At 40.2% G+C, this 72089-nt stretch overlaps 1 protein-coding gene and 1 pseudogene across 1 annotated transcript; both read right to left on the minus strand.

Annotated features, from left to right (window-relative positions):
• Nucleotides 1-4223: 4223 nt before the first annotated feature.
• LOC100353031 (flavin-containing monooxygenase 5-like) lies at nucleotides 4224-46218 on the minus strand. The gene is made up of 8 exons (XM_008264144.5): nucleotides 46084-46218; nucleotides 38993-39181; nucleotides 37988-38150; nucleotides 34817-34959; nucleotides 33824-34023; nucleotides 7493-7845; nucleotides 7291-7363; nucleotides 4224-4661 (listed from the first exon to the last, which is right to left on the minus strand). The coding sequence occupies exons 1-8, from the start codon at nucleotides 46216-46218 to the stop codon at nucleotides 4286-4288; spliced, it is 1632 nt and encodes a 543-aa protein (XP_008262366.4). The 3' UTR covers nucleotides 4224-4285.
• Nucleotides 46219-62365: 16147 nt separating this feature from the next.
• Nucleotides 62366-63322, minus strand: LOC100339656 (V-type proton ATPase subunit G 1 pseudogene; annotated as a pseudogene).
• Between the last annotated feature and the right edge of the window lie 8767 nt (nucleotides 63323-72089).

A 72089-nucleotide genomic window follows, 5' to 3' on the forward strand; every position in this document is an offset into this window, starting at 1 on the left:
TATACTTTGTGTGTCTTTGTGGGTGCAGTCTGTTGAAATCTTTACGTAGTATATACTAAGTTGATCTGATATAAAGATAATTGAAAATGAATTGTGATGAAGAATGGGATGGGAGAGGGAGTGGGAAATGGGATGGTTGTGGGTGGGAGGGAGGTTATGGTGGGGGGGAAGCTGGTATAATTCAAAAGTTGTACTTTGGAAATTTATATTTACTAAATAAAAGTTGAAAAAAAAACTTGGAAATTTACAGGATACTATCAAGTGACAGAACATATGGGTATTCAGAGTTCCTGAAGGCGTGGAAAGAGAGAAAGGAATAGAAGGTCTTTTTAGTGAAATAATAACAGAAAAATCCCCCAATTTGAAGAAAGAACGGGACATCCAAGTACAGTAAGCATATAGAATTTCTACTAGACAAGACCAGAAGATCTTCACCACAACACACTGTAGTCAAACTCTCCACAGTAAAATATAAAGAAAAGATTTTAAAATGTGCACAAGAGAAACCATATCACTTTCAGAGGATCTCCAATTATACTCACAGCAGATTTTTCATCAGAAACCCTACAGGCTAGGAGAGAATGGTGAGATATATTCCAAATCTCAAGAGAAAAAAAAATTGTAAACCTAGAATACTGTGCCCTGCAAAGCTCTCATTTATGAATGAAGATGAAACAAAGATCTTCCATAACAAACAGAAAGATTTGTCACCACTTGTCCAGCCTTACAAAAGATGCTTAAAGATGTGCTACACACAGAAACACAGAAACATGATCATCTCTACAAAAGAAGGTAAAGGAAGAAAATCTCTCAGTAAAAGTTCAAAGGAAATTAAAAGTGAAAGATAGAAATATTTTTGGAAAAATGGCAGGGCAAAGTTGTTTCTTATCAGCAGTCACCTTGAATATAAATGGCCTCAACTCTCCAATTAAAAGACACAGACTGGCTGAATGGATTAAAAAACAAAACCCATCTATTTGCTACCTACAAAACACATCTCACCAAGAAAGATACTTGCAGACTAAAAGTGAAAGGATGGAAAAAGATAGTTCACGACAACAAAAACAAAAAAAGAGATGGTGTAGTTATTCTAATATCAGACAAAATAAAATTTAACATAAAAACAGTTAACAGAGACAAAGAAGGGCACTATGTAATGATTAAGGGGTCAAAAGGAAGAAATGATTATTATAAACATATATGCACCTAATTACAAGGCATCTGGCTATTTAAAAGAAATGTTAAGGGATCTAAAGGGAGACATAGACTCCCATACAATAGTAGTGAGGGACTTGAATACCCCACTTTCAGCAATGGACAGGTCAACCAGACAGAATATCAGCAAGGACACAGCAGATTTAATTGACACTATAGACCAAATGGACTTAACAGATATCTACAGAACTTTTCATCCTACAGTTGCAGAATACACATTTTTTTCTCACCCGTGCATGGAACTTTTCTCTAGGATTAACCACATAGTAGGCTGTAAAGCAAGTGTCAGCAAATTAAAAAAAAAATCGAACTCATGCCATGCATTGTCTCCAGTAAGAGATTATTGGAACTCAGAAAAGAGTTTGATAATGTGGTAGGATATAAAATCTACAAAGAAAAATAAATAGCCTTGTATACACAGAAAATGCCATGCTGAGAAAGAACTTTAAAGATCAGTTCCATTTACAATAGCTCCAAAAAGAATTAAATATCTTGGAATACATTTAATCAAGGGTGTCATATTTACATACATTTAATCAAGGATCTCCTGATGAAAATTACAAAACACTAAAGAAAGAAACAGAAGAAAATACTAATACATGGAAAAATCTTCCATGCTCATGGATTGGAAGAATCAACATCACCAAAATGTACATATTACCAAAAGCAATTTCCAGATTCAATGCGATCCCTATCAACATGCCAATGAAATTCTTTGCAGACTAGAAAAAATGATGTTAAAATTCATATGGAGGGCCGGCATCATGGCTCAATTGGTTAATCCTTCGTCTGTGGCACCAGCACCCCAGGTTCTAGTCCTGGTTGGGGTGCCAGGTACTAGTCCCGGTTGCTCTTCTTCCAGTCCAGCTCTCTGCTGTGGCCCGGGAGGGCAGCGGAGGATGCCCAAGTGCTTGGGTCCCTGCACCCGCATGGGAGACCTGGAGAAGCACCCGGCTCCTGGCTTCAGATTGGCACAGCGCCGGCTGTAGTGGCCAATAGGGGAGTGAACCAAGGGAACGAAGACCTTTCTGTCTCTCTCTCACTGTCTATAATTCTACCTGTCAAAAAAAAATTCATATGGAAACACAAGAGACTCTGAATAGCTAAAGCGATCTTATACAACAAAAGAAAGCTGGAGGCATTACAATACCTAATTTCAAGACATACTACAGGGCAGTTATAATCAAAGCAGCCTGATACTGGTACAAAAACAGATGGATAGACCAATGGAACAGAATAGAAATGCCAGAAATCAATCCAAACATCTAAGCCAATTTGTCTTTGACAAAGGGATAAAATCAATCCCTAGAACAAGGACAGTCTCTTCAATAAATAGTGTTGGGGAAACTGGATCTCTGTGTTTAGAAGTATGAAACTAGACCTATATCTTACATCTTACATAAAAATCCACTCAAAATGGGTCAAAGACCTCAATCTATGACACAATGCCATCAAATTACTGGAGAAGTTTGGAGAAACTGCAAGATATTGGCATAGGCAAAGAGTTATTGGAAAAGACCCCAGAAGCACAGGCAATCAATGCCAAAATTGAAAAATGGGATTTCATGAAGCTGAGAAGCTTCTGAATTGCAAAGGAAACATTCAGGAAAGTGAAGAGAGAACCGACAGAATGGGAGAAATTATTTGCAAACTATGCAACTGATAAAGGGTTAGCATCCAGAATTTATAGAGAGCTCTAGTAATTCAACAATAACAAAGCAAACAATCCAGTTAAGAAATGGGCAAAGGACTTGAACAGGCATTTTTCAACAGAGAAAATTCAAATGGCCAACATACACATGAAAAAATGCTCAGGATCACTAGCTGTCAGGGAAATGAAGATCAAAATCACAGTGAGGTTTTACCTCACTCCAGTTAGAAGGGCTCTCATACAGAAAACACCAAATGACAAATGCTGCTGAGGATGTGGGGAAAAAGCTATCTTCTTCAACTCTTGGTGGGAATGTATATTACTACAGCCACTATGAAAGACAGTATGGAGATATCTCAGAATTCTGAATACAGACCATGAGATCCAGCCACCCTACTCCTGGGAATTTACCCAAATGAAAGGAAATCAACGTGTGAAAGCATATTTGTACTCCCATGTTCATTGCAGCATAATTCATAACAGCTAATGTCTGGAATCAACCCAGATGTCCAAGAACTGTTGACTGGATAAATAAATTATGGTGTATATACACCATGGAGTACTATTAAGCTTTAAAAAATGAAATTCTGTCTTTTGCAACAAGATGGATGCAACTGGAAACCATTATACTTAGTGAAGTAAGCCAGTTCCAAAATGAGTACTACCATATGTTTTTCCTGATCCAAGGTAACTAATAGAGTACCTGGAATGTAATGTACTGGAATGAAAGACATTTTGAGATTCAATGATTGTTTATAGCCCTTGTCTCTTACATTGAGGAACAGCTTTTTTCCTTTTTTCTCTTCATACTATTTTTTGAACTCTTTTACTTAGTGTAGGGCTAACTATGTGATCATTAAGTAGACTGAAAATAGATCTTTATAAAAATTAAGACCAAGGATGTGAGAGGGAGGAAGAGGAAGGGTTGGAGTGTGGGCAGGAGGCGTAGTGGGGGGGTATCATTATGTTCCCAAATCTGTATATATATGAAATATGTAAAACTTGTATAACTTAAATAAAATGTTTAGAAAATCATATTGAATCTGCTAAAATTAATTAAAATAAAAATGAAAAAAGTGATGAAGTAAGATTTTATAAGGAGAACTTAGCTTTGTGAAACCACTTTGTTATACTTTATATTGCAAAACCATTCTTAAAATTTATTAATGATTTCTTTTAATAATAATATCTTCGAGAACATTCATAATACTGTATTATATGGAAATATGATGTATGCCCATTCTTAAGGAGTAAATTTATTTTTAAAGTATATCTAAACACTTTCTATAGCAGTTATAGTAGTACTAAACACTACTGGACATACATTGTAGACTTAAAAATAATGATTTAGGCATAATGATTCAGGAGTTAAAGCTTAAAAGCTATTAATTTTTTTCTCTCTCAATTTCATTTATACACTCATTTCTGTTTGTGCTGATGAATATATCTGAAATATGTTAAGGCAGCAGCCAGAAATGCCAGGCCAAGTGGCACCAACTTTCGCGAAAAGTGCTGTGAGGATGACTGGCAGTCCTCACTAGTAACTCGAGTCTTCAGGGGCTTGATGATCCGTTCTCTCTGGGTCAGGATGGCTCTCCGGGCCCCGTCCCATTTCCCTGGCCCCTGTAGGCGGTACTGGTATGGAGTGCAGGGGCCGAAGAAAACCTCCATGGCAAGCTTTGGATCTGAGAGAAAGAGCAATAGCAGGTTGGGCTTCACCCCCACCAGGGCGGCGATCTCATCCATGTATTCAATGTGATCCACCTGGATGGTGTGGCGTGGTGTCTTCACATACCTGAAAGGGAAGGGAAAAGTGTAGAGTACTTGGCCCGTGGTAGTGGGAGGGGCACAGAGATTTCTGTCATCTGAGAGTTATAAGAATCGTAACCCTTTCTGCACACAGTACAGGTAATGTAAGTGAACCAGACAGCTGAACTGAGGAACCCAATGCCACTCCACTATCACATGACAGACCAGATGTACAATGTAAGTTTCTTCATTTCTTATTGTAATGGGGGTGACTTTGTTGCAGATTGGTATGCTCAGTGACCTGGACCCTTTAAGACATTCATTTTATCAAGGAAGGACAGTTAACTACATCTTGTTTATTGTGCAGATGGATTGAAAACTCTTACTTTCTAGTGCCCTGGGTGTTTGCATCCAGTCAGGGATGGATAATCGGGTAATCATAGACAGCCTGGCCCCAGGAGCTTGGTGGCTGCAATGAGGCATGGGTGCAGTGAGGTAGCCTCCTTTGCAGCTAAGTGACTCTGCAGTGCTACTGGGATGGCAGTAACTTGGGCATCTCTCCTTTGACCCTAATGCTTCAACTCTGAATGTGCATTGCTGAATGTGTATCCAGGGACTGTGTGACCCTAGAGGCCCCATTCATTGTAGCTACTGCAGAGTTGATGTTTATTATCACAGTTTTTCTTCCAGTGTTTGAAAGAAATGTGTCTTGAGGAGAAAGTGCCTTTTTTTTAAGGAGACAAGATGCATTTTATGGGATAACTTCAGCCCTATGTACACTTGCTGGACAATATGAGGCAAAGGTGGTATGCATACTATCATCTCAGGGATGTGTGGGAGCTGATGCTTCTGCTACAGGAACGGAACATTTGTTCCACGTGAAGAGAACTTCCCCTTAATACAGAGACCACAGCCCTCACATTTGATTACAGAAGGCTTATTTTAGTTAGTTAAATAAGAAGAAACAACAGTGTTGTTATTTTTTGCTGTTGTCCATTTCCCCTTGGGCATAATCCTATTGGAAATGCTTAGCAATATGCCTACCATATTGGTAAAGGCAAAAAGGAATTGTTAAAAATGTATTTATTTGAAAGGGGGAGAGAGAGAACCCATCTTTTGGTTCATTTCCCAAATTTCTGCAACAGGCAGGGCTGGGCTGTGACCAGGAGCCAGGAACTCAGTCCAGGTCTCACATACGGATGGCAAAAGCCCATCTCTTGAGCTACCCTTGCTGCTTCCCAGAATCTGCATTAGCAGGAAGCTGCAGTCAGAAGATTGAGTTGGGCATTGAACGGAGGCACTTCAATATGGAACACAGGCATGCTAGGCTAAATATCCACTGCACAAAATAATGAAATTTTCATGAATGAATTAGAAATATTTCACTTCTCCTACTTCTGAATGTTGATGAGAATGAAACTTGAGTGTTTTTTCAACCAGTGGTTTTCTCTGTGTTGCAGCTTGTAAAATTAATTGTAAATTGTGTGTGTAGGGGGGACTGGTGTTGTGGCATAGTAGGTTAAGCCTCTACCTGCGGTACTGGCATCCCATATGGGCACTGGCTTATGTCCCAGCTACTCCTCTTCTGATTCAGTTCTCTGCTAAGTCCTGGGAAAACAGTAAAAAATGATCCAAGTACTTGGGGTCCTTGCACCCATGTGGGAGATATGAAAGAAGCTCCTGGCTTCAGATCAGCCCAGCTCTGGCTCTTGTGGCCATTTGAGAAGTGCACCAGTAGATGAAGACTTCTCTCTTTGTCTCTCCTCTCTGTCTGTAACTCTGCCTCTCAAATAAGTAAATAAATTTTTAAAAATGTGTAGAAGAAGGGTAGTGGTAAATTAATGATGAGTGAATTTCATTTTTTATATGGACATAAACACACACATACATTAAAGCCTTTAAAATTCTGAAATAATGAGGCAAGGTAATTTATTAAGATATTCATTTTGTACACGTTCTTTCATTGTCCCTCTCATCCACTGTCTATGAAAATGGCCATGCCTTTTGTGTTTCCTGGTCTCAGAGGCACTTTGGATACATGACCAAAGAAGCACCTTACTTGCGAGACACCTCCCCTCCTAGATTTTGTTCCCTTAAATTCTGGGCTCATGGTAGAGAATAAAATAAATAGCTTTGAATGCAACAAGACATAAGTGTATGAAGTAGAAGTCTGATCTTAAAGAATCTGAGAACTCCTAAACAGAATTCAAGTACAAGGATTGTGATGTGTTCCTTGGGAGACCTCAGCAAAAATTTCTGCACCAAACTCATGGTAGAGAAGCCAAAGCCTCCAGACCTTAAAAGTGTATCTCAGACTTAGGTTACGAGGATGTCAGTGAAGAACACAATGTGGTGGAAAGCAGAGACTATTCCCACATTTTGGGAAATCACTTAGAGTTCCTGGATTCTGATGAGAACCTGCAAGAAACACTAGTTGACAGATTTAATGTAGACTTAATATGATTTAAATGGAATAAAGATGTAGTGATGTGCTGCATAACTGAATGGGAGGATGAAGATACATACTTGTGTTGCATAACAACATAGTGTAGGAAATAGGAGAAATAAAATTGAGTGAGAGGAAGAAGAAGAAGCATAAGGTCTAGAAGCCCAGAGCAAGACTTGCAGCAGTCCTGGGAAGGTGCCCCGTTGGTCACGGCTCCTGATTTCTTTACCTTTTTTCCATGTCCCTTTTCCTCTGGGCAATGTCTGCCATCATGGTCTTCATTGAGGGCAAATTGCTGAGCCCTAGGAGACAGAATTCAGAGTCTGTCAAGGTTCCCAGGAGTAAGAGGCACACATTTTGCTGAAAGGAGCGAACAGGTGTGCAGAAGAGGCTGAGGATTAGCTGTAGAACTACTAGGTCATCCTACATACCTTTGAACACACGCACAGCCCAGCGCGATTGGAGTTCTGCAATAGGGAGGACGATGCCCAGAGGCTGGATAAGACCGATGATGGCCAGGGTCGGCTTCTCCAAGTCAGGTGGGAACATAAGCTTATACAGGGACACTTCATTATTGCTAACCTTGACCAAATCATCCAGGAAAGGAAAAGAGAAACTGTATCCTGTGGCAAAGATAACAACATCGATATTCTCCTCGACTGTGCCATCATCAAAAATGGCATCTGTTTCTGTGAACTCTGTCACGTTGGGTTTCACTTGGACTTTCCCGGAAATGATGTGGTTTGGCAGGTCATCACTGACAGTTGGGTGCTGACTTAAAAATCTGTGTGTAAAAGTTAAAAAGAAAAATCTAGGTAAAGACAATATACAAAAAGAATAAAATGTATATGAAAAAGTATTGAAAAAAATTGCATTGAAAAAGGATTTCCTTTCTAAATATGTGCTTATCTAATATTCTGCCTTTCATTTCCAAAGAGAAATTTTATGCCCTCAGTGCTTTGGTGACTATATCAGCTCTACATTGTTATCTTATATTTGACCTTGAAACCTTATGTATATGTTGGCATTCTGTGTCATAATACTTATTTGTTCTACTGCTAAACTATTTTAAGTTACTGAGAACCAAAGATAAAGGATAAATAGTTATTGGTCGTTACTTGAAAACAAGTCATAGATTATGCTTAACATTCCCTCCACTTCATGTCCAATCATGTTGTTATTCTTGGTAAGCAAAATCAACCTCCAGGTTAGATACATAACACAGAATTAGTCATAAAGGTACCTGGCACAAGTACCCATTCAAAAATTTTCTTTAACCAGCTAAATGATTGTCTTAGATAACTCCAGGCATTGAATTCATGTTTGAGAAAAGATAAATGAGAAAGGGCAAAGATTTATGTTTATGAGGGAGACCCATTTGACAGGCAAACACAGGCCTTTCCAGAACCTCCATTTATTGGATTCCATTTATTCTTACAGGGGAAGGTTTGTCACATGACCACACTGTCCAAACAGTCTTCTATTGTAAAGATGAAGGAGCTACTTGGTAAGCAACCAGGAGGACTGTTACAGATGAGTAAGATTTATGTTGAGAATGGGGCATCACAAAATAAATGAAAAAGACACATTTATAGAAAATTCAAATATATATGTATATGTACAGTTAAGTTTGCTTTATGGAATTTTAAGGGAAGGAGTGGAGAATAAAAAGGCAAGGTCACTTGATTTGGACTTAATCTGAGAGTAAAGGGAGATTTACTACAAGCATTTAAAAAATAGACTCCTGCAGTCACCATGTTAAACATAAATACTTGGGGCTGGTGTTGTGGCACAGCAGGCTAAAGCCCTAGCACGGTAGCACCGGCATCCCATATGGATGCCGGTTCAAGTCCCAGCTGCTCCACTTCCAATCCAGCTCTCTGCTAGTGTGCCTAGGAAAAGAACTGAGGATGGCCCAAGTCCTTGGTTCCCTGCACCCATGTGGGAGACCCAGAAATGGCTCCTGGCTTCGAATTGGCTCAGGTCTGGCCATTTGGGGAGTGAATCAGTGGATGGAAGACTTTCTCTCTCTGTCTCTACCTCTCTCTGTAGCCCTGTCTTTCAAATAAATAAAATAAAATTTCTTTAAACAAAAAAAGTGAGTCTGTCCCTGATACTGTTTCTAAAAAAAAAAAAAAAATTCTTTATTTAAGACTTATGCATAGCCGGTGCCACGGCTCACTAGGCTAATCCTCCACCTTGCGGCGCCGGCACACTGGGTTCTAGTCCCAGTCGGGGCGCCAGATTCTGTCCCGGTTGCCCCTCTTCCAGGCCAGCTCTCTGCTGTGGCCCAGGAGTGCAGTGGAGGATGGCCCAAGTGCTTGGGCCCTGCACCCCATGGGAGACCAGGAGAAGTATCTGGCTCTGCCATCGGATCAGCACGGTGCGCCAGCTGCAGCGCGCCGGCCGCGGCGGCCATTGGAGGGTGAACCAACGGCAGATTGAAGACCTTTCTCTCTGTCTCTCTCTCTCACTGTCCACTCTGCCTGTCAAAAAAAAAAAAAAAAAGACTTATGCATAGAAATTTTAGAGTAAGATTGCTGCACAAAAATCTTTTACAATCTGTGGCAGAAAGACCTCCTTAATTGAGTTTAAAAACTCAGATATTACAATAGAAGAGGGGGACATGGATGAACAGTGAAAATTTAAGAACTTCATGTATTAAAAAAGGTATCATTAGAGACCAAGATGGCCAAATAGAGAAGCCGAGTGTCTACCTAATCTTTGACTGAGAAAATACAAAGCTGCTATATCTTGCGGTGAGTGTGCCAGGAATAGTGCTTGACTGTAGTAAAGGAACAGTGGGAACACCGAAGGATACCAGGGCAAACAGCATAAAGAGAAGCAAAAAGTTAAACCAGTAGGGGTGGTAACAGCATCTGAATCCCTGGCTCCGTGGTTGGAGGCAATCCCTGTTGCAGGGCAAAGGGTGGTCAGGAGAGCCTCAGTAGAATCCCTGTGCAGATCATCCTCACTGGAAAGGACCCAGTCACCACAAACCAACAGCTCAGTAAGGAGAGCTCCCTGGATAACACACAGTCCCTTTGCTTCAGAGAGGGAACTTGTGCTGCCCCTTCCCCAACACCCAGATCATGGGTCGTGGCACTATCTTGAGAGGAGTCACTGTAACAAGCCATACTGGACTAGGAGACTGAAACGCTTGCCTGTCTTCTTTCTAGGGGTCTCAAGAACATTCCTGAAAGTTGCAAAAACATTCCTGCAGTTTAGCAAGGCAGACTGAACCCCACAGGTCCAACTGGGCCCAACAGAGCAAGAGCAGAGGTATCCCCATCAACCGTATCCACACAGCAGGAGTAGGGCAGTTGGGATTTTTAGCCTCTAGGATCCTGGAAGTAAGGGAGACTGACCCCCCTGTTTTGGAGATCAACCTTCTCCTCATTGTCTTCCCTCCCCCAGACATTTGAAACACTACTGGTTGCAGCTGGATCTTGTGCACAGTGGGGGCTAAGTCAGGGTTCCTCAGTACCCACCCAGTCTGCCAAGCACTGAGAGTACATCTTTCAGTAGAGTCTGAGCATGCAATACAGAGTGTGCATGTTCTCAGGATGTTGTACACATCCAAATGAGTGAAAATTGCTGGGACCATGTACTTACTCTGAGCAGTAAATCAGCCCACTCCCCAGACACAAGGAAGACTGATGGGCTCTTTGCATTGACAGTAGCTGGAGGTGCTGGATCACGCTCATCTCTGGTATCCCTCTGGACTCTTACCCCTCTCAGGAGCAGCTGCTAGAGCTCTCTGGCCCCACCTGGCACATTCCCTGTGGGGCTTTGGCTTGAGCCTTCCATACTCCACCTAGCCAACAGCAGTTTGCTCACTGGGGCTTTGAACAGGGCTCTCTGTGCCCCTCCCAACACAACACAATTACTCCTATTTGCTGGGGTTTCTGGCCCAGAGTTTCTGTGCCCTGCCCAGACCCAGCATGGGCTCAGGGCTCTAACCTCTCCTGTGAAAGCTGCCAGGTTTTGAGTGCTATAGCTCACTTATGCCTCAGGCCTAAACTACCTTCACCCCACCCAGCCCAGCAAGCAGCCAGTGAAGAGTGGCCCAAAACTTCTTGTTCTGCTCCCACTGAGCTAAAGTCACCCTAGTAGATCCTGTAACCCTCTCAGATAGCATCTGTGAGACATTCCTCTACTACACTGAATTAGTGCTACTCATTGATCTCTGGAGTTGGGCAGTTAATTGGAGTCTGTGAGACTGTCCTGCTCCTCAGAGGACTGATCTCACAACTCAAGCTCCTGAGTTGACTATTGACTGGAAGTCTGTGTGCATCAACAGCACGAGCAGGACTTGCTCTCAACACCTCAGAAACCTCCTCATTCCAGAAAGAAAAGAGAATGGATTAAAAAACTTTAATGAAATTAGATACTTAAGTGAAATTCAGCAAAAAGATAGAGATTTCGAGAAAAAAAACAAACAGAAGTATTAGATATGAAGAACTCATTAAGTCAAATTAAAATATATACTGCAAAGCCTTAAAAACCTTAACAATAGATAGATCACATAGAAGAAAGAATTCAAGATCTTGAAGACAGATAATTTTATAATTTTTATTTTTTAAATTTATTATTTAAGGAATACAAACTTCATAAGTACAATTTTAAGAATATAGTTATTCTTCCCACCATACCCGCCATCTCACCCACACTCTCACCTCTCCTCCTCCTTTTTCCCCACTTACCAGTCTCATTCTCCATTAAGATTCATTTTCAGTTAACTTTGTACACAGAAGATCAACTCGATTTCAACAATTTGCACACACACACACAAACACACACACACACAAAACTGTTTGAGAACTAGTTTTACAGTTAATTCTTATAATGCAACTCATTAAGGACAGAGGTCCTGCATGGGGAGTAGTGCACAGTGACTCCTGTTGTTAACAATTAACACTCTTATGTATGACGTCAATGACCACCCCATGCACTTGCCATGAGCTGTCTAGGCTATGGAGGCCTTCTGAGTCCATAAACTCTGTCAGTATTAGGACAAGGCCATAAGCAAAGTGGAAGTTATCCCCTCCCTTTAGAGAAGAAGAATATATCCTTCTTTCATGTCTACTTCTCTCCACTGGGGTCTCACTCACAGAGATCCTTCATGTAGAACAATTTTTGCCACAGTGTCATGGCTTTTCATGTCTGAAATGCTCTCATGGGCTTTTCAGCCAGACCAGGAAGACTTAAGGGCTGATTCTGAGGTCAGAGTGTTACTTAAAGTGATTGTCATTCTGAGTCTGCTGTGTTGACTGCTTCCCATGTTGGAACATTCTCTCTTTTTTAATTCTATATATTATTATTGCCAGGCACTTGATCCTATTTATATGATCACTTTAGCACTTAATCCTTTCTATATGCTCACTTTAACACTTAATATGATCACTTTACCAATTAAATTGGCATTTTTACTATCAAGCTTAATGGGATTTGGAGTCCCATGACAAGTTTTTAAACTCTACTCTTAGAAGTAAGTCTGACATCATAGACCGAATAGACCTAACAGATATCTACAGAACCTTCCACATATTTCTCTCTGGTACATGGCACTTTCTCTAGGATTGACCACATGCTAGGCCATAAAGCAAGTCTCAGTAAATTCAAAAAAATCAAAGTCATACCATGCACCTTCTCGGACCACAATGCAATGAAGCTGGAAATCAACAACTCAAGAATCCCTACATCATAGGCAAACACATGGAGAATGAACAACATGCTACTGGATGAGCAGTGAGTCGTATAAGAAATAAAAAGAGAAATAAAAAAATTTCTGGAAACAAATGAAGATGACAATACAACATACCAAAATTTGTGGGATACATCAAAAACAGTGTAAGAGGAAAGTTTATAGCAATTGGTGCCTACATCAAGACACTGGAAATGCACCAAATAAATGAACTATCCATGCACCTCAAGGACCTAGGAAAAGAACCAGCAAACTAAACCCAAAACTAGTAGAAGGAAAGAAATTATTAAAATTAGAGAAGAAATCAAAATTGAAACCAAAAAACCAATACAAAAGATCAGCAAAACGGATAGCTGGTTTTTTGAAAAAATTAAAAAATTGACACACCACTGGCCTAACTAACCAAAAAAGGAGAAGACCCAAATAAATAAACTCACAGATGAAAAAGGGAATGTAACAACAGACACCACAGAAATTTCAAAAAATCATCAGAAATTACTACAAAGAGCTGTATGCCAACAAACTGGGAAACCTAGAAAAAATGGATAGATTCCTGGAAACATACAGCCTACCTAAACTGAGCCATGATGACATAGAAAACCTAAACAGACCCATAACTGAGACAGAGATTGAGTCAGTAATAAAGACCCTCCAAACAAAGAAAAGCCCAGGAGTGGAGGGCTTCATTGCTGGATTCTACTGAACATTTAAAGAACTAATTCCAATTCTTCTTAAGCTACTTAAAACAATTGAAACAGAGGGAATCCTCCAAAATTCCACCTATGAAGCCAGCATCACCTTAATCCCTAAATCTGGAAAAGATGCAACAGAGAAAGAAAACTATAGACCAATTTCCCTGATAAACATAGACGCAAAAATCCTGGTCAATGAAATTCACCAACACAACAGGAAGATCATTCACCAAGACCAAGTGGGATTTATCCATGGTATCCAGGGATAGCTCAAAATTTGTAAATCAATCAATTTGATACATCACATTAACAAATTGCAGAAGAAAAATCATATGATTGTCTCAATAGATGCAGAGAAAGCATTTGATAAAATACAACACCCTTTCATAATGAAAACTCTAAGCAAATTGGGTATAGAAGGAACATTCCTCAGTGCAATCAAAGCAATTTATGACAAACCCATGTCCAGCATCCTATTGAATGGGGAAATGTTGGAAGCATTTCCACTTAGATCTGATGCCAGACAGGGATGCCCACTCTCTCCATTGCTATTCAATATAGTTCTGGAAGTTTTAGCCAGAGCCATCATGCAAGGAAAAGAAATAAAAGGGATTCATATCAGTAAGGGTGAAGTCAAACTATCCTTATTTGCAGATGATATGATTATGTATATAAGAGAACCAAAAGTTTCCACTACGAGACATTGGAACTCATAAAAAAGTTTGGTAAAATAGCAAGATATAAAATCAACACCCGAAAAACAGCAGCCTTTGAATACATAGATAATGCCATGGCTGAGAAAGAACTTCTTCTTTTTCTTCTTATTTTTTTTTAGAAAACTTTTATTTAATAAATATAAATTTCAAAAATACAACTTTCGGATTATAGCAGTTTTTCCCCCCATAACCACCCTCCCACCCACAGACCATCCAATCTCCTACTCCCTCTTTCATCCCATTCCTCATTAAGATTCATTTTTAATTATCTTTATAAATAGATCAACTTAGTATATACTAAGTAAAGATTTTAACAGTTGAGAAAGAACTTCTAAGATCAATCCCATTCACAATAGCTACAAAAAAAATCAAATACTTTGGAATAAATTTAACCAAGGAGGTCAAAGATCTCTATGACAGGAATTACAAAACTCTAAAGAAATAGAAGAATACACAAAAAAAAATGGGAAAAAAACTTCCATGTTCATGGATTGGAAGAATCAATATTATCAAATGTCCATTCTTGTAAAAATAATTTATAGATTCAACTCAGTATCAATCAAAATACCAAAGACATTCTTCTCAGATCTAGAAAAAATGATGCTGAGATTCATTTGGAAACACAAGAAACCTTGGATAGCTAATGCAATCTTATACAGCAAAAATAAAGCCAGAGGCATAACAATACTAGATTTCAATTCATACTACAAGGCAGTTATAATCAAAACAACCTGGCACTGATAGAAAAACAGATGGATGGACCAGTGTAACAGAATAGAAACACCAGAAATCAATCCAAACATCTACAACCAACTTATATTCGACCAAGGAGCTAAAATCATTGCTTGGAGCAAGGACAGTCTCTTCAATAAATGGTACTGGGAAAACTAGATTTCCATATGCAGAAACATAAAGCAAGACACCTACCTTACATCTTACACAAAAATCCATTCAAAATGGATTAAAGACCTAAATCTATGACCCAATGCCATCAAATTACTAGAGAGCATTGGGGAACCCCTGCAAGACAATGGCGTAGGCACAGAGTTCCTGGAAAAGACTCTAGAGGCACAGGCAATAAAAACCAAAATTAACAAGTGAGATTACATCAAATTGAGAAGCTTCTGTTCAGCAAAAGCAACAATCAGGAAAGTAAAGAGGCAACTAACAGAACAGGAGAAATTATTTGCAACCATGTAACTGATAAAGGATTAATAACCAGACTATATAAAGTGATCAAAAAACTCAACAATAGCAAAGCAAATAACCCAGTCGAAAAGTGGGAAAGGGGCTTAAATAGACATTTCTTGAAAAAGGATACCCAAATGGCCTACAGATACATGGAAAAAAATGCTCAGGATCACTAGCCATCAGGGAGATGCAAATCAAAACCACAATGAGGTTTCACCTCACCCCAGTTAGAATGGTTTTCATACAGAAATCATCAAACAACAAATGCTGGCGAGGATGTGGGGGAAAAGGTACCCTAATCCACTGTTGGTGGGAATGTAAACTGGTAAATCCACTATGGAAGACAGTTTGGAGATACCTCAGAAATCTGAATCTAGTCCTACCATACGACCCAGCCATCCCACTCCTCAGAATTTACCCAAATGAAATGAAATCAGCAAATAAAAGAGGCATCTGCACCTCCATGTTTATTGCAGCTCAATTCACAATAGCTAAGACATGGAATCATGGCCTCAAAATCAGCCCCTAGGACATTTGGAACTGACTGAAAACACCATGAGAGCATTTCAGGCATGGAAAGCCAAGATACAGTGGCTAAAACAGTTCTGCATGAAAGATCTCTGTGAGTGAGACCCCAGTGGAAAGAAGCGGCCATCAAAGAAGGATGGACTTTTCTCTGAAGGAAGGAGAGAACTTCCACTTTGCATATGGTCCTGTCTAAAAACCAACAGAGTTTGTGGACTCAAAAGGCTTTCATAGCTTTGGCAGCTCATGTCAAGAGCTTTGAGTGATCACTGACATCATAAATAAGAGTGTCAGTTGTTAAATCAAGAAGAGTCACTGTGCACTTGCTCCCCATGTTGGACCTCTGTCCTTAATGAAGCGTACTATGAGAATTAACAGTAAAACTTGTCTTCAACCTTACTTTATAATTTGTGTGTCTGTGTGGGTGCAAATAGTTGAAATATCTACTTAGTATAGATTTGGTCTTCTGTATATAAAGTCAATTAAAAACAAATCTTAATGGAAAATGGAATGGGAGAGGGAGTGGGAGGTGGTTTGGGAGTGGGAGGTGGTTTGGGAGTGGTGGTGGGAGGGAAGGAATGGGGGGGGGAGAAACGATATATCCTGAAAATCAGTACATATGAAATTTGTATTAATTAAATAAAAACCTTCAAAAATAATCTAAAAAATAAGTAAAATAAACTGTTCTTTCTCAAAAAAAGTAAGTCCATAGGAATGTATGCAGAAGTATACAGCTTTACAGTTACAAACTTCTTCCTCCCTCTCTTATTCCCACTCTTATTATTTTCAATTGACTTTATATACATGTGATTAATTTCTATGTAAACAGTTCCACATATAGCATGAAGAAAACAAAACAAAAAAAAAATGAAACTATTCCTCGACAGTCAAGACAAGGGCAGTTCAAGTCTTCCCTTCTCAAAGTGTCAGTTTCACTTCTACAGATTTTGTTTTAGGTGGTATATTACTTCTCACAGATCAGGGAGAACATATTGTATTTGAGACTGGCTTATTTCACTAAGTATGATATTTTCCAAATTCATCCATTTTGTTGCAAATGACCAAATTGCATATTTTTTGTACTGCTGTGTAGTATTCCATCGTGTACATATCCCATGCTTTCTTTATCCAGTCTTTTGTTGATGAATATTTAGGTTTATTCCATGTCTTAGCTATTGTGAATTGAGTTGTAATAAACATGGCAGTGCAGATAACTCTTTCATTTGCTGATCTCATTTCCCTTGGGTAAACTCCCAGGAGTGGAATTGCTGGGTCATATGGTAGGTCAATACTCAGATTTTTGAGGTATCTCCATGCTGTCTTCCATATTGGCTTTACCAGTTTACATTCTCACCAACAATGGATAAGGGTACCTTTTTCCTCAAATCCTTGCCAGCATTTGTTGTTTGTTGATTTCTGTATTAAAGCCATTCTAACTAGGGTGAGGTGAAACCTCATTATGGTTTTGATTTGCATTTTCCTGACAGCTAGTGATCCTAAAATTTTTTTTAAGTGTCTATTGGCCGTTTGGGTTTCCTCTTTTGAAAAATGTTTGTTTAAGTCCTTGGCCCATCTCTTAACTGGGATGTTTGTTTTGCTGTTACGGAATTTCTTGATCTCTTTGTAGATTCTGGTTATTTATCCTTTATCAGTTGCATAGTTTGCAAATAACTCTCCATTTCTGTAGGTTGCCTCTTTACTTTTTGATGGTTGCCAGTGACTCTGGGGTCTTTTCCAAGAACTCTTTGCCTATGCCAATATCTTGCAGAGTTTCCCCAATGTTCTCTAATAATTTGATGGTCGGGTTGTAGATTTAGATCTTTAATCCATGTTGAGTGGATTTTTGTGTAAGGTGTAAGGTAGGGGTCTTGCTCATGTTTCTGCACGTGGAAATCCAGTTTTCCCAGCACCATTTGTTGAATAGACTGTCCTTGCTCCAGGAATTGTTTTGAACTCTTTGGTCAAATATAAGTTGGTTGTAGATGTTTGGATTGATTTCTGGTGTTTCTATTTTGTTCCTTTGGTCTGTCTGTTTTTGTATCAATGCCAGACTGTTTTGATTATAACTGCCTTGTATGTCTTGAAATCTGGTATCGTTATATATCTGGCATTGTTTTTGTTGTATAAGATTACTTTAACTATCTGAGGTCTCCTGTATTTCCATACGAATTTCAGCATAATTTTTTCTAGATCTGAGAAGAATGTCTTGGTATTTTGATTGGTATTGCATTGAATTGTAAATTATTTTTACAAGAATGGACATTTTGATGATATTGATTCTTCTAATCAAAGAACATGGAATGCTTTTCCATTTTCTTGGTATATTGTTGATTTCAACTCTATTCTAATTATTTCTTTTCTCCTGTTTGAGTTTGGTTTGCTGCAGTTTTTCTAGATCCTTGAGATGCATTGATAGCTCATTTATTTGGTGCCTTTCTAATTTCTTCATTGTAGGCATCTAATGCTTTAAACTTTCCTCTTAACACTGCTTTTGCTGTATCCCATAAGTTTTGCTATATTGTATTTTCATCTTCATTCATTTCCAGAAATTTTTTGATTTCTTCTATGACCCATTGTTCATTCAGGGGCATGTTGTTCAATCGCCATGTGTTTGCATATGCTCTATAGATTCCTAAGTTGCTGATTTCAAGCTTCTCTCCACTGTGGTCTGATAAGATGCCTGGTATAATTTCAATTTTTTTGAATTTACTGAGACTTGCTTTATGGCCTAGTGTGTGGTCAGTCCTAGAGAAAGTTCCATTCACTGCAGAGAAGAATGTGTGTTATGCAACTGTAGGATGAAAAGTTCTGTAGATATCTGTTAAGTCCATTTGGTCTATAGTGTCAATTAAATCTGCTGTGTCCTTGCTGATTTTCTGTCTGGTTGATCTGTCCATTGCTGAAAGTAGGGTATTCAAGTTCCTCATTACTATTGTATGGGAGTCTATGTCTCCCTTTAGATCCCTTAATGTTTATTTTTTAATAGCTAGATGTCCTGTAATAAGGTGCATGTATGTTTATAATAATCACTTCCTCCTTTTGAATTGACCACTTAATCATTACATAATGCCCCTTTTTGTCTCCTTTAACAGTTTTTATGTTAAAGTCTACTTTAGAATGGATACACTAGCTCTTGTTTGGTTTCTGTTGGCATGGAATATCTCTTTCCATCCTTTCATTTTCAGTCTACATGCATCTTGGTTGGTGGGATGTGTTCCTTGTAGGCAGCAAATAGATGGATGAAGACTGGAGCCAGCAAAAGAACAAAGAATATTCAAAACTGAAGCCAAGAATTTTAAAAATGGAAATTTAAAAATTTTTAAATTTTAAAAAATTTTAAAAATGGAAAAACCAAGTTATTACTTATCAACAAAACTTTGAATTTAAATGTATTAAATTTCCCAATTAAAAGGTATAGGCTAGCCGCGCCGTGGCTCAATAGGCTAATCCTCCGCCTTGCGGCGCCGGCACATGGGGTTCTAGTCCCGGTCGGGGAGCCGGATTCTGTCCTGCTTGCCCCTCTTCCAGGCCAGCTCTCTGCTATGGCCCGGGAGTGCACTGGAGGATGGCCCAAGTGTTTGGGCCCTGCACCTGCACGGGAGACCAGGAGAAGCACCTGGCTCCTGGCTTCGGATCAGCATGGTGCGCCAGCCGCGGCGGCCATTGGAGGGTGAACCAACGGCAGATTGAAGACCTTTCTCTCTGTCTCTCTCTCACTGTCCACTCTGCCTGTCAAAAAAAAAAAAATTAAAAAAAAAGGTATAGGCTGGGTGAATGGATAACAAAAAAGCTAGGCCCAACTATATACTGCTTACACATAGACTAAAAGTGAAAAGATGGGAAAAGATACTCCATGTGAATGGAAATGAAAAACAAGCAGTAAAAGCTATACTTACATCATACAAGATGCACTTTAAGAAGACAACTGTTAAAAGAGACAAAGTATGTCACTGTATAATGGTCAAAAAATCAACTCAACAATAATTGACCTATTTTGAATGTGTATGCACCTAATGCCAGAGAACCTGGTATCAGAAAGCAAGTTTTAATAAATCTAAAGGAAAACATGTCTCTAAGACAACAATACTAAGGAATTTTAACACAGCCCAGTTTCAAAAGTGTGCAGATAAATCAGACAAAAAATCAACAAAGAAACAATGGTTTTTACTAGACCAAATGAATCTAATAAACATTTATATTCTATCCCCATGTTGCAAAATACACATTCTTTTCATTACTGCATAGGACATTCTCTAGAATAGATCTTTACTAGGCTGTAAAACAAGTCTCAACAAATTCAACAAAACTGAAATTATATCATGCATCTTTTCTGACATAATGGAATAAAGGTGGAATTTTTTTCCTTGAAAACATAGATATTATTATCAAAGAGTGAGGGATTCATGACAATGATCATAACATGGGGATAAAAGAGTGCAATTCCATTTATATTATATGATTCATTGAAGCAATATAACTAAATATGCAATGATATGACATCCATAATGATTTTTATACTCTCTCTAAATTAACTTCCACAAATAAGAGAAATTTGTAGTATTTGTCTCCCTGGGTTTAGCTTATTTCACTTAGCATAATCATCTGCAGTTCCATCCATCTGGTTGCAAATGTCAGGGTTTCATTATTTTTTTATGGATGAGTAATATCCCATCATGTATATATACCACATCTACATCCAATCAGCAGTTGATGAACATCTAGTTTGATTCCATATCTTTGCTATTATGAATTGAGCTGCTATAAACATAGGAGTGTAGAAATCTCTTTCATATGGTGATTTCATTTTCTTAGTAGATATCCCCAGGAGTGGATAGCTAGGTCATATGATACATCTACTTTTCATTTTCTGAGGAATTTCCATACTATTTTCCATATAAAGCTGGAAATTAACAACCAAAGAAATTCTAGAAAATATACAAATACATGGAGACTGAATAATATGATCCTGAATGAACACTAAATCTTAGGAGAAATCAACAGGGAAATAAAAAAATTTGTTGAAATGAATGAAAATGAAAACACAACATATCAAAAGTTATGGGATAGAGCAAAATCTGTTTTAAGACAAAAGGTTATAGCAATAACTACCTACATTGAAAAAATGGTAAGATATCAAATAAATAATCTAAGAACTCTCTCAAGGAGCTAGAAATATAAGAACAAACCAAGCCAAAAAATTAGTAAATTGGTAAAAGGAAAGATATAGTGAAAATTAGAGAAGATATAAACAAAATATTTTAAAATCCAAAATATTAATTAAATGAAGAGCTGGTTTTTTGAAAAGACAAACAAAATTGATACACCATTAGGCACACCAACCCAGAAAAAAGGATAAAGACACAAATTATTAAATTTCAGAGATGGAAAAGAATATATACAATTGATATTGCAGAAATACAAAGAATCATTAGGAATTATTATGAGCTGCTATATTGCAAAAAACTAGAATACCTAGAAGAAATGGGTAGATTTTGTACACATATCTTTCAACAAAAGTGAGTCAGGAAGACACTGAAATCCTGAGCAGACCAATAACTAAAGAGATTGAATCAGTAATACAGAGTTTTCTAAGAAAGAAAAGCTCAGGACCAGATGGATTCATTGCTGGACTTCACAAAACTTTTAAGGAAGAACTAATACCAATTCTTTTTGAATAGTTTCAAATAATGGAAATGGAGGGAACCCTTTCAAACTCATTATGTGGGGCCACCATAACTTTAATCCCAAAACCAGACAAGGATGCAACAAAAAAAGGTAATTATCACCCAATATCTGTGATAAAAATAGATACTAAAATTCTCAAATAAAATCCAAGGAGCGATCAAAAGATCATTCATCTTGACAAAGCAAGATTTATTCTAGAGATGCAGGCATGGTTCAACATATGCAAATCAATAAATGTGAAACATAACATAAATAAAGTGAAGGCTAAAACCTTATGATTGCCTCAATAGATGCAAAAAGGTTCTTGTTGTAAAATACAGCTTCCACACATGAAAAAAATATTTTGAAAATTAGATATGTAAAGAATATATCTCAACAAAAAAGACTATATATAACAAGCACACAAACAACATACTGAATGAGGAAAAGTTGGAAGCATTTCCAATAGATCTGAGACCAGAAAGGATGCATATTCTCACCACTTTTATTCAATAAATATAGTCCTGGAAGTTTTAGCCACAGCCATCAGGCAAGAGAAAGAAATAAAAGATATACAAATCAGAAAGAAGGAATTAAAACTGTCCCTGTTTGCATATGCCATGATCCTTTATAAAGGAAAACCAAAATAATGCATCAAGAGATTATTAAAACTGAAAATCCACCAATCCACCAATGTTGCAGGACACAAAATCGACTCAAAAATCATAGCATTCTTATACAATAATACTGGCTCTATGACATACCCGGTAAACCCTCCGCCTGCAATACCGGTGTCCCATATGGGCACCGGTTCGAGTTCTGGCTGCTCCACTTCCGATCCAGCTCTCTGCTAGGGTTGGGACAGCAGTAGAAGATGGCCCAAGTGCTTGTGCCCCTGCACCCATGTGGAATTGGTGCAGCTTCGGCTATTGCAGCCATCCGATGGAAGACCTCTCTCTCTCTCTCTACCTCTACCTCTACCTCTACCTCTACCTCTACCTCTGCCTCTCTGTAACTTTGCCTTTCAAATAAATAAATAAATCTTTTATAAAAAAAAAAAAGGCAGAGAGAATAAGTAGGAGGTGCACATTCTGTGGAGAAGAGAAGAGGGAACTCCTGGGGAAGTACCAATGGGAGGAACTGTGTGGTGAGTGCTGCCGCACACACAGAGAGCTGCCGCCTACAGCCTGAGCCCCAGGCATTACTGAGTTGTCTGGGGAGGCTCGGGGAGGGGGAAGCAGTAGACGATGGCTCAAGTCCTTGGGTCCCTGCACCCTCACGGGAGACCCGGAAGAAGCACCTAGCTTCTGATAGGCGCAGCTTCGGCCATTGCGGCCAGCAGATGGAAGACCTCTCTCTCTCTCTCTCTCTCTCTCTCTCTCTCTCTCTCTCTCTCTTCCTCTGCCTCTCTGTAACTCTGCCTTTCAAATAAATAAATAAATCTTTAAAAAAAGTGGAGAGAATAAGTAGGAGGCACACACTCTGTGGAGAAGATAAGGGGAAATCGCTGGGGAAGTACCACGGGAGGAGGGGAAATGGCTTGAAACTCTGGTGAGTGCTACCGCACACAGAGAGCTGCCGCGTACTGCCAGAGCTCACGGCTTTACTGAGACAGTTGGGGTGGTGCGAGGAGGGGGAAGCAGTAGAAGACGGCTCAAGTCCTTGGGCCCGTGCACCCACTTGGAGACCCAGAAGAAGCTCCTGGCTTTGGATCAGCGCAGCTTCGGTCATTGCCGCCAGCAGATGGAAGACCAACCTCTCTACTTCTGCCTCTCTGTAACTCTGCCTTTCAAATAAATGAATAAATCTTTAAAAAAATCAGAGAGAATAAATGGAGGTACAGTACACACTCTTAGAAGAACAGAAGAGGAAATTGCCGGGGAAGTACCCTGGGAGGAGGGGAAATGGCTTGAAACTCTGTGGTGAGTGCTGCCGCGCACAGAGAGAGCTGCCACGTACAGCCTGATTCCGTAGCATTACTGAGATGGCTGGGGAGGCATGGGGAGAGGGAAGCAATAGAAGACGGCTCAAGTCCTTGGACCCCTGCACCTGCTGAGAAACCCAGAAGAAGCTCCTGGCTCTGGATCAGCGCAGCTTCTGCCATTGCGGCCAGCAGATGGAAGACCAACCTCTCTACCTCTGCCTCTCTGTAACTCTGCCTTTCAAATAAATAAATAAATCTTTAAAAAAAAATCAGAGAGAATAAATAGGAGGTACACACTCTGTGGAGAAGAGAAGAGGAAATCATGGGAAGTACCACGGGAGGAGGGGAATGGCTTGAAACTCTGTGGCCAGTGCTGCCGCATACAGCCAGATCCTGATCCCGGCATTACTAAGACAGCAGAGGGGGGGATTGGGGGGGCATTGGTCTGCACCAGTTCATGGGGATAGAGGGGATACAGCCAGAGAGAGCTTGTTGCAGCTGCCACGGTTACCCAAGGTCCTAATGAAAATGAAGGGAGGCAACTGATTCAAACAAATCTCTCCAAAACAAGACCCGCAACTCAGTTGGGAGAGGGGGCAGGCGCCATTTTAAATCAGTGGTACAACTTGGAAGCCTGTAGGGGGGTACGTAACAGATCACAGAGACGGGACACGGGAGTGCAATGCTGCCAGCAGCGATGGGCAGGCACTGGAGCAGGGACTCTAGTGTGCACGTGTGATCCAGAGCTACCAACAGAGGGAAGAGCCCACAGCATCCACTGCCCCAGAGCTCAGTGGGACGGTGGTCTGGCAAATACAAAAAACCAAAAAAGTGCCCGCACCACCAGCGCCCTCTTGTGTCAGTGTCTATGGGAGCTCTATATGCTGAGATAATGGGGCCTCTGTAGCTACTCAGAAAGATGTGAGGCATAGCTGGCTTTGGAATTCCACCATGCCCAGTGCTGGTGTCATCCTGGAACCTAGCCCCACGCTAGAGCATTAACCAGAGCCCCTGGGCCACATCTACCACCTCCTCCTGGTATGCATGGAAAGGGTAGATGCTCCAGGAAATCACAAAAGAAGCATAATCCCAAAGGTGAAAACCAACAAAAGAAAAAAATTAAAAATCAACGCCTCAACTGATGAAAAACAACAGTCAAAACTCAAGAAATAAGACTTCCATAGCCTAGGCAGCTCATGTCAAGAGCCTTGGGTGGTCATTGATGTCATAATTGTTAAATTAACAAAAGGAGTCACTGTGCACTAACTCCCCATGCAGGACCTCTGTCCTCAAAGAGTTGTATTATGAGAATTGACTGTGATACTTGTTCTCAAACAGGTGTGTGTGTGTGTGTGTGTGCAAATTGTTGAAATCTTGACTTAGTATAGAGTTGGTCTTCTGTGTACAAACTTAATTGAAAATGAATCTTAATCAAGAAATCTACTAATGAAGTAACACCTTGACAGTAGGGGCTCCATTTTGGAGCACCTGACACTCCATCCTGAGAAAACATTCCCCATCCCCACCATGAGACTCTGGTCTGAAACTATGATCTGAAGTACTCAGACAACAGCAGTTTACTACCTCACACTTGGCAATTTGCATCACACTTAGCAAAGCATAGAAACCCCCTAGCATGATTGCTCAAGCTTGGAAGCAGACAGGCTGCACCTGGGTTCATGATAAAAATGTAATGTGTCTATGTCCTACATATGATTTAAGCCAATACCTGTCAAGATTATAATTGAAATTGTTAAGATTGTAATTGGTATTGTCAAGATTATAATGGATACTAGTTTCACGTAGGTTTTAGGTTAGCTTGACTCTGGTAGTCTTGTATTCCCCCCTGATCCTAGCAACCATGTATTTCCCTCCTTATTTTGTGTTTTTTGCCCCTAAAAACTGTTGCTTTGGACTTCAGAGTGGAGAGTTCTTTAGGGCATGAGCTTGCTCTCCACTGCCGGCAATAAAGGACCATCAAATTTTATCAGTGTGTGGTGCTTCTTTGTTTGCACTCGCTCAGGTACAACACTGGGAAGGGGAGAGGGAGGATGGGATGGGGTAGGAGTGTGGCTGGGAGGGCGAGTATGGTGGGAAGAATAACTATATTCCTAAAGTTGTACATATGAAATGTTAATTCCTTAAAAATAATTAATTAAAAAAAGAATAAGTAAGCCACCATGACACTCACAGAGGAACACAGCAACATCTCAATATTATAATGTGAAGATGAAGAGATTGAGGAAATGCCAGAAATAGAATTCAGAAAATTAATCATAAGATTACTCACAAAAATCAGAAACAAATCCATGATCTAAAGAAAACCATACATGACATGAATGAAAATTTTTCCCAAGAAACTGAGAATATAAAGATAAATTAAAATGAAGTTTTAGAAATGAAGAATTCAATGGAGCAAATAAAAAATGTGGTGGAAATCTTAACAGCAGACATGATGAGGCAGAAGAAAGAATATCCAAAGTAGAAGGCAAATCCTTGGAAATCTTGTAGTCAGACAAAAAGAAACAATAAAATAGAAAACTTAAAAACAGTGTTGTAGATCTTTGGGATACTATCAAATGACCCAACATATGTGTCTTAGGAATGTCTGAAGACATGGAAAAAAGGGAACAGAAAGCCTATTCAGTGAAATAATTACAGAAATTTTCCCCAATTTGGAGACAGAAAGGGATATTCAAATAGAGAAAGCACATAGAACTGCTAAAAAACATTACCAGAACAGACCCTTACCATGACACATTGTAGTCAAACTTTCCACAGTAAAATATAAACAAAAGCTTCTAAAATGGGCATGAGAGAAATGACAGATCACTTTCAGAAAATCGCCACTTAGACTCATAGCTGACTTCTCATCAGAAACTACAGGCCACAAAGGAATGGCTGATATAGTCCAAGTCTTAAAAGAAAAAAGCTGTCAACCCAGAATGCTGTGCCCTGCAAAGCTCTCATTTATGAATGAAGGTGAAATAAAGACCTTCCATAACAAGCAGAAACTGAAAGAATTTGTTGACACTCATCCAGGCTTATAGAAGATGCTTAAGGATGTACTACACACTGAAACAAAGAAAGACAGCCATTATTATGAATGAGAAAGCAGAAAACCACCAATAGAAATCCAAAGGAAATCCAAAGTAGACAGTAGCAGTATTTACAGAAAAATGACAGGGTCAGGTCGCTACTTATCAATAGCCACCTTGAATGTAAATGGCCTCAGTTCTCTATTTAAAAGATACAGATTGGCTGAATGGATTGAAAAACAAGACCAATATATATGCTGCTTACAAGAAACACATCTCACCAACAAAGATACATGCAGACTGAAAGTGAAAGGATGGAAAAAGATAGTCCACGCTAGCAGAAGCCAAAAAAGAGCTGGTGTTGCCATCTTAATATCCGACAAAATAGACTTTAACATAACGAATGTTAAAAGAGATGAAGAAGGGCACTATGTAATGATTAGGGGATCAATCTGACAGGAAGATGTGACTATAATAAATGCATATGCACCCAATTATAGGACTCCTGGCTATGTAAAAAATGTTAATACACCTAAAGGGAGATGTAGAGTCCAATACAATAGTAACAGAAGACTTCAATATCCCACTCTCAACAATGAACAGATCAACCAGACAGAAAATCAACCAGGAAATAACAGAGCTAATTGACACTATAGACTAAATGTACCTAACAGATATCTACAGAAACTTTCACCCCATAGAGGAGCAATACACATTATTCTTATCAGTGCAAGGAACATTCTCTAGGATATGCCATATGCTAGACCACAAAGCAAATATCAGCAAATTCAATAAAATTGAAATCAATCCATGCACCTTCTCAGACCATAATGGAATGAAACTAGAAATAAACAACTCAAGAATCTCTAGAACACATGTAAACACATGGAGACTGAAGAACATGCTCCTGAATGAACAGTGTGTCATAGAAGAAATCAAAAGAGAAATAAAAAAATTTAAGGAAACAAATGAAGATGACAATATATCATATCAAAATTTATGGGATATAGCCAAAATGGTGTTAAAAGGGAAGTTCATAGCAATCGGTGCCTACATGAAGAAACTAAAAAGGTAACAAACAAATGAGCTATCAGTGCATCTCAAGGACCTAGAACATCAACAACAAACCAAATCCAAAACTAGTAGGAAAAAAGAAATAATTAAAATTAGAGAAGAAATAAACAAATTGAAACAAAAAATACAGAAAATCAGTGAAATGAAAATCTGGGTTTTTGAAAATTAAACAAAATTGATACACCATTGGTGCAACTAACCAAAAGAAAAAAAATATCCAAATCAATAAAATCAGAGATGGGATGGCTGCGGGTGGGAGGGAGGGTATGGGGGAAAAAGCCACAACAATGCAAAAATTGCACTATGTAAATTTACATTTATTAAATAAAAAAAGAAATGTAACAACAGATACCACAGAAATAAAAAGAATCATCAGAAATTACTACAAAGAACCATATGCAAACAAACTAGAAAACCTAGAAGAAATGGATAGATTCCTAGAAAGACACAATCTACCATAATTAAGTAATGAAACATAAAAAGACAGGAATTGAATCAGTAATAAAGACACTCCTAACAAAGAAAACATCAGAACTGGATGGCACCACTGCTGAATTCTACCAGACATTTAAAGAAGAACTAATTCCAATTCTTTTCAATTTATTCGAAAGAAGGAGAGAATTTTCTCAAACTCCTTATGAAGCCTGATTCATCTTAATACCCAAATTTGGAAAGATGAAGCAGAGAAAGAGAAATATAGACCAATATCCCTGATGAACATAGATGGAAAAAATCCTCAGCAAAATATTATCCAATTGAATCCAACAGCACATCAGAAAGATCATCTACCCAGACCAAGTGAGATTTATCCCAGGTATGCAGGGTTGGTTAAACATTTGCAAATCAATTGATGTGATACATCACATTAACAAACTGAAGAGCAAAAATCATATGGTTATCTCAATAGATACAGAAAAAGCACTTGATAAAATACAACACCCTTTCATGATGAAAACTCTACGAAAATTGAGTATAGAAGGAACATTCCTCAACAGAAACAAAGCATTTATAAGAAACCCATGGCCAGCATCCTATTGAATGGGGAAAAGTTGGAAACATTCCCACAGAGATCTGGTACCAGAGAAGGATGCACACTCTCACCAATGCTATTTAACATAGTTCTGGAAGTCTTAGCCAAAGCCATTAGTCGGGAAAAAGAAATCAAAGGGATACAAATTGGTAAGGAGGAAGTCAAATTATCCTTATTTGCAGATGACACGATTCTATACATAGGGTATCTAAAAGACTCCACTAAGAGGCTATTGGAACTCATTGAAAAGTTTGGTAAAGTAGCAGGACATAGAATCAATATACAAAAATCAATATATTTGTATACACAAATAATGCCATGGCTGAGAAAGAACTTCTAAGATCAATCCCATTCACAATAGTTTAAAAAAATCGAATATCTTGGAATAAATTTAACCAAGTATGTCAAAGTTCTCTATGATGAGAATTACAAAACATTAAAGAAAGAAATAGAAGATACCAAAAATATAGAAAAACATTCCATGTTCATGGATTGGAAGAATCAATATAATCAAAATGTCCATACTACTGAAAGCAATTTATAGATTCAATGCAATACCAATCAAAATACCATGGGCATTCTTCTAAGATGTAGAAAAAATGATGTTGAAATTCATATGGAAACACAGGAGACCCTGGATAGCTAAAGCCATCTTGTACAACAAAAACAAAGCCAAAAGCATCACAATATCTGATTTCAAGACATACTACAGGACAATCATAATCAAAACATCCTGGTATTGGTACAAAAATAGATGGATAGACCAATGGAACAGAATGGAAAAGCCAGAAGTTAATCCAGGCATCTACAACCAATTGATCTTTGACAAAGGCACTAAAACCAATCCCTGGCATAAGGTCAGTATTTTCAAAAAATGGTTCTGGGAAAGCTATATTTCCAAATGCAGAAGTATGAAGCAAGACCCATACCTTACAACTTATACAAAAAGTGTCTCAAAATGGATTAGTGAACTAAATGTATGACCATATATATTCAAATTATTAGAGAACACTGGAGAAATCTTACAAGATATAGGCATAGGCAAAGAGTTCTTGGAAAAGACCCCAGAGGCACAGGCAATCAAAGCTAGCATTGAAAAATGAGATTACATAAAATTGAGAATCTTCTGCACTGCAAAAGAAACACTCAGCAAACTGAAGACGCAACTAACAAAATGAGAGACATTATTTGCAAACTAGACAGCTGAAAAAGGATTAATAACCAAAACATTTATAAAGAGATCATGAAACTCAACAGCAACAAAACAAACAACCCAGTGATGAAATGGGCAAAGGACTTAAAGAGACATTTTTCAAAAGAGGAAATCCAAATGGCCAACAGACATATGAAAAAATGCTCAGGATCACTAGCATCAGATAAATGCAAATCAAAACCAAAATGAGGTTTCACATCACCCCCGTTAAAATGGCTTTCATAGAAAAATCAACAAATAACAAACTGGTGAGGATGTAGAGGAAAAGGTACCATAATCCACTGTTGTTGGGAATGTAAACTGGTAAAGCCACTGTGGAACACAGTATGGAGATACCTCAGAAATCTGATATAGACCTACCATATGACCCAGCCATCCCACTCATGGGAAATTACCCAAGGAAATGAAATCAGCAAATAAAAGAGTTATCTGTACCTCCATGTTTATAGCAACTCAATTCACAATAGCTAAGACATAGAATCAATCCAAATGCCTGTCAACCAAAGACTGGATAAAGAAATTATGGAATATGTACACCATGGAATACTACACAGCATTAAAAAAATAATCTGGTCATTTGCAACAAAATGGATGAATCCGGAAAACACACTTAGAGAAACAAGCCAGTCCAAAAGGGACAATTACCATATGTTCTCCCTGACCCATGATAACTAATAGAGCACCTAAAAGGCTACCTATAGAAGTGAAACTTACATTTTTAGAAGCAATGACTTTTAACAGCCTTTGTCTTGATTGTTGAGAAATTTTTGTTTTTTCGTACTATTTGTTGAACTCTTTACTTATCCCAGAGTTAATCATGTGTATAATGTTAATTGAAATTAAACCTAGTATGAAATAAGGTGGGAATAAGAAAAGGAGGATGAAGAGTGGTGGGAATGTGCGTGGGAAGGGGGCACAGTAGGAAGAACCATCATGTTCCTAAAGTTGTAATTAGGAAGTGTGTGAAGTTTGTAACTGTAAAGCTGTGTAAGTCTGTATACATTCCTACAGACATGCTTCTAAGGATACAGTTTAAAAACTTGCCATGGCACCCCAAATCCTCTTAAGCTGGGGGGTACATTAGCATTTTAAGTGTTAAAGTGAGCGTAGGGATAAGATTAAGTGTTAAAATGATCATATAGATAGAATGGAGGCTATTCTTATGTCTCATAAGTTATCGTTATGTCTTAGTGATAACGAAAGATGCATCATTCTTGGATTATTCTTTAAAGTCAATTAAATTTCTCAAAAAAAAAAAGAATGCATGAAAGGAAATGAAATTAACTTTGAGATGCCAGGTTTGTCTTGACTGTTGAGAAACAATTTTTTTTTTCATAAAATTTATTGAACTCTTAGTATAGAGATAAACTTCTGTGTGAAAAGTTAATTGACAATCTTAGTAAAAATCTCAGTAAAAAATAAGACTGGGAATAGGAGAAAGAAGAGAAAGAGGGATGGGATTGCGGGTGGGAGAGTGGGCACAATGCGAAGAATCACTATGTTCCTAAAGTTGAACTTACGAAATGCATGAAGTTTGTATTCCTTAAATAGAAGGTTTCTTTAAAAGTTGCTAGGCCAGCGCTGTGGCTCACTTGGCTAATCCTCTGCCTGTGGTGCTGGCACCCTGGATTCTAGTCCCAGTTGGGGTGCCGGGTTCTAGTCCCAGTTGCTTCTCTTCCAGTCCAGCTCTCTGCTGTGGCCCAGGAGGGCAGTGGAGGATGGCCCAAGTGCTTGGGGCCCTGCACCCGCACGGGAGACCGGGAGGAAGCACCCAGCTCCTGGCTTCGGATCGGCACAGTAACAGCTGTGGCGGCCATTAGGGGAGTAAAACTATGGAAGCAAGACCTTTCCCTCTGTCTCTCTCTCTATCTCTGTCTCTGTCTCTCTCTCTCTCTCTCTCTCTCTCTCTGTCTAACTCTGCCTGGAAAATAAATAAATAAATAAAAATTTAAAAAAGTTGCTGTATACTGTTCACGATTTTCTGTCCATATCCTGCCTGAAATAACTATGACTGTTTATAAAGAAAATCTTTAATAAAGATGGATACAGCTTGAAAACAAAATGTTGGGTAACTTAAATATACACAATAAAATAATAATAAAATCCGAACTCTGCCCCGTGGCTCATCAGATCTGGATCCCACCTATGTGTTCTCCCCTTACTGACTTTAATCACAATGGTGCCCTTTCTAATCCTCGATTTGTACCAAGCCCCTTTATAGCTCAAGAATTTCATGCTTGCAGATCATTCTACTTGGATTCTTCTCTCCTTACTCTTTATGTTGTGGTTCCTTTTTGTACTGTAAGCCTCAGCATAAATATCACCCCTCAAAATTGCCTTCTAGATGCTCCCATTAAATGAGCTGCTGTCTCTGCCCCTGGTCGTTCTTTCTCACATGATCCTGTTCATTCCCTTCATCATTCTTAGCATATAATGCACAACTTTTTATCGTTCATTTCCCCCTAGGAGAGTGCAATTTTTTATACTTCCACAGCATCATAAATGTTCATGAAATATTTGTAATGAATTAATAAATATGTCATTCTTTTGTATCACTTGCTAGAACATTTCAGGAATTTCTCTTTAAGAATTGCCATTAGAGCCGGCACCACGGCTCACTAGGCTAATCCTCTGCTTGCCGCGCCAGCACCCCAGGTTCTAGTCCCAGTCAGGGCGCCGGATTCTGTCCTGGTTGCTTCTCTTCCAGTCCAGCTTGCTGCTGTGGCCCGGGAAAGGCAGTGGAGGATGGCCCAAGTGCTTGGGCCCTGCACCCGCCTGGGAGACCAGGAGAAGCACCTGGCTCCTGGCTTCGGATCAGCGCAGTGCACCGGCCGTGATGGCCATTAGGGGGTGAACCAATGGAAAAGGAAGACCTTTCTCTCTGTCTCTCTCTCTCTCACTGTCCACTCTGCCTGCCCCCCCCCCAAAAAAAAGAATTGCCATTAGAGACAATTAAGTTTTCATGTATTCATGTAAGGAAAAATAAGTACTGTTTTAGAATCTTAGACTATCATTCCTAGGGTTTGTAATTTGGTAGATACTTTTTGTCTAATTCTCTTTTCTTTTGTTATAGTAATACCACAGATTGGGTCATTTATAAATAGCATGGTTTTATTCAGCTCATGGCTCTGGACATCCAAGATCAGGGGGCTGTTTGTTGAGGGTCTTCTGACTGGTGGAGACCCCCTGTAGTGTCCTGCTGTGACACAGGGCATCAGAGGGTTAGATAGAGCAAGCTTGATGACTTAGGATTCTTTCTCTTCTCATAAAGTCATTAATAACATCATGGGGTCCCACTCTCACCACTTCATATAACCCAAATTATCCCCAAGAGGTCCAACTTCCAAATACCACTATCATATGACTTTGGGCATTAAGGAGCCCACATGCGATGTCCAGAGGATATATCCAAATCAAAACACTTTCGTTTAATGTCTTCAAATACTTTTGCTTCATCCTATCCTTTTCCTTTTCTTAACTTAGTATAGTACTGACTCACACTTGCATTGTCGCACTAGAAGTGGCAGACAATTTCTGAACCAAGCAACCACCATGGAAAAACCCGGAGCCACAGAGGTGCTCACACTGAGGAAGACCCTTGGCCAGTTCCCCATCTGTGTGGTCTTGACATTTTCACCCCAAGCTTGATTAAATTTGACTATGTCCTATTTTGTGCCTCACTGTAACCTTCCCTGGTGCACGTCACAGCATCCATTGCATTTCCTTGCTCCAACAAGTTTTCATGTCTTTATCTGCTACATTTGAAGTCTGGTCAAAGACAGGGCAGCACATCCTTCCTGATGCCATTTACTCACATTTATCTGCTTTTATATGTATGACATGCATGTGATGAGTGCTTCATGTTAATCAATTCTTGACATTAATTGGCAAAAGTTAGTATTAATTGCCAGAAGTTGAGTTATCTTTGGGACAAATTCCTTTTTACACCCATGCATAATCACACAGATTAAGACCCCTTGCTCATCACCTGTGCTGAGGCTGCAGGCCGTAGAGTGCATGATTGAATCGTGAGTTCAGGATCTTTTCTAGGTGGTTATTTGTTGAGGCGGTAGTTATTATCTTCTTGAGGAAAGTATTGAACCGAGTGAAAAGTAAACTATCCATGGGATACCCATTATCCCAAACACGATGTAAGATCCATGATCCTCGCCTAGTACTGAGAAATACCTGAGGGAAACAGAGTAGTATTATTTTATTCATTAACCAGTTAAGAATGTTGGCTGTTGAGGGAGTGAAATACTTTGCATTGATCACCATGCTGTACTTTGACAAAGCTGCCTACTGTTTTTAGAAAAATGGCTGCATCTATGATATCACATTTATTAATGAAAAATAAAAGGTTTCACTCATCAGACTGTATGCTTCTGAATAACTTTTTAAAAAATACTAAATATGAATATGGCTGTACAACGAAGGTTTGAATTTAGAAGTGAATTTAATTATTATATAATCAATATGAATTAATAACTATTAATAATTAATATGAATTAACTATCATATATTATTTACTTCAAAGTAAAAGCATATACTAAAAATGTTAAACTGTTCAGGACTATGATGTCTTGCTTAACTGAATGCAACCAATATTACTTTTCAAATAATTAAGTAATATATTTGGACACTTTTCTGCATTCTGATGCAATTTGGTAATACACTGATTTGTTTGATTATTGGTAGTTTTGCAATCTTCAGGTGATCACGTTGAATCTCAGTTTTTATGTGTCAAATCTGGGAAGTAAAACATAGATTACATGGGTGCTAGTGACGGGGAATTTACCCCTGTAAGTACTTATTAAAATTTAAAAACTAAATCCACTGTAAGTGATTTAGTTATAATTTCTGCTAAAAGTTGATGATAAATTATAAATAAAGTAACTAAACACAAGGAGAATATCTGAAGATCTAGTAGATTGGATTTTCCATCAATTAGGTCCTCATTAAATGTGATCAGGAAACAGACCTGTTTGGCTACATGACTCAGCTCCACGGCAATATCCACTCCAGAATTCCCAATGCCAACCACAATGATTCTCTTTTCTGAAAACTCCTCAGGACTTTTGTATTCCCGACTGTGAAAATAATAGCCTTTAAATTTTTCAATGCCTGTGTTGGAAGAAGAGAAATTCTTACTGGAGGTACTTTTTTGGTCTGATGTTGTGACTCAGTGAGTTAAGCCTCTACTTGTGATGCCAGCATCCCAGATGGGGGCCGGTTTGAGTCTTGGCTGCTCCACTTGCAATCCATCTCTCTGCTAACGCACCTGGGAAAGCAGCAGAGGACAGCCCATGTGCTTGGGTCACAGCCACTGATGTGGAAGACCTGGATGGAGTTCCAGGCTCCTGGCATCTGCTTGATGCAGCCCCAGCTGTTGCCGCCATGGGGAGTGAACCAGTAGAACAAAGATTCTCTTGCTCCTTCTCTCTCTCTCCCTTTCTCTATGGCTGCAACTCTGACTTTTAAGTATATAAATGAAGAAGTCTTAAAAAAGAAGTATTTTTCACCAGATGGACTATACGTAGAGAATAATCTGAAAGACCATGCCCTTGAATTTGGTTCAGTGAGTTGAATATCAACCTCTGTCCCCTGTTTTTTTTTTTTTTTTTTTTTTTTTTTTTTTTTTTTTTGACAGGCAGAGTGGACAGTGAGAGAAACAGAGAGATCCGAAGGCAGGAGCCAGGTGCTTCTCCTGGTCTCCCATGGGGTGCAGGGCCCAAGGACCTGGGCCATCCTCCACTGCACTCCCTGACCACAGCAGAGAGCTGGCCTGGAAGAGGGGCAACCGGGACAGAATCCGGCGCCCCGACCGGGACTAGAACCCGTGTGCCGGCGCCGCAAGGCGGAGGATTAGCCTAGCGAGCCGCGGCACCGGCCTTCAACCTCTGCTCTAAAACTACCCTTGAAGCTCAGGGAAAGAGGATATAAACTCAGAATTAGCCACCTTGGATTCCAGACATAGACTAGTAACCTTATAAAGTATTTAGTGAATGATATATCTGTCTGCTTTGGACCTACTCAAAATCGAAATTTCTCAACAATGTTATTCTGATTTAATTTTGTTCATAATCACATTGTCCTGTATAATTTGAAGCAATATAAGAAGCAGGAAACTGGTTTCTGTTTTGTTTTGTTTCTCTATTCTCTAACAAGATTATAAGACCTTTCTTTGTCATTTTGACATCTCTCTGCCTTCCTAGTACCTAAAGTCCCCGTGCTGTCCCTGGCTGTGCTGAGGACTTCATAAGAGACCTCAATCTGTGTCTGAAATCCTCCAACATTGTTGCATTCTGTACAAGTTTATGTCTTCCTCCCTGAAATCTATCTAAGCAAACATATCCCATGGGGCTCTCTATAGGGAATGTCTCTCAGCCAGGAAGCGAATCAAAAAGAAGCTGATAAGTAAATAAGTATATAATGGTTATTAATGGAATCCATAGATTATATGATAATTAATATAATGATTTTCAGTATACATTGCATTTTAACATTCAGAAAAAGACATTTTTGTTTTACAAAAGATTGTGTTGGTGTGTAAACATAACACGGCTACTTAGCTGAATAACCGAAATCCAAGTATAAATCTCTTGATTTCCATCCAGGACCCTTCTATTTTTGGTTGGCCTCAGTCTCAAGGAGTGTCTCCTGATGGCTTGTTAGGCGCCATGGGAAGGCTCTAAGATTAGGCCACTAAAGCAACTAAGGGAAATGGAGAGCAAAGGCAGCAGATGTAAGGGGACAGGACTTGGTTAGTTGGGGAGGATGTTTAAAGTAATAGTCTTCTCTGAGATGGAGAATTGAAAGGGAGCAGTAAGTTTCTTGCTTCTTGTGTTATCATTTGTCCCTTATTTTATTAATTTCATTTTCTATTGGAGAAAGTGAGATTAAATGAATGAACATAAAACTAAAATGAATATGGGCTAATTTTTGTTACATCTTAAAGACTAGATGAAACTACTGTAAATAAAAAACAGGGCCGGCACCGCGGCTCACTAGGCTAATCCTCCGCCTAGCGGCGCCGGCACACCGGGTTCTAGTCCCGGTCGGGGCGCCGGATTCTGTCCTGGTTGCCCCTCTTCCAGGCCAGCCTTCTGCTGTGGCCAGGGAGTGCAGTGGAGGATGGCCCAGGTGCTTGGGCCCTGCACCCCATGGGAGACCAGGATAAGCACCTGGCTCCTGGCTCCTGCCATCGGATCAGCGCGGTGCGCTGGCCGCAACGCACCGGCCGCGGCGGCCATTGGAGGGTGAACCAACGGCAAAGGAAGACCTTTCTCTCTGTCTCTCTCTCTCTCACTGTCCACTCTGCCTGTCAAAAAAAAAATAAAATAAAATAAAATAAATAAAAAATAAAATAAAAAATAAAAAACAGAAGTTGTAGGGACGGCTCTGTGGTGTAGCAGGTAAAGCTGTCGCTTGCAGCACTGGCATCCATTGAGGACCTTGGTTCAAGTCCCTGCTGCTTCACTTCAATCCAGCTCCCTGATAATGTGTCTGGGAAAGCCATGAAAGATGGCGGAAATCCTTGGCAGACCTGAATGAGTCTCCTGGTTCCTGGTTTCAGCCTGGCCCCACCCAAACTGTTGTAGCCATTTGCACATGAATTTTATGACTAAAGTTAGTAAAATTTCTCTGATAACTCTCAATAGTAAAAAACTAACTGCTCTATATTTTGTTAACAAATAGGGAAATTTCACTAACTCTAGTCATAAAATTCACGTGCAAGGCCAGCACCCCGGTTCACTAGGCTAATCCTCCGCCTGCGGCGCTGGCACACCGGGTTCTAGTCCTGGTCAGGGCGCCGGATTCTGTCCCGGTTGCCCCTCTTCCAGGCCAGCTCTCTGCTGTGGCCAGGGAGTGCAGTGGAGGATGGCCCAAGTCCTTGGGCCCTGCACCCCATGGGAGACCAGGAGAAGCACCTGGCTCCTGCCATCAGATCAGCGCGGTGTGCAGGTCGCAGCGCGTTGGCCGTGGCAGCCGTTGGAGGGTGAACCAACCGCAAAAAAGGAAGACTTTTCTCTCTGTCTCTCTCTCTCACTGTCCACTCTGCCTGTCAAAAAAAAAAAATCATGTGCAATTATTTTTCCGTATAAATTATTTGGAATGTACATTGGCAGCAAAGAGAGTCTTAGTGACATACCTGGGAAGGACTGAAGTGGTAAGTAAGGGTCCGTGTGATGCCCACTGCACACCAAGATCCCATCAAAGACCAGAGTCTCCTGTTTCCCATCACTCTCCACAATAACATCCCATTGTCCACTGAAAGAAAAATCTGGATGCTTTCTAACACTCCTCACTTCGGTCTGAAATCAAGGGCACAAGCATAGATGATACTGTATCATAATCCTCATGTTTGCACTCTCCCTCCAATCCCATAAATGTGCATAACACCACACATCTGAAGTAGTCACATTCATTCAATTCCCATCCCTGGTTACCTTCAGAGTGATTTTTGTGTGGGTAAAATTTTAGAATATTACGGATATTCATCAAAAATGTAGTTTTCCATAGTAATAGAAAAGTTGAAACTTAACTGTGAAATAAAAAAACTAATTGAAATACTATTTCCTTCCAAGAAGACTTCTAAAATATAGTAGTCTTTGTATTTTTCATATTTTAGCCCAGACTTATTCATTTTTGGCAGATTTGGCTTTCAAGTTTCAGGGAAGAATTAATGCTGTATCATAATTACAGAGATGGATTGTGATTGTATGAGTTGGGAGTGGGGGTGGTAGATAGAATATGAGGACAACATGGATCTGAAAAATTCATTCTTGTGTTGTTTATATGATTTAGTTTTTGTTGTACAAGCAAGGTAATTTGGTTCAATTATTATTGCCATTCTTCAAAGTCATTAAACATTTTGAATTTAAGGCTAAGAGAGAGAGCTCTTCCCTTATCACACCAAAATATTATCAGTATAGGTTCTGCTGAGCAAAATTCTACAACCCCACATTCAAGTGAAGATTTTAAAACTTAAATTTGCTATAAGCAATTATTTTCTAGGGTAGACACTCCCTAATGATGTTTTTCTCTGATCATAGGAAGGATGCCAAATATAACTTCCATGGATGCACAGGTGAGTGTGTTTGCACACATGCCCTTATAAGCACACTTACTATGCAATAATTCATTTAGTTTTTACCTTAAAACGGATGTAGCTCAAGAGGTCAAAGTGTTTGGCATACATCTTAAAGTAGTCCATGACTTTGGAGTTGTGCATGTAGTTGGGAAAATGATCAGGTATAGGGAAGTCACTGAAGCACATCATCTCCTTGGAAGTATTGATGGTCACAGATTTGTAGATGCTAGGCATTTTCTCTGAAGTATTTCTCTATAGAAGAAAGTCTTTCTTAATAAAATAAACCTTGCATTAACAAGAGAATCAAAGTACAAACACTTCAGTGAAGAAAAATCATCTCAGGTATCATACACCACTATATTTCCTTTTATTTTCTTCATGAATATTTTCTACTTCACTCCCCTCTCTGCTAAGCAAAAAAGTTACACTGAATAAACAGTAAGATTTATATCTGACTTCTCAAAAGAAATTATGGGAGCAGAAACAATGGAATGATATATAAAATTTGTTGAAAGAACAGGTTACTAAAATTTGTTAAAGATTTACTTATTTGTTTGAAAGTCAAAGTTACAGAGAGAGGGACAGACAGCCAGAGAGAGATATCATTCATGTTCTGGTTCACTCTCTAGATGGCCACAAAGACCAGTACTGGGCTAGGCTGAATCCAAGGGACAGGAGCTTCTTCTGGATCTTTCACATGGGTGTTGGGGGCCAAGTACTTGGTCCATCTTCTGCTGCTTTTCCCAGGCTATTAGCAGGGAGCTGGATCAGAAGCGGAGCAGCCAGGACATGAACCGGCTCCCACATGGGATGTTGGCATTGTGTGTAATGACTTTACCCACTACACCACCATGCCAGCCCCTAGAATAAGAACTCTGTACCTAGGAAAAGTGTACTTCAATTTCTAATTCTGTTAGAATTCCACGTCCAGTAAAAGTATCCTTAAAAAACCAAAGTGAAATTGACACATATTAAAATAGCCAAAAGCAGAGAGAATTAGTTGTTAGCAATGCAATGCTATGAGAACTGTGAAGAAAACGTCATCAAGTTGAGTAGGAATGAATAAATCTGGAAGCATGAAAATGCAAGATGTAATGAAAACAAAAAATCATAAATATGTGGGTAAGAACTAAAAATGCTGACTGATTAAAAACATAATAATATTAATATCTTGTGGGATTTAGAACATGCTCAAGAATTAAGATACACGCAACACAAGGGTGGGAAGGGGAAAGTGGAATCAAGCTGTAGCAAGACCCTTGCTTCCTTAGTCAAGGATGTGTATTGAAATTTTTAAGATATAATACTAGTGTCAAGATAAGAGTCGGAGAACTCAGAGGGCTTCCATAGCCTTGGAAACTCATGACTGGAGCATAGGGAGATTACTGATGCCATAGACAGGAGTGTCAATTGGTAAAGTCAACAACAGGAGTCACTGTGCACTTACTCCTCATGTAGGATCTCTGTCCTTAATGTGCTGTGCATTGAGATTTAATGCTATAACGAGTACTCAAATAATATATTTCACTTTGTGTTTCTATGGGGGGGCAAACTGTTGAAATCTTTACTTAATGCATACTAAACTGATCCTCTGTAAAAAAAAAAAAAAAGAAAAAAAAGAAAAGAAAAGAAAAGAAAAGAAACTATCAACTCCCAACTTGACTCTCACTGGGATTAAACATGACAATAGGTCTGATCTGATTTCATCATCATTTAAAAAAAATCATCTATTATTTTTCACTTTATGTTTCTGTGTGGGAGCAAACTGTTGAAATCCTTACTTAATGTATACTAAGCTGATCTTCTGTATATTAAGATAATCGAAAATGAATCTTGATGTGAATGGAAGGGGAGAGGGGGTGGGAAAGGGGAGGGTTGTGGGTGGGAGGGACGGTATGGGGGGAAGCCATAGTAATCCATTATTCGTACTTTGGAAACGTATATTCATTAAATAAAAGTTAAAAAAAAAAAGAAAAAAAAAGATATAATACTAGTGTAAGAATAAATATCTAAATAATAAATCAAGCAGCAGCTTTACTTGCTATGTCACAATGCCAGCCACTTATGTTCTTAAAATTGTATCTACAAATCACATCAAAACTGTTAAAAACTGGCCGGTGCCGCGGCTCACTAGGCTAATCCTCCACCTAGCAGCGCCGGCACACCGGGTTCTAGTCCCGGTCGGGGCGCCGCGTTCTGTCCCGGTTGCCCCTCTTCCAGGCCAGCTCTCTGCTGTGGCCAGGGAGTGCAGTGGAGGATAGCCCAAGTCCTTGGGCCCTGCACCCCATGGGAGACCAGGAGAAGCACCTGGCTCCTGCCTTCAGATCAGCATGGTGCGCTGGCTGCAGTGCGCCGGCCACGGCGGCCGTTGGAGGGTGAACCAACGGCAAAGGAAGACCTTTCTGTCTCTCTCTCTCACTGTCCACTCTGCCTGTTAAAAAAAACTGTTAAAAACTAATTAAAATTTAAAACAAAAAATTTTTAAAAGGATTAATAATAACCAGAATCTGTAAAGAGCTCAAGAAACTCAACAACAACAAGAATGAACAATCCAGTTAATAAATGGGCAAAAGAATTGAACAAGGCATTTTTCTTTAACTTTTTTGTTATTTTTTATATTATTCTTTTTTTTAGAAAAGATTTATTTATTTTTATTTGAAAGTCAGTTACACAGAGAGATGAGAGGCAGAGAGAAAGAGAGAGAGAGAGAGAAAGAGAGAGAGAGAGAGAGGTCTTCCATCCGATAGTTCACTCCCCAACTGGCCACAACAGCCAGAGCTGTGCCTATCCGAAGCCAGGAGCCAGGAGCTTCTTCCAGGTCTCCCACAGGGGTGCAGGGGCCCAAGGACCTGGGCCATCTTTTACTGCTTTCCTAGGCCATAGCAGAGAGCTGGATCGGAAGTGGAGCAGCCGGGTCTCGAACTGGCGCCCATATGGGATGCTGGCGCTTCAGGCCAGGGCGTTAACCCACTGCACCACAACACCAGGCCCTATTTTTCTTTTTTTTATTTAATTAATCATTTTTACATAGATACAACTGTAGTAATATAGAGGTTCTTTTCCCCACACCCCCCTCCCTGCTCCCATCCCACCTCCTATTCCCTCTCCCATCTCCTTCTTCATTATGGATCATTTTAGTATGACTTTATATACAGAGGACCAACTCTATGCTAATCTTGGATTTCAACAATTTTCCCCCACACCCACACACAACATATAGAATACAGTTTGGGGATAGAATTTGCAGTCGATTCTCATATTATGGTTCAATAGGGACAGAGGTCCTACCTGGGGAGCAAGTGCACAGTGACTACTGTTGTTTCTTTAACAATTAACACTCTTTTTTTATGACGTCAGTGATCATCTGAGGCTTTTGTCATGGGCTACCAAGGCTATGGAAGCCTTTTGTGACCATAGACTCCATTGGTATTTGGACATGGCCATAAGCAAAGTGAAGAGAAGAGTGTCTCCTTCTTTGATGACCCTTTCTTTCCTCTGAGGTCTCACAGAGATCCTCCATGTAGGTGTTTTGTTTTGTTTTGTTTTGGTCATGGAGTCTTTTCTTTCCAAGGCATTTTTCAAAAGAGGAAATTCAAATGGCCAAAGACACATGAAAAAATGCTCAGGATCACTAACCATCAGGGTAATGCAAATCAAAACCACAATGAGGTTTCACCTCACCCAAGCTGCAATGTAGAAATAAAAAACCAATAAATTCTGGCAAGGATGTAGGGGAAAAGATTTCCTAATCTACTGTTTTGGGGAATGTAAACTGGTGCAGCCATTGTGGAAGACAGTATGGGGATTCCTCAGAAATATGAAAAAGAGTTCTACGAAATGACCCAGCCATCCCACTCCTGGGAATTTACCCAAACAAAATGAAATCAATAGATGAAAGAGTTAACTATATACCCCCATGTTCATTACAGCTCAATTCACAATAGCTAAGATATGGAATAAACCCAGTGTCCTTCATGGATAAAGAAATTGTTATATATACACTATGGGATTCTACTACTCATCAGTAAAAAGAAAAGTTAAATTCTGTCTTTTGCAACAAAATGAATGAAATTGGAAACCATTATACTTAATGAAATAAGCTAATCTCAAAAAGGACCATTGTTTTTCCTGATCTGTGGTAACTAATAGAGGACTTTAAAAGTAATATATAGGGCCGGCGCCGCGGCTCACTAGGCTAATCCTCCGCCTAGCGGCGCCGGCACACCGGGTTCTAGTCCCGGTCGGGGCGCCGGATTCTGTCCCGGTTGCCCCTCTTCCAGGCCAGCCCTCTGCTGTGGCCCGGGAGTGCAGTGGAGGATGGCCCAGGTGCTTGGGCCCTGCACCCCATGGGAGACCAGGAAAAGCACCTGGCTCCTGGCTCCTGCCATCGGATCAGCGCGGTGCGCCGGCCGCAGCGCGCCGGCCGCGGCGGCCATTGGAGGGTGAACCAACGGCAAAGGAAGACCTTTCTCTCTGTCTCTCTCTCTCACTGTCCACTCTGCCTGTCAAAAAAAAAAAAAAAAAAAAAAAAGTAATATATAGCAGCAGACTCATAGAATGGCAGATGTCCTAAACAGCACTCTGGCCTTGGAATCAGCCCTTAAGGCATTCGGATCCAGCTGAAAAGCCCATGAGAGTATTTCAGGTATGGAAAGCAAAGATACTGTGGAAAAAAAAAAAAAAAAGAAAAGAAAAAGAAAAAGAAAAAAGAAAAAAAAAAAACCAGTGAGATCCCAGTGGAAAGAACAGGTCATCAAAGAAGGAGGTACCTTTCTCTGAAGGGAGGAAAGAACTTCCACTTGGACTATGACCTTGTCTTAATACGATCAGAGTCGGTGAACTCAAAAGGCTTCCATAGCCTTGGCAACTCATGACAAGAGCCTAGGGTGATTACTGATGGGATAAACAGGAGTGTCAATTTGTTAAGTCAACAACAGGAGTCACTGTGCACTTACTCCTCATGTAGGATCTCTGTCCTTAATGTGCTATACATTGTGATTTAATGCTATAACTAGTACTCAAACAGTATTTTACACTCTGTATTTCTGTGTGGGTGCAAACTGTTGACAGCTTTACTTAATATATGCTAAATTGATCTTCTATATATAATGAGAATTGAAAATGAATCTTGATGTGAATGGAAGGGGAGAGGGAGCGGGTGAGGGGAGGGTTGTGGGTGGGAGGGAAGTTATGGGGGGGAAAAGCCACTGTAATCCATAAGCTGTACCTTGGAAATTTATATTCATTAAATAAAAGTTAAAAAAAGTAAACATCAGAATAAGAAAAAAATAAAGGAAGTGCTTATTGTTAAAAAAATAAAAGTAATGTATCTGAGTGAAATTGACATTTTGAGATTCGATGATCATTTACATCCCTTGTCTCTACTGTTAAGGAACAGTGTTTTTTTCTTCACATTATTTGTTGAACTTAGTGTGGGGTTAACCTTATGGGTATAAAGTAAACAGAAAATAGATCTTTGTAAAAATTAAGAGTAGAACTAGGAGAGGGAGGAGGAGGAAGGGTTGGAGCATGGGTGGGAATGAGGGTAGGGTGGGAAGTATCACTATGTTCCCAAATCTGTATATATGAAATTAATAAAATTTGTGTATCTTAAATAAAATCTGAAAAAACCTAAAATATGTATTATGGAAAAAATTTTAAAAATAAACCGAGTGACAGATAAAAAGTTTAAAAAACACAAATACTTTCTGCATCATGTGAATTTCAAAATGTATATTGGTGATACAAAATACCTCCTAGCAGATATTAGCAAAACCTCTGTCTATGTGTGACTGTGTTTTATGTACTTGAGCATGAACATGTGTAATCAAGTGGCATCAAAATTGACAGATGGTTTTGAAGCCCTTTACCAATAGAGGGTTTACTTCTGCTGATCAGTACTCTGAAAAATGAAAAAGACCCACCAATGTTGCTGGCTCAAAGATGAGGAAGGCGACAAGAAGCTGAGTGGCTCTCAGCAGGCAAGCAGCATGGGAATGGGGAAACTCGGTCCTAGCACCACGAGACCCTGACTCTACCAAAGACAAGAGTGCTCATGAAAGCAGTCTTGGCCGACGCCGTGGCTCACTAGGCTAATCCTCCGCCTTGCAGTGCCGGCACACCGGGTTCTAGTCCCGGTCGGGGTGCCGGATTCTTTCCCGGTTGCCCCTCTTCCAGGCCAACTCTCTGCTGTGGTCTGGGAGTGCAGTGGAGGATGGCCCAAGTGCTTGGGCCCTGCACCCCATGGGAAACCAGGATAAGTACCTGGCTCCTGCCTTTGGATCAGTGCGATACGCAGGCCACAGCGCCCTGGCCACGGCAGCCATTGGAGGGTGAACCAACGGCAAAAGGAAGACCTTTCTCTCTGTCTCTCTCTCTCACTGTCCACTCTGCCTGACAAAAAAAAAAAAAAAAAAAAAAAGTCTTCCTTCTGTTGGTTCACTCCCAAATGGCTGCCACGGCTGGAACTACGCCAATCCGAAGCCAGGAGCCAGGTGCTTCTTCCTGGTTGCCCATGTGGGTCAGGGCCCAAGCACTTGGACCATCCTCCACTGCCCTCCTGGGCCACAGCAGAGAGCTGGACTGGAAGAGAAGCAACTGGTACTAGAACCCAGCACCCATATGGGATGCTGGCGCCGCAGGCGGAGGTTTAGCCAAGTGAGCCACGGCGCCAGCCCCGTCATCTTTTTCTAATATTTCTGATGGTTGCATACAATTTCAGCTACCTTGAAAAAATCCTGTAAATGTCATGCCTAAAACTGAAATTAACCTACACTGACATATTTTTTCATCAGTAATGCAAGCAAGATTAAGGTCATTCAAAGCTTCTTAAAACATAATGTGCTTAGAGTTAACTATAGGATCATTAAGCAAACTGAAAAATAGATCTTTGTAAAAATTAAGAGTGGGAATGTGAGAGGGAGGAGGAGGAGGAAGGGTTGGAGCATGTCAGGAGGGAGGGTAAATGGAGAAGAGTCACTATGTTTCTAAATCTGTATATATGAAATACATGAAATTTGTATAACTTAAATAAAATTAAAAATAAATAAATAAAATCATAATGTGCTTCTATGTTCCATTTAAGTAAGCTGTCATCTAAATAGTTATGGCTATTAAACGTCACATGGCAAAAATCAAATAAAATCCAAACTTACTTGAAATTTCCAGAGACCTCCAATATCATCATTTCTTTCAAAACAGGTGGGCTCCAAATCTTCCTCCAAGCAGCATTTGATGGCACCCAGCCCACTAATTCCAGCTCCAATCACTGCAATCCGCTTCTTGGCCATGGTGCCTCCTCTGGTTGGGAAATTGAGAGCTCTAGTCCACTTAAACACAAATTATATTGTCACAAGCACCTATAGTTCCACGTATTAAATTTTTATTATCTTCATTAGCAGTGAGGAAATATGATAGGTATAAAGAGAAAAATGCATAAAAATTAATTTCTTCCCCCCAAAGTTCTCTGTGTAGTCAAGGAGAAAAATGGAAACATGTAATTCCCAGGCTATGTGATAAGAGCAATTAAAACATCCTGCCATGTGAACAGGAACTGGCAGCATAGGGAGGGAATACTTGGCCTGCTGGAGGAAGTGCCACAGGTGAAAAAATTTAAGGGTGAATGAGTAGGCATTATCTTGGTAAAAGACATGGGAGGTGGTGTATGTGTGGCTTTGGGAGGAGGGCATTTCAGACAGTGGAGACAATGGGAGTGGAGGCAGAAGTGAGAGAACGCAGGGTGGCTTACAAGAACCATAGTGTAATAAGGTAACGGCTGAAATGAATCTGTCTGATGTATGAAGTTGTGATCATTTGTGATCTTTGTTTCAGTGAAGTGATGAGGTGAAGGCCATCTCACAGTGGTTAACTACACTCCCGAATCTATAGAAGTAAAGCAAATGTAATATACTATATATTTTCAAAAGATTTATTTATTTATTTTGAAAGTTAGAGTTACATAGAGAGAGAGGGAAAGGGAGAGAGATCCTCCATCTGCTGTATTGGAAGTGGAGCAGCCAGGACGCAAACCATGTCAGCATTGCAAGTGGTGGCTTTACCCAACATGTCACAACTCCAGCCCCTGACTGACTTTCTTTCTTTCTTTCTTTCTTTCTTTCTTTCTTTCTTTCTTTCTTTCTTTCTTTCTTTCTTTCTTTTTGACAGGCAGAGTTAGACAGAGAGAGAGAGACAGAGAGAAAGGTCTTCCTTTTCCATTGGTTCACCCCCAAACCGCCGCCACAGCTGGTGTGCTTCAGCCCGCGCTGCACCGATCTGAAGCCAGGAGCCAGGTGTTCCTCCTGGTCTCCCATGGGGTGCAGGGCCCAAGCACTTGGGCCATCCTCCACTGCACTCCCGAGCCACAGCAGTGAGCTGGCCTGGAAGAGGGGCAACCGGGACAGAATCCGGCGCCCCGACCGGGACTAGAACCCTGGGTGCCAGCGCCGCAGGTGGAGGATTAGCCTAGTGAGCCGCAGCACCAGCCTTAATAGGTTAATACATGTTTGCTTAAATAACAGAAATTTTTAAAAAATTATATCTTCAGGATTATTATAAAAGTTTCAATATGGAATGCGTGAGCCTTAGGTTGTACATCTATTCACTTATTCATTTATTTGAATTTTATGTGTCCAACCAACACTTATTCCTCAGCTGTGGACCAGGTACTGTGCTTATTGTGGAGGTCACAAAGAACACAGACCTTAACCTCAAAGGCCACATTCTCAATGTGGAAGTAGTTCAGATAAAGACAGCACATTATAACTGCTAAGGTTAAAATGCATGCAAATTGTGTCCTAATCTTGCAAGCCACTTGTAATGACTATGTAGACCTGTCTCCTTTCTTGATGAAAGTGTCATTTGTTGCAAGTGCTGTTTCCATTGCAGAAATGTCTCCCTTTTCTAACCAGGTACCTTTCATATAGACGTTTCCCCGAATTTCTCAGGCATAGTTAATTCCATCCTTGTTGTTGGGCACACGGTGCCTTGTACAGATCTGTATTATTTCATTCAGGACATGATTTCATTAATCTTAAATCTGTTATTTGGAAGAATCACAAGTACCTAGCAAGATTTGAGACTCATAGCTTATGCCTAATAAATATCTGTGGATTGAGTGAATAAATTAACTTTTAAACTTATCTATATATTTTTACTGAACAACATGGTTGGACAATAAGACAATTGTTGTAATCAGATAATGTTGTAATAATATACAGTTGTAATCAGATAAAGTATATTAATTACTATTCCCACATTTAACCCTCAAAGCAATATATAGTAAGGCAAAGAGACCAACCTTTGGAAAGAAGAAAATCCAAGTTTCATTTTTGCTTCTTAATGAAAGTAAATATGTTTCTCCCTCTGTCTTCTTGGGAACAGTCATTCCACAGCAGTCTGCAGTCTTTTATAGCTTATTTAATTAATGAATAGATAATCCCTTCCCATGACTCTTCCAATTTGGATTTAAAATAGTGCCCTAAGCCTTTTAGGGAAGGGACCATGTCTAATTTGATGGTATTTACAACTCACCCACTGGTATTGATTTAATACTAACTGGCACCTTGTAAAGGTCATCCAAATGAGGCCCAACAGCTCTGTCACCCTTTGAAATTTGATTTGCCCACACTGACCATGTGGTCCTTCTCAAAGGCCCCTGTGGCATATGGGTAGAATCAAAGAGGGAAACCAAGAGGGAAGAAAAGGAGAGTTAAAGAGAGAGATTCTCCATCCGCTGGTTTACTCTCTAAATGGCTACAGTTGCTAGGGCTGGGACAGACCAGAGCCAGGAGCCAGGGGCTTTTTTTCATGTTCCCTACATGAGTGCAGGGGCCCAGGCTCTTGGGCCATTTTTACTGCTTTCCCAGGTGCATTAGTAGGGAGTTGGATCAAAAGTTTAACAGCTAGGACTTGAAGCAACACCCACACAGGTTGCTGGCATCACAGGCAGTGGCTTTACCCACTATGCTACAATGCCAGTCCCTCTAATTATTCTTTTCATAGCCCCTTTCTTGTGACTGTTATTCTTTTTTTTGACTGTTAAATAATTCTAAACTCAGTTCATGTATCTTTGATATTATTCAATTGTTTTAAGATTGTTCCATTGTCTTGCATTTGAGATTGTTATATTACTCCAAGTATTTGAAGAACTAATCATTCTATTGACACTGTTTCACCTTGAATAGTTTACACTTACATGGTTTGAAATTTTTTATCTCACCTTCAGTGGAGACTTGTTTCTCTTTGGAAGAAGAGAAACAATAATATAGAACAACTGTATATAGACTTTTGCTGTGCACTCCATTCAGATCCCAGACTCCATTTCACTCACAGGGTTGGGGGTCCTCTAATCACCTAACTCTATGCAGAGACCATACTTTGACATCCCTATATCATGTGGTCCACATGTTTAGTTGGGTTTTCTAATTCTAGCCTATATAGCATGGGGTCTCTTAGCCCAATGTTTCTTTTGACCATTTGATCATGAGTTGGTTGCTCCAGATTTAAGTTTCCCCTTCATTTTTGAACTGAGGAATTTACCTTGTACTGTTACTTTTATGTTTCTTTGCAATGGAAAGAGATGAACAGCTGTCCATGTTAGCACAATGTGTCAGGTTGTTAGACCTAGAAGTCTCTCAACTGTTTTAATCTTTAAATCCTGGAAACTTTTGATGATTTTTATAGAGTCCTCTTTTATTTATGCAATATTAATTAGTGCATACTTAGACATATGTGTAGATATGTATATGTGTGTACATATATTTGTATATGTGTATGTACATGTGAATAAACCTGATTTTATTATAAATTCATCCCCATGAACATAATGTGCACAGGGGTCACTCACCACATGAATACTCATAACATTTTATTTCCTAATTCACTGATCAAGTTTGAACTGCTTTGGCTGGTGTGTGTGAGTCTAGAGCAATTTCTTGGGGATCCCACAAAATTCAGACTCTGGGGAAATGGTATATATGACATCTCTTTTTTTAAAGAATTGCAGAATTTAAAGTTTGTATGTACCATCAATCAGCTGTTATCACATTTGTGACTGTCCTCCATTATATCCCTTAATAAGGGTCACCCATTCTCTAATCAAAGTTCTGAAGAAATAAGGATAATGTAGCTTCCCATGTCAGCCTGTTCATTTTCAGATAGCTGTGATCCTTGTACCAACATCCATCACTTTGAGCTAAAATCCGTTTGTATAGAACATATGCCCATCAATTTTTGTGTACTAGGGTGACAGAATAAATATATGTCATGTAAATGATGATTCTCAAATGTTTACAAGAGCTGTTATCATCTTCTTTTCCTTGAGAAATATTCCACTAACAGTTTCCTGAATTTCATAATTTGAATACCATTGCTATCCTACTTGTTTTCTTCTTGACTTCTTCTAGTTTGTTAAGGCTCTTCCTAAGATGTTGCAAACAGGGCACAATATTCCATACAGTCGAAGAGAGCATATTGATGACCATGGATGGTAGTTTGAAATGGAGAATCATCTATGGTTTGTTGTGGGGTATGGTTTTATCTTTACTCCATTATCTAATCATAATTTAAATTAGAGATCTTCCAAGAGGGGTCAGTGAAAAAAAAAAGGATCAAGAAAAAATATACTTCTGCCATATTTTTGTCTTAAATGTAAGAAATGAGTTAAGCTTTACTGTGTTTAGGGTGTGAGTTGATACTCACAGGTCTTGTGTCAAACGATCTGAGGTAGATGCCATTTGTGGTGACATGGAGGGACAAAGAGGGTTTGGCCAATGCACCCTCCCTCAGTCACTTGCTCTCTATATTGTGTCCTGTGGTGGTTCCTATGGGCTTGGTTACATAGATTCATAGATTACAACATTGCAACTTCACCAAATTTTCCTTTAAAAATGGACATGTGGCTTTAAAATGATTATTACTGGGAGATCCTTGACTGAGGATAATATTAATAATTCTAGCACACATTGACAAGAAAAAAATCTGAGCTGCCCCTTCCCTTATTTTTAGTGTGAGGTCTTCATCTACCTCTTTAAGAGATAAAAAAAAATAACAATGACTTCATCAGACTTGTGTGCTCTTGTTTGATCAGTGTGGGGAGGCACTGGAGACCCTACTAGGATCCCCTACCCTTAATAGATGCCTCCTAAAGTCCACCAGCAACTTCCTTTGTTCATTCACAATATTACTTGATCTGTGAATGATGTTTTCTTTTTTTTGTTTGTTTGCTTGCAACTATTTTATTTTACTGTTTATTATTTATATTCAATATTTAATTTCATTATGTGAGTTTTAGATAATTATAAGGGAGAATAGCTAAGGTCATTCAATAAGAAAATATTCAGCATTAGCAAAAGCTAGTCCTACAATACTTTGAAGGGTGAAAGGCAACTCAGAAGGCAAAAGACACTAAGCTACTCTGCTTGAACTGACTGCACAATGAATGGCAAATCGGTTCAGTGCAGAAGCAGAAATCCATTTAGGTAACAAAAACAAACAAGACAAAAATGTTTTCTAATTGATGTTGTCCAACTATGGCTCTTGTGAAAATTTGGCTTACAAGCTAAGAATGCCATCTGTATCCTCCATAGTTGAGGAAAAAGAATTTCATGATACCTAAAATTTATATGAAATCCAAATTTCAACATCTGCTGACAATGTTTTCATTACAACACGGTCATGATCATTTTTTTCACACATCACCTGTATGTGCTTTTGAACTAGATCAGCAGAGTGAAATATTTGTAACAGAAATCTTAGGACTTGTGAATCCCAAGATAATTATTGCCTGGTCCTTTACAGATAAAGATTTCTGTCTTCTGGCTATGAACACAGATTGTAGAAATCATTTATTCTGCAAAACTAAAGGATCTAAATCTAAATAGTCTCCGTGTTCCTTGCAGAATGATTATATGAAACATTATGAGTGAATTATGTACATTGCTATAGGTGCACAGAATAGGTCATGAAAGATAGTAAAGGTGCTTCCTTCTGTGGGACTTACACTCCAGGAGGGGGCAACCATTAATTCTCTATCAACACAATAACAAAGTAAAGCATGTCATGTGCTGGAAAGTGAAAATTGTGTCAGAAAAAAAAGAATATTATGGTCTTGAAAACACAGTGGGCTGTGAGTTCTGTTCTTTGTTTTCTTTTTTAAAAAGAAGGTATAAGATGTTGTTCTGATATACCTATACTTAGTAAAATGAGTACTACCATCAAACAAGTTAATCTGTTTTATTAACCCTATTCACATCATTTTTCCCTTTCCAAACTTTTAAATACAGGACTAATGACCTACTTCAAGTATTTCTGGATCAAGAAGAGTTATACAAAAGTAAAATAAATTAATGATCTACAAAGCTTATGGGTGCTCCTGAGTTTCTGAGAAGAAAAGGAAAATACCAATAATGTGTTCTAATCCTTGGCACACAACCTTGAAAAACAGAAGCTCAATTGTATAGATGCCTGAGGAAACTCCTTGGCAAATAAAGCACACAACCCTCTAAAACAGACCCTGGGCACAGGTCAGCAGTTTCCCAACAAGATTAAGTAGCGATGAGCAATGCTTTTACACAACATCCACTTGCATTGTCCTATCATTAATGATGGATCGTTTACGATGGCTGATCAAACTGAGCTGCTCCTCTGGAAATACTTGCTTCATTTTAATGATATAGATAATACATTGGAAATCATTCTATAGGCGCCATTCTGATCTCAATGGCAGACACTCGAACATATGATGAAAATCTCACCACAGTCATCAGTTTCCAGGCCAACTCAGGCTGCAAAGCCCTGCTCCTCTCGCTGTGTCTTCTCTTCATGGTTGCCTTCTCCCTTCATTCTTGGAATACACTTATTCAAGATTTAATGAGCACTTGCTGATGGATAGCTATCCATCGTATACTTAAGAGAGTATAAGGACAAAAGGAAAAAGAAAGATACCGAAAGAAGGATAGATATGAATAAATTTTTTAAAAAAACTAGAAAGAAAATGAAGCAGAAAATATGAATCCAACACTTGATTTTGCACTGTATACGACATACTCAAAAACCTGTCTCCCAGCATTTATGGTACACCAGTTTTTCCTTTGATTTTGATTCCCTTAATTTAAAGCTAGAAATATGTTTTATTTATCTTGCAAAATAAAAACATACTAGAACTCTCCACTAATGATATCTTTCAATAGCGTGGTCTTTGAGCACAGCTAGCACTTCTAACATTAGGTGCTTTTGCATTTAAATTCTTACTAACATGTACTGTTTCTTTTAAAAGGACATCTGTATTTTGAATAAGATAATAAGGAGGGGAAGTTTTCAGAATTGAGTAACATAATAATTTCATGATTTTTAATAGAGCTTACCTAATGTAATGATAAGCATATTGTAGGACATAAAATCATGTTTTCTTTCAAAATCAACAGAACTTACAGCCATTTATTCCCTTTTATATACAAAGGACAGTCGGTGTTTAGTTCTTTTTTTTTTTTTCTTTGACAGGCAGAGTGGACAGTGAGAGAGAGAGACAGAGAGAAAGGTCTTCCTTTTGCCGTTGGTTCACCCTCCAATGGCCACTGTGGCTGGCGCACCACACTGATACGATGGCAGGAGCCAGGTGCTTCTCCTGGTCTCCCATGGGGTGCAGGGCCCAAGCACTTGGGCCATCCTCCACTGCACTCCCTGGCCACAGCAGAGAGCTAACCTGGAAGAGGGGCAACCGGGACAGAATCCTGTGCCCCGACCGGGACTAGAACCCAATGTGCCGGTGCCGCAAGGGGGAAGATTAGCCTAGTGAGCCGCGGCGCCGGCCGGTGTTTAGTTCTTGAAAGATACCCGACAAAAGTGGAAGCTTGGGTCCTCTGTGTTGAATAACTGTGCTAGGTGAATCCATTACAGTTCCCAGTGAACAGAACTATGCAAACATTAGGAATCAGAGAGGTTACCATGTTAGAGCTGGAGACTAGAGACTGGGATGAGTGGCGGTTGGTGAAGTCAATATGAAATCAGTTTGAAAGTCCAGGAATTTAAGAGAGAAATACATGACCACATGAGAAACAACAGAGGACAAACAGCAAACCCAGATTAGAGTGCCGGGGTGTGAAGTAGCTGACCTCCACCCAGTGGGGGAGCTTATAGGATCAGGATAGGATTAGGATATTCTGACAAACCCTTTTCTCTTGAAACTCTCAGCAACAAGTTACTGTTGCTTATTGAGTAAATCCTTAACTGTTGCTCAACTATTGGTTAATATAACATTTCTATCTCCTCTAGATCTTAATGTGTTATGATATATCCAGGAACGGCCCTCAGAGATTATGCAATGACAAAGATCACTTTCAGTCATATGAGACCAATATGCTTTGTGAAAGGAACTATGGTAAGGTTAAGTCTTACATCTGATTCTAGTGAAGCCAAATAGACAATATATGTGACTCTGGACAAGAAGTATAATTCACCAGGCCTATCAGTGGGGACACGTTGTCCAAGTCTTGGTAGCTACATTGAATGACATTGGATGTGTGTTTTGGCCCATTTTCTTGGTGAGAAAATCTTCAAAAAGATTCAAGTGGAAGAAATGCAAAGACAGTCAGGAAAGAGCAGCTACTCTGTGGAGCATTTTGCCACATGCGCTTCTAAGTCTACACGTGCACTGAGTTGGAGGGCTAATCCTTGGTAATCCAAGAAAGCAGCAAATGCAGTAAAGATGGCCTAGGGGGAAAGTTGCCGAGGTCTACAGTGGTGCACTTCATGGAGAAGATGAAATAGCTTTAACAGCTGAGCTTTAGGGACAGCATTCCTGTCCCCATCAGTGACTATGAGGCCAGGTTGGCTTCACTGCACTCACCAAGTCCTTATGCCATCTCCTCATTGACTGTCTGCACATAGATTTTTTCTCTGTGTATTTTACATTCAGTCACTTTTATTCTATGAACTTGAACTCTGTGTGCCACTAGGGATCATGGGCTTGTCACTCTTATTCACTCTGTATCCTCAGTGCCTGGTGCATGGTAGGTACGATGATTAAGTTATGTGTTAATTTGGCCAGGTTATGGTGCCCATGGTGAAATATATGTTTCTATGAAAGCATTTTTTTTTAAAAAAGGCAATATTAATATTCTTTGTTTATTTTTTTTTGGCAGGCAGAGTGGACAGTGAGAGAGAGGGACAGAGAGAAAGGTCTTCCTTTGCCGTTGGTTCAGACTCCAATGGCTGCTGCGGCCGGTGCGCTGCAGCCGGTGCACCGCACTGATCCGATGGCAGGAGCCAAGTGCTTCTCCTGGTCTCCCATGGGGTGCAGGGCCCAAGGACTTGGGCCATCCTCCACTGCACTCCCGGGCCACAGCAGAGAGCTGGCCTGGAAGAGGGGCAACCGGGACAGAATCCGGCGCCCCGACCGGGATTAGAACCCGGTGTGCCGGCGCCGCTAGGCGGAGGATTAGCCTAGTGAGCCGCGGCGCCAGCCAAGATTAATATTCAATCAGTAGATTTTGAACAAAGCAGACAACTTGATAATGTGCTTGGGCCTCATTCCAGCCGTTGGAGACCTAAAGAGAAAAAGACTGAGGTGCCACAGAAGGAAGAAATTCTGCCTCTCGACCCAAGAATGGAACAGCAGCTCTTCACTGGGTCTCCAGCATGCTGGCCTCCCTTACAGATTTCAAACTCATTGGCCTGCACAATCATTAGGCCAATTCTTCAAACTCTCCTTTCTCCTTTCTCCATCTCTCTCTCTCTCTCTCTCTCTTCCTCTCCCTATCCCTCTCCCTCTCCATATGTTATGTTTCATGTAATGTATCTCTTATTGGCTATGTTTCTCTGGAGAACCTTACTACAATGGACAGTCAATATGTGTTCGTGAAGTAAATTATTAGAAGGGAGAGGGGTCAGCACTGTGGCATAGTAGACTAAGCTTCTGACTGTGGCACTGGCATCCTATATGGGTGCTGGTTAGAGTCCTGGCTGCTCCTCTTCTGATCTATCTCTCTGTTTATGGTCTGGGAAAACAGCAGAAGATGGCCCAAGTCCTTGGGCCCCTGCACCCACATAGGAGACATGGAAGAAACTCCTGGCTCCTGGTTTTGCATTGGCCCAACTCTGACTGTTGCAGCCATTTAGGAGTGAACCAGCTGTCTCTCCCTCTCTCCATCTACAATTCTACATCTCAAATAAATAAACAAAATCTTAAAAAAAAGAAGGGAGAGAGAATATGTGCCAATGACTCTCCTATTCCAAATAAACCAGATGTCCCAGGAGTGTTGGGGCAATGTCCTCTGCATTAACACAATAGATGATGATACAAGTTACCTGATGATCTCATGGAAGTACAGAAAGTACTTTAAAAACAATGGAATTAAAAGATAAGTTTATTTTGGTGTAAAGCATTTTGAAATTCATGCATATTAGAGGTCTTCAAAATGTTGTGGAAAATACATCATAGATAAAAAACATGAATGAGTTTTGAATTTTTGTATCAAAATGCATAAACTTGTAGTAAAGAGTGTGTTTTAATTCCATTTTTTCCAAGAACTTTTTTTTTTTTTGACAGGCAGAGTTAGACAGTGAGAGAGAGAGAGAGACAGAGAGAAAAGTCTTCCTTTGCCGTTGGTTCACCCCCCAAATAGCCGCCATGGCCGGCACACTGCAGCCGGTGCGCTGCACTGATCCGAAGCCAGGAGCCAGGTGCTTCTCCTGGTCACCCATGCGGGTGCAGGGCCCAAGCACTTGGGCCATCCTCCACTGCGCTCCCTGGCCACAGCAGAGAGCCTGGACTGGAAGAGGAGCAATTGGGACAGAATCCTGCTCCCCAACCAGGACTAGAACCTGGGGTGCCAGCGCCGCAGGTGGAGGATTAACCTAGTGAGCTGCAGCACCGGCCATCCATGAACTTTTTGAAGTAGCTTCATACAACATCTTTCATATGTGTTCCAAAATCAATTCGTGGGTTAAAAGATATGTAACAGAGAAAAGATCTCTTTGTTTTGATGACTCAGAAGTGTTGAAGAATGAGTTCCTTCTTTTTTTCCTATTTGAGAGAGGGAGACAGGGAGAGAAGGAAAGAGAGGGAGAAGGAGAGGGAGAGAGAGAGAGAGAGGGAGAGAGAGAGGGAGACTGAGTTCCCATCTGTTTATTCAATCCCCAAATGCCTGAAACAACCAGGGCTGGGCTGAAGCCAGGAGCAAGGAAAGCAATAAAGATGTCCTTGTCCTATGAGAGTGACAGAAACCTAACTACTTGGCTCATCACCACTGCTTCCCAAGGTCTGCATTAGCAGGAAGCTGGAATTAGGAGCAGATACAGAACACAAACCCAGGTACTCTGATATAAGATACAGACATCACAACCAGAATTGTAAATGCTAGGATAAACATTCACCCCTAGGGAACAATTTTTGTAGGGCAAGAGTGGCTTGACTCCTGGCAGGTAAGCCCAATTCAATTCACATGACGAAATCCTTTCAAACTAGGGCAGGTTCTTGCAGACCATTCAAAGAGAACATATATTGCAAATAAGTGAGCCATGTTGTTTTCAGACTACAGTTTATAAAGTTTAATTTAACAAAAGAGTAAAGATAGAGAAACAACGTACTCATTTAATTTAAAAATGATTGCATTGAAAGAATTTTGGTTTAATGGCATTATGGATACAGTTTCCACAGTTTAATGTTATCGATAATTTTTTTACTTTGCTATGTGGACTTTTTGTTTTACTGGTTAAAGTTTAAGAAGAATTCTCAAGCTTATCTTTATGTCATAGTCATTAGGGCAGTTCTAAAAAATTCTAATTCTTGGCCGGCGCCGCGGCTCACTAGGCTAATCCTCCGCCTTGCGGTGCCGGCACACTGGGTTCTAGTCCCGATCGGGGCGCCGGATTCTGTCCCGGTTGCTCCTCTTCCAGGCCAGCTCTCTGCTGTGGCCAGGGAGTGCAGTGGAGGATGGCCCAAGTGCTTGGGCCCTGCACCCCATGGGAGACCAGGAGAAGCACCTGGCTCCTGCCTTCGGATCAGCGCAGTGCGCTGGTCGCAGCGTGCCGGCCGCAGCGGCCATTGCAGGGTGAACCAATGGCAAAGGAAGACCTTTCTCTCTGTCTCTCTCTCTCACTGTCCACTCTGCCTGTCAAAAAAAAAAAAAAAAATCAAATTCTTGGCCTTCCTGGAAACATGGTTGTACTTCTCCATTGAAATGGGTTATGGCCAGAGGATTTGCATTGGCCAATAATATGTAAATGGTGGTGCCATGTCATATTCAGGAAGGTGATGAAGAATGCGTGCAAATTATATCATTTTCAATTTTTCATGTCTCAACAGTATTGTATGGTTTGGCAGAGATGGAGCTTCTAATGGCCTTGGGCTACTGATTTCTCAGAATGAACATAGTTCGTACCCAGAAAACTCATAGTGACTTTTAATTCCTAATGTAATGATATTGAGAGCGGTTGGACTTTTAAAAGGTAATTAGATCATGAAGTTCCCCATTGTGAAGGGATTAATGTAGTATCCCAGAGGGTGAGTTAGTTATCATGAGGGTAGGATGTTATAAAGTGAGTCTGACATCTCCTTTCACTGTCTTACACAATGCTCCTTCCACACACACCCTCCTCTCCTTTCCACTTCTCTACTAATCTTATATACAGGCTGAGACCCTCAACCAGAAAGTGACCAGATGCTGGCTCCACTCTGCTGGACTTCCAAGCATGTGGAACTCTGAGCTAAATAAAAATTCCTTCCTTTATAAATAACCCAGCTTCAAGTACTTTGTTATTATAGCAGAAAGTGGACTAAGAAACTAATTGAATATGATGTGTAGAAACTTTCTACACACAAATAAACCTTTGTGCTTTAAAGCTGACAAGGTTTGAGGGATGCTTGTAACTGCAGCAAAACCTAACCTATTCTGAATGATAAAGAAACTGATGCCTTGAAGTGGAATGCTGCAATACCAAAGATTAGAAAAGTGCTAACGATTCACATTCTGTGGAGCTGAGACTCTTGGTAAAATGCTTGCCTGTGATAACTTGGATGGCAAATGATGTAGTGATGCCTGACTATTGCCCATGACCCACGACTGGCCTTCTCTCTGTTTTCTTATGACCTGCAAGTCAAGAATGGTTTTTACATTTTTAAATAGTTGAAAAAAGAACAAGGGAGAGTACATCCAATAATGTGAACAAAGAATATGAAATTCAAATTTCCTTGCTCATAATGAAGTTCACTGGAATCCAGCCGCAGTCATTTCAAAAGATACTGTCTATGATTTTGTGCAACATTAGCAGAATTGAGTAGTTGTGCAGGACTTTGTGGCATGAAAACTAAGATATTTGGTATCTTCCCCTTGCCTTAAAAACTTTGCTTGCCCCTGCTTTAGGCTCTAGAGAAAGGGATTGGAAAACAATTCCAGGAATATGGTGGTTGCTGTGAGCTGTTTCAGTACTGTAAGAAAGAAAGAAGCACAGACTTATGAGTTGGCCAGTCTGCAATCAAGAACAAAAGGGGAGAAAAACAATACAAAAAGTTGAGAGTTTGCAGGACCGGAAGAGGCAACTCACACAATAAATAAAATAGAGAACTGGGAAGAACTCTGAGTGACAAAGGTTGCTTAGCATTGAGTCTTGGGACCGGGATGAAGTGGAGAGCACAGCCATCCCACTCACTGAAACCTCTGATCAGGTTAAGGTTTCAAGGTCCAACTGGGGTCCCAGAAAACCTTCCAGCTGGGCAAAAGAGCTCAAGGTGTTTCTCTCCCATTGACATCTGACAGGTTCAAAGAACCTGTAAAGAATGCAACCAAAAGGGAGAGAAACAGGATGTGTAATATGTGAGGCGGACAGTATAGGTGTGGGAAGGCAGAGAAATGCAGCACATTTAGAAAGAAGGTGTAGAGAAGCCTGTGGCTGTGGCTATTGGTACTTGAAGTTGAGTAAAACTAAATGAGAAGCTAAATTTTTTAAAGAATTTTACCCACCAAGGGGCAATCTACCTACATCCGAATAGACTATAATTACATAGACTAAAAGTCACCCTTGTACTGGAAAACATCCACAGATAGATAGCAAGTTCAGAAAAAAGCTACTTAGTCATTAACAAGCATAGAGGCCCTAATGTCCATTTCAGATGTGGTCTAGGATAACTGAAAATGCAGAACCACCCAGGTGGCAGAGCACAGAGAACACCACACTTCTAGAAGGAGGAGTCAGGAGACACTCCCCTTTCCCAGGGGAGTCTCAGAACTGTCACAGTGCAGTCACAAAAAATGATGCTTTGAATACCCTCTATAAAGACAAGGAATTCACCATGAGTTTAGCCTCTCTTTGTCTTCTTCATCTCAATTTGCAGAAAAAAATTTGGGACTTTATGTTTAAGTTTCCATTTCTATTTTTGCACACCATCATCATGATTTTTTAGAAAAATGACATTGACCTTTGTGTCCCATATTGCACTCAGAAGTGAAACAGTTGTTAGATGCTTTCATGTTTACATGGCTTCAGAGAACAGTTGCAGCCTTATATCAAAATTTCCCTAATTTCAAGCTCTTCATTTTCTTCCTTTCTTTTAGTAATTTTTTTTTCAATGAACATGAAGGGGCCCTGACTGGGCAACTGTGATGTTTCAGGCACAAGAGCTGTGGATTTTTAATCTCCCACCCAGAGAATCAGTGCGCAGCCGTAGGCCAGACAGTGTAACACATCTGTTTCATTTCCTAAGGATGAAAGGCTACTAAAACTTTCTGATCTCTGAAAGGTGTCATTCAAAGTATTATCTGATGTCAAAAATTATAATACACGTGTAATTAATTGCTTTATGGAAATAAACATCAAATATTCAGGATGAGTTTGTGGCAAGAAATGCATTTGGAAGGTGTTTTCCACTTGCACTGAGCGCCTGGACCAAGCTGGAGTCCAGTGGAATGCGATTGTTCAGGTATAAATGTTTCCAGTGAGTGTGCACTGGCGTGGACTCTGTGGCCAGTGCTGTGTGTGTGTAAGCTGATTGCACTGGGACTGTGTTGCCTGTCACAGGCTCATGGGCCAGGTCAGCCTCAGGCAGAAGTTGCTGGCTGTAACTAAGGAAGAATCCCTCTTGAGATACTTTCTTCATCAAAAAGAAGGGGCTGAGCTGACACTCTCGGGGAAGCAGAGGGCTGGATTCCACTATCTCTATATCCGCCCAGCTGATTCAGCTAGAATGCCAGATCTCCGCTTTTCTGAAACGTCCATACTTTGACATTCTTTTCTTTTCTTTTCTTTCTTTCTTTCTTTCTTTTTTTTTTTTTTTTTTTTTTTGACAGGCAGAGTGGACAGTGAGAGAGAGAGACAGAGAGAAAGGTAGAGAAAGGTCTTCCTTTTTTTGCCGTTGGTTCACCCTACAATGGCCGCTGCGGCCGGTGCACTGCGGCCGGCGCACCGCGCTGATCCGATGGCAGGAGCCAGGTGCTTCTCCTGGTCTCCCATGGGGTGCAGGGCCCAAGCACTTGGGCCATCCTCCACTGCACTCCCTGGGCACAGCAGAGAGCTAGACAGGAAGAGGAGCAACCGGGACAGAATCCGGCACCCCGACCGGGACTAGAACCCGGTGTGCCGGCGCCGCAAGGGGGAGGATTAGCCTAGTGAGCCGTGGCGCTGGCTGATACTTTGACATTCTTAATTGAATTCATCTTCCACAGACATATAAAATCAGTCTAGTAGTCTTGGAGGCCACATGGTTACAATGGTTATAGGGGAATGGTTTCCAAAGTTGCACACCACCTGGGAACTTGTGAGAATTACAAATTCCTGGAGGCAGGCATTGTGGCACGGTGGGCTAAATAACCTCATCTGTATTGGAATGCCTGGGTCAGATTCTCACCCCTGCTTCCGGTTCCAGCTTCCTGCTGGAATGCGCACCTGAGAGGCAGTAGGTAATGGCCCAAGTATCTGAGTTTCTGCCGCTCACATGGAAGATCAGGATGGAGTTCCAGGCTCCTGGATTCAGCCTGGCCCAGCCCTAGCTGTCGAGGACATTTGGGAAGTGAACCAGGAGATGAAGGATATGGACGATCTCTCTCTCTCTCTCTCTCTCTCTCTGTCTCTGTTACTCTGCTTTTCAAATAAATAAATGACTAAAACTTAACAAGAAAACTGGTGGCTTCTTGGACCCTACTTACTAATGACCTCTGAGGCTAGACCCCAGCAGTCTGGCTTCACAGGGAAGATTTGAAGCGAGTTCGGGTTGAAATTTAGGACACTGTGGAAGAGCATTACTTGTCCGTGAGAGGCAAACTATGAAAAACACAATAAAAGATGCTTCCTCTGTTTTGGGAATTTCCCACCTGTGTTGTGTCTGTAAGTGAATGAGGATGTGTGGGTCGGTATTGGTGACTGCCCTCAGAAGTGTGAAGACTGTTGGCAGAGGCCTGATGCGGGGGCATGTGAAATGCAAACCAATTCAAATGTGAGCCCTGTATTGTCTTTATTTTTTTTTTTTGAACACATGACAAAGCATTTACTTTTAAATTATCAGTGCACCAAGTAATAACATGCAATAAGTTCTTAAATTCTATCATCTAGTAATTTTGATTAAGAAGCTAAAAGCAGCCTAAACAATTACACGAGTAATTCATTGCTTTTGCCTTTAGAATAGACATTAAGGCTGGCTGCTGCTTCACACAAGTTACAAGAAACTATTTACTACTTTTTCATAGATAAAGCCCCTGACCTTCAAGAAAGCATAGGGGAAACAAATTGTTTAGTCCCTTTCTTTCTTCAAAGAATTTTTTTATACAAGATCTAAGATAGAAAAGTCAACACTGACATATATGTTGCTTGAACCAAAAGGCACGGGAAAACACACGACATATACTTATTAAATGTCTCTAAGAAATATGAAGTAAAAAGATGAACTCTTTGGAAAGTCTGGATAAAGAAGCTAACGTGTGAAGGTCCTCCTATGAAACACACAGAAATAATTTAATGCCTTGTCATGAGGGCAGAGAGTGAGCTTTGCTGAAGCTCCATGCTCCACGAGAGCATCTGAAACGCCCAGCCGTGGAACAAGGGCAGCTTTTTTCTATCCGTTTATGCGGTAGTTCTCATGGATTTCTGGCCGGATGTCACAGACAAAGGCCAAGAGGTTATCCAAGACCTCATCCCTGTTCTGCTGGAAGTAGGTCTGCAGGATGGTCATCTTCTCCTGGGTCTCCTCTCTACTTCGCTGCTGCAACTGCCGTGGGATCCCAGCACCGCAGCTTCCTTGGCCTTGAACTCCTTCTCCCTCTGCAAGCGGTACTGTTCAATTTCAGCCTGTGCTTCTTTGGCCTGCTTCAGCCTCCGGTTCTTTCGATTGCGGGCCTCCGACACATTCTCCGCCGCCTGCTTCTCGGCCTGCAGCAGCTGCTGGATCCCCTGCGACTGGCTGGCCATGGCGACCGGCCCATATTGTCTTTCTAGATTAAGAAGGAGCAGAACACTTAAAAGTGGAGACTTTGCTTATTGTCAACCTAGAAAAAAGAAACATTAAGGACAGATGTTTGCCCTAGGGATTAAGACTCAGGATAAGTACCTGCATTCCTTAGCAGAGAGTCTGAATTCAAGTACCAGTTCTGGTTTCCAATTCCAGATTCCTGCTAAGCAGACTCTGGGAGCCACTGGTGATGTATCAAGCACCTGGGTCCCTGCCACACACGTGGGATACTCGGCTCCCAGCTTCAGCTCACCAGGCCCTAGCAGTTGAGGAGACTAGAAAATGAATCAGCAGATATTGTGTCTGTGTGTCTGCTTTCTCTCTCTCTTTCTCTCTCTCTCTCTCTCTTGTCTCCTTGCCATGAGGTCTTCAGATAAAAATTACAAAAAGAGACTTTATAGGCAGAAGATTATAGTGAAGATTGCTTATCATAAAGTTCCTCAGACAATTTTTATTTTTTTAAATTTTATTTAAGGAATACAAAATTCAAGCAGTTCATATACACAAATTTGGGAACATAGTGATTCTTCCCACCCTACCCTCTCTCCTGACAGTACTAGCACATTTCTTCCTCCATATCCTATTTTCCACAAAGATCCATTTTTGCAGCCAGTGCTGTAAAGCCACTGAGGGTAAAGCCACTGCCTGCATTGCTGACACCCCTTGTGGGCATTGATTTGATTTCTGACTGCTCCACTTCTGATCCTGCTCTCTGCTATGGCCTGGGAAAGCTGTGGAAGATGGCCCAAGTGCTTGAGCCCCTGCACCCACGCCGGAGACAGGGAAGAGGCTCCTGGCTCCTGGCTGTGGATGGGCCCAGCTCTGGCCATTGAGGTCATTTGGAGAGTGAACCAGAGGATGGAAGATCTCTCTCTCTCTCTCCCTCTGCCTTGTCTATAACTCTGTAACCCTGGCTTTCAAATAAACAAATCTTTATTTTTTATTTTTTATTTTTTTTTTGACAGGCAGAGTGGACAGTGTGAGACGGAGACAGAGAGAAAGGTCTTCCTTTTCCATGGGTTCACCCCCCAGTGGCCGCTGCGGCTGGCGCATTGCGCTGATCCGAAGCCAGGAGCCAGGTGATTTTGCTGGTCTCCCATGCGGGTGCAGGGCCCAATGACTCGGGCCATCCTCCACTGCACTCCCGGGCCATAGCAGAGAGCTGGGCTGGAAGAGGGGCAACCAGGACAGAATCCAGTGCCCCAACTGGGACTAGAACCCGGTGTGCCGGCGCCACAAGGCAGAGGATTAGCCTAGTGAGCCGCGGCGCCGGCCATAAATCTTTTTTAAAAAGATCTATTTTCAGTTAACTTTATATTCATAAGATTAACCCTACACTAAGTAAAAAGTTCAACAAATAGTGTGAAGAAAGCAAACAAACAAAAACAAACTACTGTTCCTCAACAGTTGAGACAAGCACTGTTCAAAATCATCACATCTCAAAGTGTCAATTGCACTCCTAGAGATTACCTTTTAGGTACTCTATTAGTTACCACAGATCAGAGAGAACATACGTATTTGTGTTTTTGGGACTGACTTATTTTACTAAGTATAATGGTTTCCAGTTGCATCCATTATGTTGCAAATGACAGGATTTCATTTTTTTAACCACTGTACAGTGTTCCATGGTGTACATATACCATAATTTCTTTATCCCATCTTCAGCTGATGGACATCTGGGTTGATTCCATATCTTAGCTATTGTGAATTGAGCTGCAATAAACATGAGGGTACAGATCACTCTTTCAAATGTTGTTTTCATTTCCTTTGGGTAAATTCCCAGGAGGTGGAGTGTCTGAGTCATATGGTAGGGTATACATTTAGATTTCTGAGATATCTCCAAACTGCTCTCAGACAAATTTATATTCCCACAAATGTAAGGATTTTTACGGCTGAATAAAATTTCATTGTGTAAATATATCACTTAGACTATTCCCATGTCTTGGCTGCTGTGAACAGGGCTGCAGTAAACATGGGAGTGCAGGTGTCTCTTAAACACAAGAGCTTCCTTTCCTTTCGATATACACCAAGTAGTGGATTGCAGCACCATATGGTTGCTCTGTTTTTACTATTTTGAGGAACCTGAAAATTAAACTTTCATAAAAACCACTTCATTTGACAACTCTGTTGAAGAAATCTCCAATTTTTGCCAAGATTTCCATGCATGAGAAATTTTGGAATCATTCGATAATCCGTTGTGCTAGTCCAATTTGAACCAAGGGGAAAACACTTGCACACACCCAGCCTTTTAGGTACTGTGTGCCACTGTTGGCTTATGGAATAGGAATGAGCATGGCAAGATCGTCTTTCTGTAATGACTGGAGTGAGAAGAGACGAAAGGCTCCACAGAGCCTTTTCCATTACAGCAGTCCAGGGGACACAGGCTGGTCACAAGTGAGGATGAAACTCCTGAAGGACTTGATGATCCACATTTTCTCTATCAAGATGGCTCCTTGGCCCCCAGCCAGGTGTATAGGGTACGAAGAAAATGCCCATAGCCAGCTTTGGGTCCCAGAGCACGAGTGAGAGCAGGCTGGGTTTCACTCCCATTTCAGAGGCAATTTCATCCATGGAACTCACATCCTGCGTCCTGTGCGTTGTGGGATCTGAAACGAGAGATGAAGAAAACCAGAAACCCTAACTCAGACAATGACTGGCGCTCCTTCCAGCACTGCTTCTTCTAAATGTTGGATGAACCTTGTGTGAGGGGAGACTCTTTAGGTCAAAGAATGAGCAGTAACCAAGCTTTGTTTTTTGTTTTTTGTTTTTTTTTTTTTGTTTTTTTTTTTTTTTTTTTTTGAGAAATCAATTTGGATCATTTCTTCAAGCATCAAGAGAAAAATGAATTTCGTTGCTTTCAATTACACAAGTCTCGATGATATCTAATGAGATTTTCATTTACTTGTATGAAATAGGTGAGTTTAGAGGATTTTGTCTGATGAATGATGCTTTTATTTTTCTGAATTCCACATTTTTGTTTTTCATTTGTTTTTCATTCATACTGTGTTCTAATCCTGGTAAATATATGATGAGGATTATGATACATAAATTGCACAGGCCAGTTATTTAGGTAAGTCACTACTTTTAAGGGTTTTGAGGGTCACCTAGATGCAATTCCTGGCCCATCATCTTAAATAAAAGTTACTGGATAGCTGATTATTTTTGGAATATAAGTCTTTGTTCTTAGAGAACATGCTATGCCACTCACACTAGATTCCCAGCAGATATTTGTTGAATAGAAATAAATTGAGTGTAATTTTCCATGAAGAAGTTTTGGCACAGTCTACAAGTTTCTGCCTTTGCATCAGAATTTTAATCAGTTTCTGTAATGATTTGCCAACTGACTTTTCACATTGATTTATCTTTTCAACTCCTTAAAAGAATGAGCCATTCTTCATTTTATCTTATATTATGATATGTCTTACACCTCTAAGGCTATCATAAATTTCCAGTTATCTACTGTGTTTGCTGTCCCATGGACTCTAAACAATATTCTGAAGTTTCCATGATGGGCCATTCTGTATTTGTTCCAACCCCAGAACATTCCATACATGATATTTTGTTTGGTTAAAAGGAAACCAATAAGTTGATGACTTGAGATCTCATCTACACAAATAGATCCAGATTCTGTGATGAGAAAAGGACAAAGAATATTTAATAAGCAAACAGCTGAACCTAAATGCTTGCCACTGACTTTCACCTAGAAACTTAGAGTTTCTTACTCTTTTTTTCCATAATTCTTTTCTCTTCTTCCTTATATCAGCCATCATGACACTCAGTGATGATAGCATGCTCTGGTCTAGGAAAAAAATATCAAAGTTGAATATGTCTTTCTTATTGAGAAGCTATGGTTTCGAGAAGTGTACACACCAACAGTTAGTTTGGTAGAGATATCATGAGTGAGGCAGCATAGGATATGATGAAATGAATCCAGGAGTTGATTTGGAATGCACGGTGCAGCGACTGCCAGTTCTGGGGATTCCAGTGGCATCCAGGGGCCATCCACTAGTCCCAAAGACAGAACAGAATCTAGCAGTAGCTCTGCTGTAGCAGATGGGTTCTGGGTTCGAGTGCAGCCAATGTTGAGTTCCTTTTTGGAGCAGAAGTCACTAGGACCCCAGACAGCCCCATAACTGGATTTTAAGCCTGTAGTTGGGCTACCAATCTGCAGTGGTTATGGGGATCACTGGTGCTTTCCTGCTTAACTTTTCTCATATTTTACTTTCTTGGGAAACCCAAATAATCATAATAAATGAATAAATTGTTGGGTTTTGATTCTCAAAATGAACCTCTCTCTTTTTTTTTTTTTAAAAAAAAAGCATTTTTCCTAGATCATAGTTTGTCCATCCATGAGATAGAAGGCATATGCTTGCCTGGTAAGCTAGTATACAAATTAAATCAATTTGATAAAATATAATTTTAATTATCTCTCATTTAAAAGCTCCTTGATATGCAACTCAGGACAGATACAGTAACTCTGTCATCTCCAAAAAGGAGTTTCCTATTTGGTCCCAGGGGGTTATTTGAGTTGTCATCATTTTGATCATACCCCAGCCATCGGAAAGTGAGGAAGGGGCAAACATGCAACACAGAATTGGTACCCACTGGTTTTGCTAAAATATCACTAATCAGAAATCAGTTATATGCCACACTTAAGTGTAAGAAAGACCATATTTGCAGTCTTTAGTTAGTCAATCTTTAGTTTGCCTAACTCCAAATCAGAATTTCTACCATCAAAAGAAATTTAATAATAGTTGAAAATAGCAATCTAGCATAGTCAATCTGTCTGGCCACATGTGGCAACCACAAACATTCCCTATTTGGCTTCTGCTGTTTAGAGATTGGATGATAACGTCAAAGTATTCTTTTTTTTTTTTTTAAGATTTATTTATTTTACTTGAAAGTCAGAGTTACACAGAGAGAGGAGAGGCAGAGAGAGAGAGAGAGAGAGTTTTCCATCCACTGATTCACTCCCCAATTGGCTGCAACTGCCCGAGCTTGCTGACCTGAAGCCAGGAGCCAGGAGCTTCCTCTGGCTCTCGCTCGTGGGTGCAGGGGCCCAAGGACTTGGGCCATCCTCCACTGCTTTCCCAGGCCACAGCAGAAAGTTGAATCAGAATTGGAGCAGCCAGGTCTCTAACCAGAGCCCCTATGGGATGCTGGCACTGTAGGGGGCTGCCTTACCTGCTATGCCACAGTGCCGGCCCCTCAATGTCTTCTTGTACCATCCTCTATGTCTTCCAAGTTTATGCCAAAGTCAGTGCACAGCAATCACTACAGCAATGATATCCATGAAAGTCCATGTCTGCAGGTTAAGGAACTTCTCCAATGGATGCCTCTGGCTTGAGGAGCCACCATTGGCCTGCCTGAAACTTTCTTAAAAGTGAGCTCCAGTCTAAGACTCTTTCTACCCAAATCTCCTTCTTTTCCCTCTGTTTTCACAAGTGTCAGAGCTGTTTTTTGGGTCTTAACACTCTTACTTTCTACTTCTGCTCACTTCCTTTATCATGTACAGATAGTCCCCCAATAAATATATTACACATTTAATCTCAACTTGATGTTTGTTCTTGAAAGGACCAAAATTAACAAACCATCCAAATATTCAAATCTTTCTTCTCCTAAGAGAAGCAACCAAAGTTCCATCCAGTCATTGAACTCAACTCGAAATTCTGGTTCTGTGGCTGAGAGCCACTCTACATCTGCCCACAAATTAGCCCACAAGTATTACCCTCTCGTCTTTGTGAAATAATGCTAATTGGGAAAAGGAAAAAAATTACTGACAGCATCTGTCTGGTGCTGTTAAATTATCAATATATAAGAACAAGCTTGTTGAGATTGGGAATTGATTCTTTCCAAAAGCAGGGATAGCAGATCCTGGTGAATAAAATGCTAAAGAAATGAAGCCACAGAGGACGAAGGAAAGGAGGAAGAGGTAGGAAACAAGAGCTCCCGTGAAAATGGTCCTTTTCCTCTAAGTCAGATCTGGATATATGGCATCACAGGAAGTGTTATCTTCCAATCATCTAAAAGATAACTGCATACTAAACACACACACACACACACACACACGTCCATATGTCCACCATACTATGATGGAATAAGAATAAGAACCCAATTATAAACTTCTCTTCTGAAAATGTAAGAATGGGAACAAGCATCATTCATCAGATTATAGCACATTCCTAACCCTGCTAGGTAGGACTCCAAGAACTCCAGGAATAGCTTCAGAAAAGTAGCCTTTAGAACCCCGCTGTGCAATCTTTCTTATTCATTGTCCTCCAGACCCACACCTGAGCTAGACAACAGATAGTATTCCCTTGTTAGGGGCTGCACGGATATCATAGATAACTTCTAGACATCAGATAGTATTCCCTTGCTAGGGGCTGCACGGATATCATAGATAACTTCTAGACATCAGATAGTATTCCCTTGTTAGGGGCTGCACGGATATCATAGATAACTTCTTGGTGGTAGAGTTTTGGGATCCCAGGTGCTGCTTTAAAGTTGACATTTACGACATGTGTAAAGAACATTTGTGTTTCATTTGGTATTGTAATCCCTTCAAATCAGCGTAGTAGTTTGCAGACTGTGTATATAGAGAGATAATATACAATTTTCGTGTATAGAGAAATACAAATAACTAGACTTGGAGTGCTTTTCTAGCCAGCATCTTTGAGCCTGATGACTCCTGTGTTATTCATTGATTGTTCTTTGTGTGTGGCTCATCCCTTTTTGGCTTGGTTAGGTAGTAATTATCTTGAGGTCATCTCAGAAGCAGGTGCGGGTGGGAAGACACTAACCTTGATCTGATATGTGCCTCTGAACTGCCTTCATTTGCTGCCTAGAGAAGACTAGCTGGAGGAGCTTAAGAAAGGGAGTCTTTGTCCTAAATTTGTGGGAGAGAAGCCGTAGACAAAGTCTTGCCGTAGGAAGAGAGAACTTTAACAAATCTTTGTCTGTTGCTCTCTTTGCTTGAAAAATAGCTAATTCTTACCTGAGTTCCCTCTCAAATAACTTTGATAAGAGTGACAAGAAGTATCAATAAATTGTGATTTTTAAATCACTTTTCCTGGAATTAAAGTCCAGTGAAAACATGATTAACTTTCTGAGGTATCATAGGTGACACTTGCAACAAATATTTTTTCTTTGCTGTAACAAAATAAGGATCATGAGCTTTTCAGCCTCAGTCCTTGTGTTTTCACTGTTCCCTGCCTAATCACCTAGACAATGCCTCTATTTGAGTCTTTTGCAATGGAAACTTCCCGTTTCCAGCATTACCTTAAGTATTAGCAAGAGCACAACCTAGCATTTTTTTAAGACAAATTTGCAAATAGAGTGGCTTCAATGAGGTTAAAATTTAATAAACTCATAAAATAGTCCAAAATAATTCAGTTAGGCAGTCCAGTGCTGATAGGACAGTTCTACTAACCTCAACACATGGATTTTATCTTCAGGTTAAAGCTACTTCTATGGCTTTCATAATCTGATCTGTGTCCCAGCTGGTAGAAAAAGAAGGAGGGATTGAAGTCAATCTATTCCTTTTCTTTAAGTGTTAATACCAGGAAGTGGTAATCATTACTTTAGCTGACAACTCAGTGGACAGAGATTAATCTTATAGCCATATCTAGCTGTAAGGGAAGCTAGGAAATGTTATCTTTGATTAGGTAGTCAGATACTCATTTAAAATTTGAGGCTAGGCCGGCGCTGCGGCTCAGTAGGCTAATCCTCCGCCTGCAGCGCTGGCACACCCAGTTCTAGTCCTGGTTGGGGTGCTGGATTCTGTCCCGGTTGCTCCTCTTCCAGGCCAGCTCTCTGCTGTGGCCCGGGAGTGCAGTGGAGGATGGCCCAAGTCCTTGGGCCCTGCACCCGCATGGGAAAACGGGAGAAGCACCTGGCTCCTGGCTTCGGATCAGCACGATGCGCCGGCCGCAGTGGCCATTGGGGGGTGAACCCACGGAAAAGGAAGACCTTTCTCTCTGTCTCTCACTGTCCACTCTGCCTGTAAAAAAATAAAATAAAATTTGAGGCTATTATTAAAAGATGGAACAGCAAATGGACTTTGGTTACCCACTAGCTAACTCTGCCATACCGAGAAATAGATTATGTTTAAATAAGAATTGAAGCATCTTCTACCTAAGATTTCTTAGTGAAAGTATTTGTAAAGTTCAGTCAAAAGGAAGGGAAAAATACATATAAAAATATGTATGATCAGTGATTCCCTTCCTGGGCTGCAGTAGGAAGAGAACTGGGACTGAAAATTCCTTATTATCTTTTCTCTGCATTAAGGAAGTTGCTAACTTATGATCTGTGGCTTTCACTTTGGCCTTTCACCTGCACCAAGAACAGGAAGAGGAAGTGTTCAGTCCCCTTCTTGCCTTATGTACACACCATTCAACCTTTCATTCACTTTAACAAGCAAAACTTGGGACCTCTGAATAGCCTTCATGGTGCTTCTCTTGCTTATAATATTCAGACAGTATATGTGATTTATGAAGAGATAAGAATTTCTAAGTCATACATAAAAAGATGTCTGCAATTTTCATTATTCACCATTTTACTTGAGAGAACTTTGGTATTAAGTAGAAGTAATCAGAAAGAAGAAAGAAAAGGGAAGTTAATGATACATTCACTGTCAGTTAACATAGAAAGTTTAGCAAATAAGCTTAAGAAGGGATGTGACAATTTCAATACTAAAAGGTGAGAATCATTCATTAATTAAAAGTAATTTCAGGG

The sequence above is a fragment of the Oryctolagus cuniculus genome, chromosome 7 (genome assembly GCF_051225735.1).
Source record: "Oryctolagus cuniculus isolate XC-2025 breed Fujian yellow rabbit chromosome 7, ASM5122573v1, whole genome shotgun sequence".
In the NCBI taxonomy this organism is placed as follows: Eukaryota; Metazoa; Chordata; class Mammalia; order Lagomorpha; family Leporidae; genus Oryctolagus; species Oryctolagus cuniculus.

Coding starts and splice junctions, on each gene's coding strand:
- LOC100353031 (XM_008264144.5), bottom strand. CDS start 46,218: ATGGCCAAGAAGCGGATTGCAGTGATTGGAGCTGGAATTAGTGGGCTG. Junction 38,151..38,992: donor TGAGCTACATCCGTTTTAAG/GTAAAAACTAAA, acceptor CCTTGATTTCAG/ACCGAAGTGAGGAGTGTTAG. Junction 34,024..34,816: donor TGAGTCATGTAGCCAAACAG/GTCTGTTTCCTG, acceptor TGTTTCCCTCAG/GTATTTCTCAGTACTAGGCG.